This window comes from Aythya fuligula, chromosome 3, assembly GCF_009819795.1.
Source record: "Aythya fuligula isolate bAytFul2 chromosome 3, bAytFul2.pri, whole genome shotgun sequence".
NCBI classification, from domain to species: Eukaryota; Metazoa; Chordata; class Aves; order Anseriformes; family Anatidae; genus Aythya; species Aythya fuligula.
Genome location: NC_045561.1, coordinates 84,272,013 through 84,342,924, shown reverse-complemented (window position 1 = coordinate 84,342,924; position 70,912 = coordinate 84,272,013). Strand labels below are relative to the sequence as shown.

The 70,912-nt window shown below is 38.9% G+C and overlaps 1 protein-coding gene across 2 annotated transcripts; it reads left to right on the top strand.

Annotated features, from left to right (window-relative positions):
- Positions 1-36,506: 36,506 nt before the first annotated feature.
- Positions 36,507-66,439, top strand: TTK (TTK protein kinase). Of its 2 annotated transcripts, none has more exons than XM_032185710.1 (23): positions 36,507-36,538; positions 38,613-38,786; positions 39,578-39,725; positions 39,830-40,052; positions 43,673-43,779; positions 48,490-48,633; positions 50,034-50,139; positions 50,232-50,307; positions 50,385-50,479; positions 51,479-51,578; positions 52,265-52,361; positions 53,829-54,010; positions 54,126-54,259; positions 55,465-55,591; positions 57,524-57,616; positions 58,253-58,410; positions 58,494-58,645; positions 60,131-60,255; positions 60,540-60,623; positions 63,016-63,192; positions 63,900-63,990; positions 64,254-64,348; positions 65,778-66,439. In XM_032185710.1, exons 3-23 carry the CDS (start codon positions 39,578-39,580, stop codon positions 65,865-65,867), a joined length of 2,604 nt encoding a protein of 867 aa, XP_032041601.1. In that variant the 5' UTR covers positions 36,507-36,538; positions 38,613-38,786; the 3' UTR covers positions 65,868-66,439. The 2 variants fall into 2 exon arrangements, with proteins under 2 accessions (XP_032041601.1, XP_032041600.1); XM_032185709.1 differs by lacking the exon at positions 36,507-36,538 and adding an exon at positions 37,654-37,829.
- Positions 66,440-70,912: the final 4,473 nt, after the last annotated feature.

Below are 70,912 nucleotides of genomic sequence, written 5' to 3'. Positions count from 1 at the left end.
GTGAAGTCCTGCTTCGTCGGGATCAACCCAGACAAGCCCTCTGCCTGATGTGGGTGCGCCAGCTGCTCCTGACACCCTTTGCTTCTTTTCTCCTCCTCCCGGCTTGCCACTCTCTCCCCAATGATCCACACAGCGTGGATGGCTGAAATACACATATGGGGATGGCTTCCTCACTGAGGGGCAGGAGGGGAGCCTGTCTGCCCATGTCATGAGCTCTCCTTCTGGCACACAGCAGATGAGATATACCCACCTCTCCCTCCCCCAGCACACTGGTGCCATGGGTTATTTATTTGTCTCTTGGTCCTCATGAGCACAGCTAGCACTCCTCCTGCTGGGTGAGTCACCTGCCACTTGGCTCCCGGACTGCCTTGGCAGCGCTGATCCCAGCCCTACGGATGAGAGAGGCACACTGACCATTGCTCCATGGCGAGCAGAGCTGCTGTACCTTGGAAAACCAGCAGCTTGGGAGCAGGAATCACTAACACTGGGAAAAGAAGGAGGAGCCAGCTCATCCTCTGGAGGTCTGGATGGAGAGGGTGGTCCAGTTTATCCCAATGCTGCATGGAAGTTGGAGCCGAAGTAAGGTTGCCATATGCTAATGGATGGATGGCTGCTTGTTCTCTCATGTGGGAAGAGTCAATCAAAACTCTGCATCAATCGTACTGACTTGGGTTGCATTCTGTTCTGATGACACTGATCATTGCAGAAGGTCTGGTGAGAGCCCTGCAGTGGATCTGTCACCAAGTAGGGCGCAGTGAACACCAACCTGCTTCCCCAGCTGCAGGCAGACAGTGCAGTGTTAGCTGTGGTTCCTGTGCCTCCTTCAGGTGAAACCACTGCAGCATAGCACTGTGCAGGTAGCAACTTCACGAGTGTGTTTGGCATCAGCTAAAGCAAGGATTTTGATTTTTGTTAATGTTATCTCTTAAATTGAAAGGAAACCAGAAGAACAAGCTATACACTTCAGACTGGTGTATAGCCATTTGTCTTAGCCAAATGTTTGAATCCAGACAGGCTACTGAATGGTTGAACATGACAAAAGGTCACGGTCTCTTACCACTCCTGATGTCACGCAAGATGTGGACTAAGCAGAGCACCACTAACACACGGAGTAAAGATCCACAGCCTAGCAAGGAACAAAAAGGAATAAGACAGCATATAGATAAGCCAATGAAGATAAGCAATATTAATACGTATTCATAAAAGGTATTATTTATACGACAGCACAGATACACTTCTTTATTAGAATTATTATATCCTTATTCCATGGATGACTTTTTTGCACAATTACACCAATAATAATTATTGTATATGAAATATGTATATGATCCATTTTATTGTTTCATCCATTTTGGTTTAAATACCTTTTCTTTGACTGCAATAAATTCCTTTATATTGATAATGGTATTGTACATACCTAACTCTGCAGAGCAATTAAGCCTTGAAAAAGCTTGAAAAGAGCAACAGAGCTGCAACGTATGAACAACAGGGAGGAGATGCGCAGTCTAAGAGCAACTTCTCTTGTTCTTGAAGAACTGACATTGCCTTAAAAAATGTGATTAAATTTATGACAAACTATTATTAGTTTAACTTTCAACCTGCAAACAAATGGAAATGGTTTTGAAATTAGGTGTAGGTCTACGGACTTCCAAACACATCCCAGCTAGTTTCCTGTCTTTGTGCACCCAGCAGGATGTGCTGGCTCTAAGAAAACTGAGAACCATGTCTTCTACTTAAAGAGAGGAGAAGGAGGAAGGCATCTGAAGTAAAAACACCCAAAAGCATCCAAGGAAATCTCCAAAAAGGTAGTCCAAAAAAAGATGATTTTTCAATGTCATTAATTAACAAGATCTGCCATCTTCTACTTGTTAACCTAGGTAATCCATGTGTTCCTAAAACCTGGCATCTCAGACGGGCAATTTTTTTCTCATAAAAGGCAGGCCCATTGTAGGTAACCCCAGAGGAATGCAGGAAATCCCAGCTAAGCTCCGGCCACTTGTCCAGTGCTGCAGGGTGCTTGTGCTGGCAGCGGGTGAGCCAGAGTGCTTTAGGAAAGGTGCAAAAGGTAACAGGAAGTTATGGGATATCTAGCCCCAAGGAAGGTCTCCTCCCAGCTCCTATTAGAAGTTTGCTTATACCCCAAGACACAAACAATTTGTCTTCCTTCCAGACCTGTTTGTAAAAAAAGCAACGTGATGTCTCATCTCAGAACTTTCAAGCCTCATTCTTCATGACCAAAATAAATAGCAGTATAAATGTTACCTGGGGAGAAACACCAAGAACATCTGAGGAGGAACAACCCCAGGCACCAGTTCATGCTGGGGGCCACCCAGCTGGAAAGCAGCTCTGCAGAAAAGGACCTCAGAGTCCTGGTGGACACCAAGCTGAACATGAGCCAGCAGTGTGCCCTTACCACAGAGAAAGCTAATGGCATCCTGGGCTGAATTAGGGAAAGTATTTCCTGCAGGTCAAGGGAGGTGATACTTACTCTCCACTCATCACTGGTAAGGCCAGACCTGCAGTGCTGGGTCCAGTTCTGGGCTCCCCAGTATGAGACATGGGCAGACTAGAAAGAGTCCAGCAAAGGTCCACAAAGATGATGAAGGGACCTCCACTGTGAGGAGAGGCTGAGGGTTTGGACTGTTCAGCCTGGAGAAGAGGAGGCTCGGGGGGACCTCCCCTTCTTACGTGAAGGGAGGGTGAGAAGAGGATGTGACAGGGAAAGAGAACACAGGAGGTTCCCTCTGAACATCAGGCAGCACTTCTGTGCTATGCAGGTGATGGAGCACTGGCACAGGTTGCTCAGAGAGGCCGTGGTGCCTCCCTCCTTGGAGAACTTCAAGGACCTGGTCCTGGTCCAGCCTTCTGGAGCAGGGGCTGTAGCAGGTGTCCTCCAGAGGGGCCTGCCAACCCCAGCTATTCTGGGGTTCTGGGATTCTGCTACAAAGTCCAGGTGATCTGTACAGTAAGCAATGCACGCGAAAAAGCATTTACTCATGAATTTCAGTGAAGTGTGTTCTATTATACATGTAATATCTGATGAATGAGACAATGCTTCTGCAATTACTGAAAGCACTTGGGGTTTGCTTCAGGCTAGCAATGAGCGTGTTGTGAGGGGAAAGTGACATCTAGGATATGCAGGGTAACATTTGCGAGGTGTATTAGGGAGAAAGCAGCTGGAACTTTATATATTGCCACCAGTGATCTCCTCCAGACAGCTCATCAAAAGATATAAACTGGAGTAAAAGAACTTTGCTCACCTACAAAGAGCATTATGACAACCAGGAACTTCCCTGCTGGGGAAGCCATTAGAGGACTTGAATCAATTTTGACAGATCTACATATTCAGCCATGTGGTAAGAGACAACCAACTCACTTGGTTGTAATAAAAAGGGGTACAAATTATTGTATGTGTTAAGCATGACCAAATTAAAATTGTTCAGAAGACCTTAATTTTAGAAAACGTATGCGTTCTAAATATTTTAGATACTGAACTACCATATTTTTCATTTGATTTCATAAATGCTTTAAGAGGAAAGATGCTAAAATAGATCCATAAATTAGTTTGTAGCATGTGAAATTTCTTTACACAGCCCATCAAATTTGTCTGGTCCTTGCATCAAAGCTTTATAGCTGATATGCATTTTGAAGATGGCTAGTTGTGCCAAAAAAGCTTGTCTGATCTTTGAATCAACAAGTACAGGCTCAAGTGTGTGCACATGCAATAGTACAACTGCTACCTGCTCCAGTGTAGAGGCTGGTTTAATGCACTTTTATGCTATGCAAGCTTAAAAGAGGCTGTTTTCAAACAACCATAATTTTTTTTTTTTAAAAAAAAGCATTAATACCAACAATGTGTCTTTCAGCACAAATTAATTTTTTTTATTACGTAACATATTGTTACATCTGTAATTTGAGGTGGGGTAACTAAGGGATTACACAGTTTTGACACAGAGAGAGTCTTCAGCAGGATCTGAAACAGATCCAGCCCTTTGTCTTCTGAACAACCTGCTAGATGCCATCTGTCCTCCCATACAATTTGCTGCATCAAAACAGATTTTTCCAAAACAAGTATTTCGGAGCGAAGTCTCAGAAAGTATCCAGAGATGTCAGTACTCAGTGAGGACTGTGGCCAAAATGAACCTTTGATGTAAGTTCCCACTAGGTTTGACCTAACCTGAATATACCTGCAGCAGTGTTCCAGTTTTTTTTCCAGTCCATACCAACTGCAAGTTTTAAACCTCAACCATTTTTGCTGGGGCTCTATCTAAACCCAGAATTTAAATATATTTAATATCATGGCTTAAATACTGAAGGGCCGGATCCAACAGAGGGAATTCGTATGATGTAAATACACCTTTTGTTTCCAGAGGATTTTATTTCCATATGGATATTTCTTCTCCACCTTTCTGCACATCTGGTCAGCGAGCAGAGGTATCAGCCTGCAGTGCTGAGCTGCATTCAACCCCAGCTGCTGCTGTTCCTACTGGTCCCGAAGAGGAGCCATCGGCCCAGTGTTTCCCATTCTGAGAGATTTATTTATAATGATTTCCTTTGTGGGAGATTTCACCCTAACCAAAGCTGATGTGTAACGCACAGTGTATCAGATTTGCTGCATACTTGGCAGGTGCAAGTTCATAGCTTTATCTGCATTTCAGCTTCCTTTTAAAAGTAAGTGTTCCACGGGCACAAGGATGATAAAAACCTGCATGGGCACTATCTCCTATTCACCCTACTGATACTTTTCTTACATGGTTTCTCATACTTTTACACAGCTAAGATTTTTATCTGCCGTGATATCTGTCACAGCATCTATCATTTGTGAGGTGTGGCAAGCACGCTTTTGCAATGAGGGATTCGTATGTGTACATGCCGGAGAGCGGCGATGCCAAACTATCAGCTGATGTTTTGAGGGCACGGTGTTGAAACGGCACCAACATGTATAGTCAGATCTGCAGCACCCTGCTAACCACCAAATCCAGCCTTTTCCACAGGTGTGTGTCACTGCTGCTGCGCCCACTTGGCTGGGTGTGTCAGCCACCTGAAGGCGTGTAGCTGTTTGCAGAGATGATTTTGCATCTTTGCTCCTGTGCTAGTAATGGCCTGAAATGTAGGGCATAGTCCCCTGCAGAAGCCGCTCACAGCGATGTCGTTAGGTGGAGGGGTGCGGATTACTCAAGCTGTGCATTAATTCACGCTCTCTGCTGCAACCATGTGAGCATAGGTGGCAGCGAGGGCGCAGGGCATGCCATTATCTGTGCGATGGATGCGAGGGGAACAGAGCTGTGGCGAAGGAGTTACACAAAGGATGTGTCAGCCTCTGGCCCTCTGAACCTGTGCGACCTGGCGCACGTTCAACCTTTCACTCTGCCACTGGGATATTCTGCAGGTCCGTGTGATCTTGATGGAGAGCCCGACTGCCGGTCCTCATTAGAGGCTTGCTGTGCCCTATCCCCAGAAGATCATGTGGAAGTATTCGCCACAGGGTTATAAATTTTATAAACAATAGTTTAGTCATATAACACCTTAGTGAGATAAGTGGGGATTATTATTAACTTCAGTTTATGTATAGTGCAATCAAGCCTCAAGAAAAGCAATGCCAGCTCATTGGAATGGAATCAAAAAAAAAAAAAAAAAAGTTGGGATCTTCCTGATGTTAGATAATCTTGTTCAGTCGCTCATATAAACTCATGGACCTTTCCAGTGCCTTATTAAGGCATGATCAGCTCGGGCTTCACTCCCAGAACCATGCTTCAAGAGAACCTGAAGACCCACAAGGTAGTTCTAGGCAAGCCAGACACATGCAAAGCATCACATTTCCTCCACTATTATAGTGAAATCACAAATTTCTCATGAAAGTTCAAGAGGGTTCTTGTACATTTTCCAGCAGTGACAGCTCTGCATTAAAGCATTTTAGTTGGCAGGGTTCTCATCAGAAATTTTTGTAGTAGATGGATGCGTGCATAACTACATTGGGAACATTTTTATACCAAAACAAAAAAAAAAAAAAAAAAAAAAAAAAAAAAGAAAAGGAACATTTTTGCACAAAACAAGCAGAAAAAAGCTAATACTAACAACATGAGAATATTCAGTTGTTGTATGTTGGGAAGAAAGCAGAATAAAAAGGCTGTTATCTTGTAAAGGGGCTTGAAATGATCTTCTACAGCCCCCTGCCCACGCCATGCCCAGGTTGCCACACAGCCATCTCTCTGGCCTGGGGACAGGCAGGGAAATCCCCAGCAAGGGCTGCTGTGCAAGTGTGCCGTGCTTCCTTGCTTGGGTTTGTAGTGCCCGTCCCAGGGTGTTGCGGTGCTGGGCTTGGTGCTAGCCTGTGAGCCATCCGCTCTCACTGCAAGAGGCAATTAATATCCAGGAAGGTTTCACGAAGGTTGTAAACCCTGGTGGGAATGAAGTCACTTGTCCACGAGGTAGGAGTCACGGCTCTACCCGGTAGCTAAACAGACTTCCAGAAGGGAAGGTAACACCCTAAACTGTTGAGATTACAAAAAGGCAGCTATTACACATGATATATTTATTTTGTTTGCTGTGGACTGTGGTGATCTCCAGTCAGCCCTCTGTCTAGTCACAAACCTTTATTTTGCCTTAAGTCTTGTCTCAAAGTTTTAGGTTGTGTCTGTGTACCAGAGCAGGATACCTAAAAGCAAAACCTGGAAAGCTGGACACTAGAAGAGGATCTAATGTTAAAGTATGCCCAAAGGACAAAGATCAACCAGGTAACTGCCCCAAAATAATAGGAATGGATGTGATTCTGGACACAGAAGAATAGTTCTGAATTTGCATTCACAGAACCACGAAATCACGGAACATTTGAGGTTGGCTGGGCACTCTGGAGCCCACCTGCTCCAACCCCTGCTCAAGCAGGGCCACCCAGAGCGGGTTGCCCAGGACCACATCCAGGTGGCTTCTGAAGATCTCCAGGGAGGGACAATTACCTCAAGAATTCACAAAGCAACACTTGGACCAGATGCTCAGCTTGTATACATGAGTATGACCGTGAGGACTTTGGTAGAATATTTGTGGATATGTATTTTATGTCATATGCAGACAGAAGCACCAACAGAAATAAAACACTTGCCTTTTCATTAAGAAAGCGGCAACTGAAGATTTGAGGGAAGCCAAAGATGCTGCAGTAAAGAGCACAATAAAATGGTTACAATTGTATTAACATTCTCTGAGGAGTAATTTGTTAATACATGTCAAAATGAAAAAAAAAATAACGTAAACTTGTTTAATAATATGAATTTGTTAATTCTTCCTAGATGATTCTAATAGTGAGAGAATTGGGCTTGTCTCGTCTACTTCTAAGTCATGGGATTTGGAGATGGGAAGCAAAAGAGGCAGGTAGCAGAATCATAACTCTGAGCCTAGACAGAGGGGACTTCAGGGAAATTTCTGGTGGGTTGGCGCCCTGAAAGACAAAAGAGCCCAGGAGAGCTGCTCGATATTGATGGGTAACTTCCTCAAAGCACAGGAAGCATTCACTCATCTGGATGCTCATTTGGAAGAAGCAGAGGGAGACTGAGGCTAGAGAGGTGACCCAGCCTTTACTGGCAGTCTGTTCCCACGCTTCCCGTGTGTTTGGCGGAATACAACCAGTATTTGAGGAAGAGCGAGCTGGGTATCACTTAAGCAACCTGAACACAAAGCCAAGCAGGATGCATGGCTGATATCATGCACCATGACACAGCACGGTGTCAGAGAATACAGGGACTCCAAGCGTGTAATAACACAAGCACAATTTAAGGCAGGTCATCTAACTGTGATCGTGGTGAGAGAACCTTTCAGACAGCATCTCCCCCTTCTGCTCCTCCGTCCTCTGCCAAGTGACTGCAGAGACGTTTCAGAGGCGAGGCAGTGGTGAGGAAATGCAGTCATTCCCAGGTTAACAAGGCCAGGTGCCTGTCCCTGGTGGGGCTGGACTCTTTAAGTAGCTTGTTAAATGCCACGGTTCTGAGAAGGAAATAACCAGTGAGTGTGTGACAACACGGAGAGATGGCTGCTGGTGGAGCCTGTAGGACCCACCATTATCTTAGCCCAGAAGTGGGGGATTGGAAACAACCACGGACTGCTAGCTTTTAGTTGAAAGGAATGTTTTTTTAATTAGGATACACATTTTAGATGGACCTCCCAAATCTTAAATATCGATAACTTTATCACCACAAATACAAGGCTGATCTTTGTCTCTTCAGACGCTTGCAGTGATGGGAAATTCCTGTGGCCACAGAAGCAAATTGTAAAATCATAGAATAGTTTGGGTTGGAAGGAGCCTTGAAGATCATCTAGTTACACCCCTCACGTCACACCCAGAAAGCCAAGGAGTAAAAGCCTCGGAAATACAGGCCAGCTGGCTCTACTTCATTCCTTGGGAAGATTATGGAGCAAATCCTTCTGTAAGCCAAGTCCAGGAACATGAGGAAGGAGAAGGTGATTGGGAAAAACCAGCACGGATTTGCCAAGTACAAATTGTGTATGACCAACCTAATTGCCTTCTACAGTACAATGACTGGATTTGTGGATGAATGGAGAACAGTTGATTGCATTTGACTTCAATTTGGCAAGCTTTTGGTCTCCAGCAGCATCTTCATAGCTACATTGCAGCAATATGGACTGGCTGGGTGAATTATGAAAAAAGTTTTGAAAAAAGTGTGGAGCAACAGGCTGAAAATGTCATGGTGGCTATTTAGGAGTGGTACTCCTTGGGCTGTAGTACTGTTTAACATCTCCATTAATGGCTTTGACAGTGGAGCAAGGTCACAAGTTCACAGATGATATCCCACTGGGGGAAGCAGTCATTGTACTGGCTGTTAGAGGCACCTCGACATGCTTGAGAAATGGGCTGGCAAAAACTGTATGAAATTCAACAAGGGAAAAGGCAGTCCTGCATCTGGGGTGGAATAATGCCTTGAAACAGCACCGGGTGGGGACTGAGCCAGAAAGCATCTCTGCAGAAACAGACCTGTGGGTCCCTCTGGACAGCAAGCTGCACACGAGTCCGCAGGTCAGCCACACCCTGGGCTGCAATAGCAAGAGTGAAGCCAGCAGGACAAGGGAGGTGCTACTTTCCTCTGTCTGACTCTCGTGACACAGCATCTGCAGTGTGGTGTCCAGTTTTGGGCTCCCCATACAAGAAACATGTGGACATACTGGTGTGACAAACCGTAGGAGGACCACCAAGATGTCCAGGGATGGGAGCTTGTGGTGTAGAAGGACAGAAGGAGCTGTGTTTGCTTATCCCAGAGAAGAGAAAGCTTTGGAAAGAACTTATCTCTGTCTACAGGTACCTCCTGGGAAAGTGCAAAGAAGTCAGAGACAGACTCCCTTCAGAGATGCACAAAAAAACCACTAAAGGCAACGGGCAGAAGTGGCAGCTGGGAAAAAAGATATTGTGAACCCAACCAGACAAGAGCCTGAGCAATCTGCGTCAAAGTCATCCCTGCTCTGAGCAGAGGACGGAACTAAACAGTCGTACGGCATCCCTTCCAACATAAATTCTTCTGCGATTCACCTTCAACTCCAAAAGTTACATCTTGTCTCCTTTAACGCCAGATGTAAATTTTAATTAAGTTTAATAAACGTCACTGCTCCAATCTGAGCAGACCAAGGGTGAGCTGAGGTTGTTACTATTTCTCACATCATCCCTTGTGTACATTTGTACAACTTTCTGTTGTATTGTTAATACTTTTAAACTTGTTTTTAAGAATATAGCCTAAGGAAGTGCTAGGTAATGTATGATGACGCTGCTCTGAAGTAAATGTAAGTGTACCCTTGCCAGCACATGATAGCTTCATTTTATTCTTTTTACCTTTACCTCATTTATTTCACTTTAAATTTCCAAGTTTCTACATGGCAGCATCCAAGAAAAGCATCTAAGCAAAGGTAGGTTGTGTCTGGTGGAAACCAGCAGCAGAATAAAAAGTAACAAGGGGAGAAGCTAATCAGCAGTAATTCTGCAGTAGAATTTCCCAGCTGCTAGCAATTGGTAAGTATTTGATCCATCTTTGAAATGAGTTTTATGGGTATCCTTGAATAACAACAGATCACTAAGCCTTATTTCAGCACCAAAGAGCCCTGTCTGAAACTGTCTGAAGGAATTAAAAAAAATTTTTTTTAAATGCATGGAATATGTCAAGGCTGTAGCTACTTGGTAGTGCAACCTTCTGGGGAAGGAAAATTTCTTTGCTGTTCTAAGAAATCTTTTAGCATGTCAGGGAAGCTATGGATGACTCAATCTGTCTCTATTTTCCAAAAGCCTTTGAAGAGATTTGTTGTTAATGAAAAAAAAAAAAAAAGTTGCTGTAATGTGAAATAACAACATACATCAGACACTGAGTGAGAAAAAAAAAAAAGAACAGTTAACTCTGCCCATGAAAATATCCACCGTATAGCCAAAAGTTAATAGAAATACATAAGGTATATGGTACCAGCATGCTCTAGCAAGGGTATCTTTAGGTAGAGGGCCCAGGGAAGTATTCAAAGTTCACAGAGACTATTTAAGTACATAAGGAAATCATACTTCTGAATGTTTGAATGTGAAGAAAAAAAAAAATAAAGAAAAAAAAATAAAGAAAAAAGAATGAAAAAATAACTTCAATTTAACTTTCTGCAGCAAAGCAAAAGGAAAGAGTGATATCTTTTATCTCTGTGCCATACAACCATTTTCATTTCTTTAATATTTCGAATGAAGTACTTATGAGTTCTGTCAATAATTACTCACACTGTTACTCATCATACTTTTTCTTGTCTGAATGCCTAGTGACAACTTTTAACTACCTGCTATAGATCACTTTACCGTCAGTAACCACTTCTCTATGCAGGTATTCATGGTTCTGTTTTGTAATATCTTCACTTCTTTGGATTAAAAAAGAATTAATCTTAGTTAAACTGTTATCGTCAGGCGTATATTCCAGATGTTTTATCACTCACCAAAGTTTTTGCATATTTTCAGTAAGTTTTGTTTTTTTCTTTTTTTCTTTTTTTTTTTTTTTAAAAAACTTTCTGTGATTTGACAATCACTTTTCTTTTTTTTTAAAAAAAAAAAAAAAGAAAAGTGATTGTCAAATCTGGCCACAGTGCTTTAGAAATAGTCTTAATACTTACACCTGAATGGCAGTTACCCCTTCTCTTCTGTCACAACTACTTGTTAATCCATATAATTTAAATTAAGTTCTTTTTACATCTCTATTTCTTTCATAAACTTGTGCAATTCAAACATCTACAGTAGCTTTATTTTATACATTAGTACCATTACCTTTGTCAGTCAAACTTCTGATCTTCAAGTAAGAAACCTATCTGAGGAGATCTGTATTTCATAATGCTAGGCTGATGGGCGTTAATTGCTTGTGTATTGTATTTTCTTTCTGATAGCATCCTTTTTCTACCTTTTTAACTGAGTCTTGAATCTGTGTCATGTTAATGAATTGCAAGTTTCTGAAATCAACCAGTGTAACAGTTGGACATATTTTTTTCTAATGGACTTGAAATTTATGAGCTTTTCAAGATTAGAGAAAAACTAACTTATATTTTTCAGAGTTCTTTGAGCAAATATTTTAAGACTTTAATGCTCTTGGAGAGTGTTAATCCATTCCTATGTTTATTTGCTTTTTTAATATTAACAATATAATTAAAGCTCTTTGTCCAGCTAATTATAATATTACTTTCAGTGTGAGAGCTTCTCTTAAATGGCTTGTGAAGTGTAGCCAGACAGGATGCAAGTTGCATTCTGTTTCATGTGCAATGCATTTAAAATGTATTTAATGTGTCAGAAATGACAGTAAAGTTTTTGTATAGTAAGTAAAACTGAAATCCATTTATAGCTTTATTAGCCATATTTTGTCTTTTGCCTTTTTCTTTTTCTTTTTTTACTCCTGGTAAGAACAAAATACCCTAGAATACAGGTTATAATGTAACATGTCCTGAGATGTACTTCCAGTATATGACACATATGCTATCTCATAGTATGTCACACAGTATTTATGATCTCTTAATAACTACAAATTTGCTCACATTTGTGAATTATACAGATAGGACATACTGTGAAGGAATATTTCTTGAGTGTACAGGTGTGATAATAATCACAAATACACTACTGTCATGGGAATTACAGTACTGAAAGTAATAATAGCAGTAGTAAAAATACAGACAGGATATTCCTCATGATCATCACAGAATATTTGCAAGACTGCATCACTCAAAGAATCCAACACTGGACCATATATACCATATACAGCAACTCTTATTGCCACTTTAATTCAAATTTCCCATGAATGTATAGTGTTTTTTTGTTTGTTTTTGGTTTTGTTCTTTTTTTGCATGACAATATGAAATGACAGAGTTTCATTCAGTATTTCCTAAAACATGAGTAGTCAGAATGTTGAGTACATGTATGAATAGAATTTGATTCCTGAGTGGACTATATCCAATGTATTACAATTATGGATTATAGCAGGTTTAAAAAATATTTTATTAATTCCAAATGATAATAGTTTATCTATAATGCCATAGCAACCAGAAACTCTGGAACTTGTATGCTAGAGATCACACGTATGGCAAGGGCACAACCCTTGCTATAAAGAACTTGCAACACAGGCTTGGATAAAAATATCTTATTATAGTCTGATATTGACAGTTTCAAAATACTCTGAGTTGCTTGCAGGAAAAATATTTTGACCATAGGAGGGGAGGCTAGGGAAAATGGCAGGGTAGCGACTGCCAAGAAAATATTCCTGAATAGGTATAGTGACCTACAACAATGATTCACTGATCTTACACCTCTACCTGAGGTGTTTCCTCCTCCTTCACCTCTTTCTACTCCTCCTTTTCTTCTTCCAAACGTGAGCTCGCTTTGATGTCAAGTCTAAATAGATTCCTGCAAGGTATTCAATTTCTGTGGTTAGGGCTTGTCATGTTCAGCGAAGAAACCTGAGCTCATGCCTGCAGGACGTAGAGTTTCCATGTAGATTCTCCTGTGTCAGGTCTGTACACTAACAGCACAGCACAATAATATCCCACGTGTGCAATGCTGGAGCTGGGTGTATGCCTGCACGGTTTTTGTAAGGTGGCTGTCCAGCTTGGCTCAAAGGATATGGAGAATTATGGTGGGTAGGATGCGTAACATGGCTTTTAACAGCTGATAAATTAGCCATATCATTCTTATGAATAAATAATGCCTAACAGTAGCTGATAGAGCAAAACAGTAAGTCTGTGTGTGATTAATCTCATTTTGTGCACATGGGAACTGGATATTTTGTAAGACCCAGTTTAGGCTCCATAGCCAATGGGGAAAAAGAAACACTTTGAAAGGAAGAGGCATTCTGCTACCCTTAGGTAAAAAAGTCATCACCTGAGGTTTTCTGCCCCTACCAATAATATAAAGAGCCTAGAGGATGACCAAACTGATGGCTTTTAGATGGCTAATGAAAACAAATCCTGCCTTTATCTGTATTTTAGGTAAACTTTACCCATTCTAATCCAGTGTGTGTATTCTCTTTTTGTATACATTCAAGGAGAATGTGCTGTCCTGTTAAGAATAAGAAAAATACTTTTCACTAACCTATCTCATTCACCCCGGGATATCCTCTGTGTGCTTTATAAACATTAATTAATGTGGCTTCATAACAATCTCACGTGGAAAGAATCGCCCCCAATTTAGCGATGAAGAAATGCATCCATAACATGTTTAAATAAAACCAGAAAACCAGGGGCATAAATGTAAATACCAGAGGATGCCTCACAATCATAGCCCAAAGATAAGCTAATAACAAGGTGTGGCTCCCGAATCAATGCAAACAGTGTAATGTGGTGCTCCCTTCCGCCCTACTCACAGTAAATAGGTTGAGGTGTGGTGTGCGCAGGGTAATTCCCGATGTGTTCACATCAATCGTGCATTAAGCTCGGTGTACATCTAGCCAGGCTGACTAAGGACAGAAGAGCAGGGCAAGGGTCAAATGCCTGTTCCACATGCTTGAGATTTGGGTATCCATACAAATCACATCATTGGATTCTGCAGAACCCAGCTTTCACCAAAGAAACGCAGTGTATCCCTCTTTTAATTTTCCTTTTAAAAGAAAACAGAGCATTAAGTCATACTGGGTGATTCCATGTCTACAGACAATGCTGACTACATTGTGTATTGGTAAATGGCACGAGTCCAGGAAGGTTTCCAGGTACTGAGGCCAACTGGCAGGCACGTGCCCTGGTGGCCTGCAGAGCAGAGGAGCTACATATGGGCTGCCTCCTGGGAATGGTCCCAGGAGAGTCCCAGCCCCTGGACACGCATTGGGAACCACTGCATAGAAGGCTAAAAATGCGTCAGGGAGCGTTTTAGCAGCTGGTTGGTGTAGATGATTTCAGTTCAGGACTGTGGAACGTTCCCAGCCACAATTGCACAGGCATCCACTGATGCCAGCCTTTGTTCACACCTTCAGCAGGCTTCACGTCATGACTTCCGAGGTATCCTAAATATGGATTTGCTGCATATTTTTGCCCAAATCACTCCTCCCCACTCCTGGCTTTGCCCCCTACTGCCATTCTTGCCCAACGCCTCTTAAGTGCATGTCTAAACCTATCATCAGTGTGTGCTGCCAAGCTCCTCTGGAGCTGCAGGACAAATTGTGCGCTGAGATTACTTTCTTGTTTTGCCATATGAAAGCAGCAAAGATATGGATACTTCAAATGCTTTTGAAACAGTCTCACAGTATTATTCACACAATTCCATTCATGTTTATGCTCTCCCTACATTTTTTTCTTTTTCATGTCAGTCTCCTATGTACCAGATAACTGCCCGATACGTAGATATTTGTACAATGTTTAAGTCTCCATTTCCATATGGCCCTCTCCATTGCTACCCAGTTCATCTCAGCTATGCCTGCCAACGAAATGGCGAGTCACCTTTCCTGGCACGATCCGGGTCATGGTACGGTTTGGGTTAACTGCTGGTGTGAGCAACCAGCAGCCAACTCCTTCAGACACCATCACCTACAATGACATAACTTTGTACATGGGCTCTCTCATCCTTTTCCTGGAGGATACTGGACAAAGTATCAGAGAGGTTGTATGGTAACGTCAAAGAGGAAGGAGAAGAGACCACAATGACCATGGGCCACATGGATGGGGAAGTGGGTGCTCTGGAAGATTTTCTACTGAATTTTACAAGCACTGGAATAAGCAAAAAAGTTATGGACACATCTTAGACTATGGTCTACAGGCAGAGAAAGGTCTACTGATCCTCTTTATTATTGTCATGGGTGAATTGTAACTGAACAGGAAAACTTTCCCGAATTTTGCTGCAGTATCCAGTTTTCCGCACTGGATTTATTACTATTCTACAGCTATGGATTATATTTGGTTTTGTGTAAAGATGGGAGAAGTAGCATTTCTCTTGCACTATTTCTTTTTTCATATATAAAGTAATCTACAGAGGATGACAAGGAAGTGATTTAAATACACATCTAGGGACTCTTACATCTTTGCAATTAGCAGAAATATATTTATAGATCTAATAAATTTATAGATCTAATAAGTGAGAGTACCCATCTTTTCCTCCTTTTTTTTTTTTTTTTTTTTTTTTTTTTTCTTTTCCTTGAAGCTCTAGCCCAGCAGTAGATTGAGAAAGATTAACGAACACTGAAAAATTGTCCCAAGTTCATAGACTGTGGATCCTAATACAGTTACATTCTTTGGCTAGTGTCATTTTTTTAGCAAGCATTTCTGATTGAAATGGATGGGAAAAGGTGCACGAAACATTTTGCTTTTTTGAATTCCCCTCATAGTTTGGCTCCTTGTTGGGCTTGCATAAATTTTCCCTTTAGCTGGCAAGTGACACTTCAGAACATTTCATTTGGGTGGGATTGGAGGTGGTCAATGAGATGCTAGTGAGTGCAAGTTTCCAATGGCAACCCCCATAACTAACATGTATACAATACATTGAGTAATAAAGTAATAAAGAAGTCTCCTTTGCATTAACAGGAGGAATTACACCTACCTTTTCCATACTTTGTCTTTTTTTTTTCAGTCTCCAATAATATTATACTACAGGACTTAATGAGTATGAAACAATAGTGAAACAATCTCTGGTAACGAGACCATGATGTCATACTATGTTGTATGATTATTCTACCAAGTGATTCCTCCTTTGTTTTCCCAGTTACTGGAATTTTTAGTCATTAATAAAAACATAAGAAATAAAAATCTTAAGATAGTTTTGTTTGTTGTCTCTTTTTTATATATTATTTTTTTTGTCCCTGACAGCTTTTGTTTTAAAGGATTCTAAATGTACATTATTTCAGGTGGGAGTAAATGCACGGCATGTCAATAAAAATGTCCTAATGGAGCTTTTGCTTTTGCCTAGATAAGAGGGTGACATCTCATCACTTTTCTGTTTAAAATATTTTCAGTTGTTCTGCACTTACTTTTGGTTTTACACATTTGATTTTGTTGATATATTGGCTAAGTACCCTAAAAATGGGGATTATGAGCTTGGAAAATGAAAGAGAAGCAGGTTGTTGCACCCAAAATTTATATCACAGTAAGAAGCTCTTAAAATTCTGCATAACCAGAAGTATCTGATGCACCAAAGCAAATTGGTCCATAGCAGGAAAGTGAATCTGCATAGCACAGCAGTGCACACACACTACATGACCCACAGCCACCTGGCATTCCTTCATTCCTAAGCCACATCAACCTTCAATAAAGGATGTGGGAGCAGGAGGCATCCCTCATTTTCTGTGATTGCCTCCCTTAGCCTCAGAGGGAAGAGAGATGATTTCTGTCTGTGCCAGATCTACAAGCTGAGTGCTTCTTGGGATAATGCGTGTGAACAGAGCCTGCCATTATCTTCTCAGCTAATGAGATGGTAACATAAGGAGTATGTAGGTGTTCTCTATGTCAGCTGAAGCATACTGCAACGATATGGCCAGAACAGCATCCAGGTGTTTCCCTACACAGTGACAGCCTGCACATTCTCCCATCATCCTGCAATCACCAGGCATCACAGTCGGAGCAGGTCAATGGGATTCCTTACAGCAATAATGAAATCACGTGCTTTATTGACTACTTTGTCAGTAAGACAGTAAAGTCTCAGTTGTCCTAAAAGGCAAACATCAGATTTCTTCAACAATGGGAAAAAATATACCTGTGCCAATGCTTCTTATATATTATCATACGCATATGCATACACACACACATATGCATGTTGAGTACAACTTGAGAATGATAGAACAGCTGCCCCAGTAATTCATTTTTCATAGGTTCTTCTGATGGGCAACTAACATGCATGTGAGTGCCCCGATGATTCTAGTAATGCTTGGAAAGTCCTGTTTCAGACAGCTGCTATTTCACACATGTTTGAAGAATTGTCCAATAACCCAGAGGTGTCAATTGACCGACTTGATATGGTGTTATGTTAACAAATGAATTAGAAAAGGGGATGGGAGTGAAAAAAATATGGCAGTAGATCTAGATATTGATACGAATAAGAAAGCTGGTATAGACGAGAAAATGCGTGGGCCTCTCTGGGAAAAAATATGTGAAGAGACAGAATATAACTTTGTGATGTGTAAGAGTATAATATTATGATGTGGAATTAGGAAGGAATTCTCCCAAAGAGGGTGGTGTTATTTGAGAAGATGAATGAATGTCATCAAAATGATACCAAGTTATACGGCCATCACTTATGAGTGTGCGTGGAAGGCTGATGAGAATTCAGAGTGAAAAAGAGAGAAAAGGTGAACTAATGGTTAAGGTATTGGACCAGGTTCCAGGATCACAAGTTTTTTTATAGACATGTACATGTTGTATTCCTGAAGGAAGGCAAAAGGTATCCTATTGATATTCCCATTTCAGAGACTTTCAGAATCTTGCTAAACAGCCCAAAACATTTGCATATACTAAAGGTCACCGATGTTGAGTCTCTTCAGTGTTTTTCACCTGTCACCAGAGCTGCGCCCTAGTGAGCTATTCAGTCATTAAACAGGTAAAGTCGTTAAATCCAACTGTAGCTTCTGAGTTCAATACACCTTTAGTAGATGTATGTTTAAAAGACACTGCAAAAGAACATTTAGTGTATTCCTCTGGAATTGTTCTGGAGTTCTTCAAGCTCCTTGAGTAATTCTGTAACATAGCTTACTTTCTTCTTTATGTTTGCGCCTTATGAGAAAAAATTTTGATACATTATTCAGCATATACAATGCAAAGGTCGTGCAATAGTTCAACACTGTTCAGCAAAATGGACACTTCCAAGAAACCTACCTTTCAGAAATGCCATTTTAAAGTTATCTTTAGCAAGTTCTCATTTTACCATTTCAACAGATTGTCTAGAGATGGGACTAAGTTGCATACTGGTGGGAAATGGATTGTGATGCAAAAAAAGTGTTCCCCAAAATATTCATGTTAAATGAATTATACCTGCTATGTAACTGTACAATCTGGTCACTCAATATATGCCAAGACAAATAGGAAACAAAAAAATAAAATAAGCATGGCAATGTATTTTATAGCTTCAGAAAATTTATTTAGGACAAAATCCACTCCATATTAGAAGCTGCACTGTGAAGAAATCAGAGTAAGGTACATACACAAAAAAATTAGCTGACAGTGACAAAAATGGCCATAATTCCATGGTAACTTCATTAGAACAAAAAGTAGATTCAAATACTGTTGAGTAGGAGTTCCAAAATGCTCAGTGTTTAGCAAAATCTCTTCTCCTTCTGGTGAAATGGAGTTTTGCTAGATTGTTTTTCTGATCTATCTTTCATGGGCTACGGGTTTTCAATTCCAGCGTAATTTTGATATTCATGCCTCAACAGAGACCAGAGCTACCTCAGCCTGACTGATATTCTTTAGGTGCACAGCACCAAGCACGCTGACCTGTACAGACAATATTTTTTGCCATCTCACACTGCTTTTGGCCTTCAAACTCACTGTTGGGACATCTGAAATTAATTATTTCACATAATTTTAAGTCATACAGGACTGTGAAATGAACATTTGTGATGACTCGTTGCATTGCATTGTATTACCCTCATATGCAGCTAAATACATTTTTGACTAAAACACACTTTCAGAAGAAATAAATTTGATTCAAAGGTGATTATTCACCACTTCTCTTGAAGGTTTTATTTCAGTGGTAGTGCTCAGTGTTGTGCCTTGTTTTCATTTCAGATATGTCCAGTTTCATCTTCCAGACATTAGTTTCTTTGAACTTTTTCTCCATGACATTAAAGACCACTGCAGTGCCTACATTTTGCTCCCAGTGAATATATATACATAAAATAACTGTTATCCCCCGGGCCTCACTTTTTTCTTTTCTTTAAATAACTAAGTAAACATTTTGTTCAGCTCTGAAGTATTTTTGTGACTGTTTTATGCATTTTCATGACTCATTTTTTAATGAGGATTCTTTGCTGTTTTTTGAGACTTGCCAGCACTGTACATGAAAATAAAATTGCCTGTTGACTCCTACTCCCTAATCACCTGACTTTTATATGAGGCTTGAATAATTTCCTTTGGCAGTAACATCACTGCTTTGAGTTTTCTGTCCATAAAATCCATACAAATCTCAGAGTTTTCCAGATTAGAGACAAGATTTGAAGCTACAAGACAAGGTATAGCTTGTCTTCCTCATGTCTAAAGGTCTCATTTGGTCTACTATGTGATCCAGATTACTGTACGTATGAATGCCCTACCCTAAACCTTATTATTCACCAGATCCTTGTATCATCCCCACATTAATCTGTGGTAAAAAGACAATCAACACAGCTGATCTTAACAGTTTATATGCCTTAACATCGATTCACAAAGACACCTACTAGAAATAATAATGATTCCTTATTGTTATTCTTCAGTGGAATTTTTTTAACATGATGTCATGCATTAGTCAATGAAATTATGAGGCTTATATACAGTTTATCTGTGTGCTTATTTCCATTAAAAAATCCTCCATTAAATGGCATCAAGCTTGCTTAAGTATTTATACTTAAGTATGTTATAAAGACAAAATGACTGATACTTTTTATATTTCTATTCATTATCCATTGAACAATACCACATCTTAATTTATTTTTCTCATGGTTGACCTGGTTGACCATTTTGTAATTACTTCATTCTGGTTGCTTTTTGAACACTGGCAAAATAATGTTAGTATTACTTAGTTTCTCCAGAATTTCCTGGAAATCCTCAATAGAACAGGATCACCTGTTTTACAACTTCCAGATGCAAATTATTTGAGTTTACTGATTTTAAAATAGTTATTTTACCTAAGTGTTTTTTAATGGTCTCCTTTTTTACTTATATATATATATATATACATGTATATGAATATGATTCACTTTGAATATGTGAATATGGTTATATAATTCTTCTTTACGGAGTAGAAGAATCTATTTTAAATGTTTTTCTTTAATACATTCTCAGTTTATGGTCTTGGTCTTTTATTATATCTAGGTACCTACAATTTCACCTGTGCCATAGGATCACAGAATAATTCAAGTTGGAGGTCTGCGGTCTGTTTATTACTGGCCTTGTAATTTACTGACCTTGTAAATAACTGGTCTTTATTACTGTCCTCAGGGCTAGAGCAAACTCCTTGGACAACAAAAGCAATCTGCATTACTTATTGGATCTTTCACCCCTTTGACATCCTCTGCAGTGTATGTAACTGAATCATATTCAAGGTAAGAAGACACAGAGAGTTGTACAGAATCATCAAATCACACAATGCCACACCTCCCACCAGGCCAGGTTGCCCAAAGCCACATCCAGCCTGGCCTTGAACACTTCCAGGGATGGGGCATCCACAGCTTCTCTGGGAAGCCTGTTCCAGTGCCTCACCACGCTCATTTCTACAGCTTCTTATATCTCATATGGTGAACTACGTTCTTGTCTTTTAAATGCTATATCAATTTTCTCTTTTCTAAAAATACCAATATGTGATCAGATAACCAATATGTCATCAGATGACAACTGCATACGTTGGTTATACTGAAAATTTGCAAAGAACTGGATTATAAATAAAAATTGTGACCAATCCTATCTGTTTCATACTTGCTGAACTTGCTGGTGGTAAGCTAACTTAATCACAACCTAACACCACAAACTGATAAAGCCTTTCTCTGTAACTGGATTGCCTTACTACAGTGGATTAAAGCAGTGCTCCATGGAGTTTACTGAAACTAGTATTTAATGAATCTATTTCTTTTCCTCTCTCCTTGGAGGCATGCCATTACCTTTAGTAGTTTTACATACTTGCTTTTGGATTTTCTCCATATTCTGACACTTTTTTTTTTTTTCCTTTTTATACAGATCTAATCAATAACTTGTTAATGTCAGGGCAGAAATCTTCAGAAAGATTCCTGTATTCTCTTGATTTCTGCATTTATTTCCCTAGACGAGCAGTGAAAAAGTTCAGCAAAATCTGGACCATGCTTCCAAGTTGCAAAACTACTTATAGAACAGTCTGTGGTAGACTTCATGATTTAGCATGTTAAAGAAATTTTGTATTGCCATTAAAAAAAATAAAAATGAACCATTTATCTCTTCATATATCCAAGCAGTCTAAGAAAATGTTTTTGCTGACTTTTTCAGGGTATTCTCTTGCCCTTATTTACATTTCTCATGTAAATGGGCACTTTATATAAGACATCAACCTGAAAATCTTTCCACAGATAGTACTAGAAAGCATTTCACTTAAAATCATTTGGTCCTTCAATCTTTAATACGTAGTGAAATTCATAAAATCACAGGTTAATATACAATCTCTGTAAATACACAAGGAAGGCTTTTGTCTAGCGGATGAGTCTTGAATACACCAATCGCACCCTCCTTCAAGGTAGGCACTCCGGGTTTCCTGAATGAAAATAATTGCTCTTCCCAAATGCAATTACTGTCCCTGACCCATAAGCAATCAAACTTAGGACAACAGCATGTGGACAGATTGCCAGGCAGTAATCTAGGGATTTGAACTCCCTTTATGTCAACTACTCATTGGTATCTGCCAATGTGCCTGCTCTAACCCTGTGGTAAGAGGGAGCTTGCTGAGGGATGACGTATTTTGCCACGATCTTCAGAGATCAAACCAGAAAATAATGCATGGTAACACAGGCAATTAGGGACAGCTGATGCATTGTAAATTCATACCTTACCTTAGCCCACAGTAACTGTCTGATACATTCATATCGTCAATTAACCTGCCTGGTATTAATACGAGACCACACTTGGTTTCTTCTTAGAAAACACATAAGATAAAGACTAAGGCAAAACCAGATGTGATAGTGGTTGCTCTGCCAGTTTAAAAGACTGTGGGATTTTTAGGCATGGTAATTTAGATTCCAATGTAAAAGTCATCATGGAGCGTCATGGTTTAGTATGTGAGAAAATGTTACTATATTTGTCTAAAGTGGTGTGAGAACTCAGAGCAGATTTTTTTAAGGTACTTCGTGGTTTTGAGGAAGAAGTGCCATAAATCAAGTATTCAGATGCCATGCGTTCAGTACAAAAATGGACCTTTTATTTTATTTTTAGACACAATATGAAATATGAATGCTTCACAGAGAGCTCACAGAATAATGTAAAATAAAAGGCATTGGATTTGTTCAACCAGAAATGTTTGATTCTTTCAGTTTAAGACAAAGAATAAAGATTTACCTCCTTAACCACTTATAATATGTTGGATTTGAAGACTACAGTGAATAATTTACTATTCCCACTCTGATAAGGGTTTTTTTTGTTGTTTTGTTTTGCTTTTTTTAACTAATATGGTCTTAAGTTATCATTTATTTTTGTAATGAATAACATTGGTAAGACAACTTTCATTTGTAATCTCTTTTTATAAGGCTTCTGGAAAGTATTGTTTCACAGTTTTATATGAAGGAGTTGGTACAAAGGTATGAGACATGCCTATATTGTTTAGTGGCTATATAAGTGGGAGTACCTATAAACACTAAGGATTTATGCTTTATCTCTCTTTTCTTTACAAAAACAATAGACATCATCTGTTGAAACCTCTTCCTACATCTGTGGGGTAGTTTTCTTTTACATCACACATTGCTAGGTCAGATTTCAAAATTCAAACATATCCCAGCCATGTCCTCTGCCCATGGGTTTTCTCTCTGCTAGCTCAGTTCTCAATCATTGCTGTTACCTATTCAATGCTCAGGCCATCTTTAGAGGGTTCAATATTTTCTAAACATCTACTAGAATTTCAGATATTAATGTTTAACATTTTTCAACATAATTCATAACAAAATGTTAAGCTCGAAGGGTTTCTGAAAGCTGTCTTTATTTAGAAGGCTGCCCTTGCAGCATTTTCTTGATCATAAAGCATCTTCCTTTTTGACAATCAAGATATTTCATTTGGTCATAATTAAATTCCCTTCCTACTGCCAACAGGCACAAACTTCTCATGATAGTTTTAATGCAGTCTACATAAGCATACACCACAGCTTCCTTTGGCTTCATCAGAATAGAAAATAATTCACTGAGAAGGAAGCCAAGTGCTAATGTTGTGCTAAGTGATTACTGTAGCTAATAATCAAATTCCCCTAGTGTGTATGAACTGGCTGGCATAGGTAGTGTCAAAATGTCAACAACTTTACATACCTACCTGAGACTACTTCAGCTTTGAAGGCTTTGTTATTAGCAGTTTTAAGATCATTTGCTCACTTAAGGTCCCCTAAGGTCTCATAATCTTTGAATTTACACTTTGCAAAGACATAAGGTTAAAAAAAAAAAAAAAAAAGACAGTGGAGTGGTTTCTCTCCTAGATGACATCAGAAATGTGCACTGCTGCACTGCCACAATAACTCTTCTTTTGTTCCCATATTTTTTTCCCTTGGGAGAAATCCTCTTGTGATGCAATCCTGTAAGTACTGAATAACTGGTTATTCTCTTTGCTTTATAAAAAAAATGATTAATCTTGTCTTACCTCTGGATAACTAATACATGCCCAATGAAAACAGGTGTTACTGCAAGACCACAGCAAGATCTTGGAGTCGTCCTGGAAAGTTTAGACCCCAGGTTGCATTCCTAGTGTCTCAGTTGCCCCTCCACATGTCTCCCCCCAAATGGGATGCACGGCAGCAACACTGGCAAGTAAAAGTAAAATCTGGCTAGCTCAGGTACCCCTAGCATTGATAACAGTAAAATCAGCGGTAGCAGGGGTTAGACAATGACAGCAGAATATGTTGATTACTGGCCCACACTGTGCTGCCATGTCTCCATTGCTAATTTTACCTCTGCTTATTAAATTAAAGCTAAGTGGTGCATGTCTATTCATGCTGCTCACACTCCCATTGAAAGCAGGGTGGACAAAACGCTCATCTCTTTTTATCAGTACCATGTGTCTGGACATTTGCTAATTATTAATTTCAGCTCTCATACCTTTCATTAATCATTCTTGGTGGTTAGTTCCTTTGTGCTATTAAGCTCTGGTTGCTTTTTGAGTAACCTCCTTTCTTGAGAAACCTTGGGAGGAGGTGTTACTTCAGTGAGTTAACACCAGCAAGCTTTGCTACCTGAGCAATGGTTCCTTTCCTAATTTTCTGCTGTATTCATACCCCACCAATTAGAGAATTGTGCAGGGTGGCACACAAGATCTGATTCCCAAGGAAGTAACCTGATTTTTCATTGTCTGCCTTCTGCAGACCTGTCAGGACAGAATAGAGGAACTGGCTGTGTGCAAAATCAGGTTCATATCTTAAGTTACAGTCAGATTCTTGAGAAGCAAGCAATAGTTTTTATCAGACAGCCTGTTTAGCCTGTACAGTGCCATATATTGTAGGTATTCCTTAAAAATGCTATTTGGGTACAAAAAACCAACAGTGAGAGCATGGAAACCATGCAAGATAGTGTATAGCTTCATAGCTCAGCATTTCTGGGCAGAGTGTGGGAGTCCACATTGCTCTGTTACTGCCCTTGGACTGCTTTCAATAACCAGGTTAAAATTAAGAGCTCTAACAAGCGTGTCCTGAGGTGGATGTTTTGGCTCTCTTGCTGCTATTTACAGCTGTGATAAAAATCAATTACATATTTATTCCTAGTAATAAGATCTTAAAGTACACCTCACTTTTAGCAAATTTAGATTATTATTTTTTTTTCTTTTAAGTATCTCTTGAGGCTCAGTTCTGGGCAATCTGCCTAGAAGCAGCTTCCACTATCTTTCTTTCATTGTGTCAACTTGAACCACATTTTAAAAGATTAGGTCTTTTTGTGGAAAAACATCATTATTTCAGCCTTTTTTAATGCCTTATTATTGGGAACCAGGCTTTGAACTTGAGCTTGAATTTTAATGTTTTTTTTTAGAAGCAGCATTGAAGCAATTATGCATCTTCGGTTTCCTTCTGTTTTGCTGAAGTTTAAAACTTTTTTTTTTTTTTTTTTTTCTGTTCCAGTTGTGTAAACAATTATTTATATTTCAAAAATCTTATCATTCTTGCCTGTTCACATGAGCTCATATTATGGAAAAAGAAAAGCTCTTCACTTTCATTTACTGAAAGATACTCCAGAAACAGCCAAAGAAACATCCAGTTCCCTTAAATGCTTACTCTTTAGTTAATCAAACTTTTCCTTTTTCCTTAAAAAGAAGTAGGAAAATAAGCCTTCATTTAAAATCTATCACAATTTAAAACTCAGAGAGAAACTATTTATTAATGTTCTTATCAGCTATGACTAAACTACAAATTTCAACCCAAGGGAACTACTATTTTGAAGAAAATAAACCTAGGAAAATAATTGCACAGCAGAGAAAATCAAAGAAAAAGTTTTCAGCACTGTGCATGTTGTGGAATGAAATGTTGATGAGATTATTTGGTTGTATTGGTAATTAAAATCCAATCTAGGTAACTTCAGTTTGAGCAGCATCAACTAGCAGGTATTTCTCGGAGACAGGCACAAAGAGTTCATATATCAGGGTATCTTCCTCTCTGCCAAGGTCTGATTAATTCATATTCTGTATATGATTAGAAATAACAGGGTCCATTTTCTCAACAATACTAATGAACAGTAATTACAATGTACCTCCAAAGAGCACTCACGATGTTATTGTCAAGGTGATGCAACATTAACCTGACTTATCTCTGTGGTACTAGAATCTGTTGTTTCTGTATGCAATTTTAACAATAACTCTAAATGAACGTTATGGTATGATTATATTGTTATTTCTTGTTCAGTTTCATTAATAAAATTCATTCAATTTTCTCCTCATTTTTATTTATTTTTTTATTAAACTGCCTGATTTTTTTTTTTTTTTTTCCCAAACTCTTTCCAATTTGTAAGTAATATATTTTTTTTGGTAGCATGGTAATCAAGAGCCTTACAGAATCACAGAATCACAGAATTTCCTAGGTTGGAAGAGACCTCAAGGTCATCGAGTCCAACCTCCAACCTAACGCTAACAGCCCTCCACTAAACCATATCACTAAGCTCTACATCTAAACGTCTTTTGAAGACTTCCAGGGATGGTGACTCCACCACTTCCCTGGGCAGCCTGTTCCAGTGTAACACTTAGTAACACTTCCGATGCAGTCCATCCAGCGCTGTTAAGAAGAAGAAAATAGGCAAGTCTGAATCTGATCTCTCTGATAGTTCTGGCAGCAAACGTGTTTGAATTTGTGTCCCTGACATCCTGGCTGAAATGACAGGCCTCTCTGTTAGTAGATCACTAATTTGTTGTAGACTTTTGCTCACAGTTCATCTACCACATCAAAATCCTGTTGAAATGAGCACATGAATGAATGCTTAGCCTAGTTGGAGTCTTCCGCTCATGCTAAGTGTAAGACAAATGCCAAATGCTGCATTTGAGTTGTTTTTACATGGTTATTGGTAAAAACAATGAGAACTTTCAATATAGGAATGAATTTATCCATTACCAGGGATGGGAGACTATTTGATAGTAACTGGCCTGAACGTTTTGACCACATTATTGAGACAAGAGGTGAGCCAATCTGTGAGATTCCCTTCATCCCACTGCCAGGGGATACATTTCCTTTAAAAGGCAATAAAAAGGAAAGTGTATTTGAGCTGTATCATTTTAGCTGAGCATCCCATTTTCACTGGGACTTAAGAGGTATGCTGCATTCTTCATCTTTGTTACAAAAACAGGGACCTCCAACAGAAGAGCAGGAAAGAGGTGAAAAACGTGTGGGAGCTTGTCTGTCAGAGTCCTTAAATGTTTAAAACTACAGCTGCTTCTGGGTTGCTGTTATGAAAAACTTATATCCTCGTACAACATCATCTATACTACCCTTGCAATTCTAGTGACTACCCACTTAGTCCTTCTTTTTGAATTCTTCTGTCTTTTTCTCATCATTTTCTTTTCTGTTCTATTTTGTGTTCACTTAAGGTTGTTATATCTTACTTCTGTTCCAACTCCCTTCCCTTACCCTTTCACTTACCCTTTAAACTAATATTTTATTTGCTTCCTTCTTAAGACCATCACCAAGGGTAAAGCTTGGTGACAAGTACAATCTTTGTGGCACAATAATACATTGTTTGTCTGTATTGATAATTCAGAGGGTGGAGTATTAATAATGATTGGCTACTTAAGTAAATTTTGAACCCTATTTCTTCCAGTCATGAGGGGACACTTCATTCCAGTACAAATATATTATTATTTATGCAATAATGACAATAACTGCATTTGCATGCTTGTAATAGTATCTTCCACATGAGGAACCACAGTAATTACAAGTGCATTACTATCATCACTTTTCATAGATAAGGAAGAAGAAAGAAAGCAAAGCCTTGGGACTTCGCTAAATGTCAGTAAGATGGTAGAAGACTTATAGAGAACAGGCAAGAAAAAAAAGTGGATTTTCATCAGCTAGGTTTTTGTAAAGATGTTGTAAAGTGATGCTGGGAAAAGAAGTACCTGGCAAGTCACAGCTGGCATACATGTAGTGATGAACTTACTCCTGAGGGGCAGAGAAAGTGTTCTGATCTGCTGGATTTAGTGTCTGAAGGCCTGATCCTTTCTAGGTTTGTTGGACCTTGACTATACCATCTTGATGCTGCCCAAAAAGACTTGCTATGCAATCCTCCTCAAGAACCTCTCTAGGTCTGTTCTTTTTCCAAGCATGAAATTTCTGGAAGACCACCACATTTTTTTTTTTCTTTCTTGGCATTAAATGCCATATTTCCGTGGACTTATAGAAGCTGCATATGAAACCAGTATGAGAGGAATTGACTTTGTGTTTAAAAATTTAAAGTCACTTCATGTTCTTTCAGTTACGAGTAACATTTTAGATGATCTAAATCTAGAATTTGCCATCACTTTTTCAGGACAGGTCAAAACTATATGTGGTATCTATTTTTGTTTTCACTGGTTGTGGTAAAGCAGTCATCAAATGAGGCAATTACAATTGTCACAGCTGTACAATTTGTAGACATGGTGGTTTAATACCAGCAGGTACTGAGCTCTACCACACCACCCTCTCACTCCCCATCCTCAGCAGAACAGGAGGAGACAATATGACGAAAGAAAGCTTGTGGGTTGAGCTAAGGACAGTAATTGGGAGAGGTAACAGGAAAACATGGACTACACATTGCCAAAGAGTAATAATTGTTGAGAAGTTTTGTTGTTGTAATGTTGTAATGTGGTGAAGGGACAAGGTGTGGAATGGGAGCAAATTGTCCACCTTTGTTGGTGTTGTGATATTATGTTGACTTTGGTTAGGGGAATTTTATTGTTGCTGTTAGTATTTATGAAGATTGTGTGATGAATGTTGATGAATGTATATTTTAATGATAATACTTAAATATGTTTTTCAGAGAGAAAAGGGGTGGAATGTGGTAGGTTTACATGGCAAGGGTTTGGTAGTGGGGGGCTTTAGAGGTTGTTTCTGTAAGCAGAACCCAGAAGATGCCTCATGTCACAGCAGAGCCAGCTCCAGTGAGCTCCAAAAGGGACCTGCTGCTGGCCAGGGCTCAGCCATGAGTGACGCTGGGTGGGCCTCTGGGAGAGCTGATTGAAGAAAGAGGAAAAAAAAAAAAAAAAAAAAGCACAACAGCAGCTGAGAGAGTGAGGAGTGCAAAGCAGCCCTGCAGCCCCCAGGTCGCTGCAGCAGGAGGGCAGGCGGTGCTGCAGGCAGGCAGCAGCAGTTCCCCTGCAGCCTGTGGAGAGGCCCCTGGTGGAACAGGCTGTCCCCCTGCAGCCCAGGGGTCCCACATGGAGCAGATCTCCACGCTGCAGCCCCCCCATGGAGGAGCCCCCGGTGGAGCAGGTGGATGTGGCCTGGAGGAGGCTGTGGCCCATGGAGAGCCCCCGCAGGAGCAGGCCCCGGGCCGGAGCTGCAGCCCGTGGAGAGGAGCCCACGCAGGAGCAGGGGTCTGGGGGGAGCTGCTGCCCGTGGGGGACCCGTGCTGGAGCAGTTTGCTCCTGGGGGATGGATGGACCCCGTGGGATGGAGACGTGTGGGAGCCGGGGCAGAGTGACCATGAAGGAGCTGTGGAGACAAAGCGTCAGGGACTGACCACAGCCTCCGTTCCCCATTCTCCTGCACTGCTTGGGGGGAGGAGGTGGAAGAGGGCGGATGGGCGGAAGGTGGTTTTAATTTGCTTTTAGTTCGTACTGCCCTAGTTTGTTATCAATAAAGAATAAATTGCATTAATCTCCCTATGCTGAGTCTGTTTTGTCTGTGATGGTAATTGCTGAGTGATCTCCCTGTCCTTGCCTCAACCTTTGAGGATTTTTTCATTGTATTTTCTCACCCTGCTCTGTGGAGGAGGAGTGAGAGAGCAGCATGGTGGTGCTGAGCTACCTACCAGTGTGAAACCACCATAGCAGCACATCTCCCAACCTTCTTAAGACCCCAGACAGGGGGCTATCCAGTGCATAATGTAATTGAGGCAATGAAGAAAGAAGATGTAGCTCGTGTTATGGAGATGCATCTTCATGGGATGAAGCTCAATCAATTTTAAAATTGTGAGTTGGAGTTAATAGCAGTCACGTGGAGTGGTGAATTAACAGAAACAAGTCTGTAGCTTATTTTCTCTGCAGGGTCCTCTGATCTAACTGTTAACACATGGGGTTTGGTATTGATATTTTTGTTTTAGACACTGAAAGAAGAAGTGTTTGATACCAGAGCCATAAGTCGTATTACAGCTATAATGGTGATTGCTGTTTAGGTGTCTCTTACACATCTTTTGAAAGGTGTATGTTAAAATGACTGATGAACATTATTGCGTTATGGCCACCTACTCTTTCAGATACTCTAATAATGCAGTGAATGATGGTAACATAATAACGTTAGGTCTTGATCTGGCATCATCAAGTGCATCTTTTACTCATACGCATTCTTAAATTTACTACTTTGAGTTGCCTAAGTAATACTCATTGTACTCAGTTCTTTCTGATATTCCAAGGTATGTTCTCCAAAACCTAATAGTAGCAAAGTCTCAAGACAGTCAATTATGAAGAAATATGTGAAGAATAGATGTTCAGCAAACTGACATTTCAAACTTACTCTACTGGAAGGCATTCACAGGTCATGCTTCTCTAACACCACCTTTTATTTTCATTACAAAACTAAATCCCAGACTCTTGGGACTTCCTAAGCAAGTAAACAAGCGATGAAAAATAGTAAAAACTTCTTTAACTCAGCTTAAGCTAGTCACACAAACCCAATGCAGTCCAATGGCTGTACAGAAGAATGCCATGTGCAAGCTAGAATGTGCTGATTCTCAGGCAGGTTTCAGAAGACCATTCTATTACAATCATGTCTTTTCTGAAATGGACCTGGTCCACATCCAGCTGGACCTGAATGTGGGCAGAGAAGATTGTAGCTTGAAGTTATCTGACTAATTTTCCTTAACTGGCCCCTTCTGCCAAGCCTTTAATCACAGAATTAGGTACCAGGTAGTCAGTATTATCTAGTTTTACAGGTCAAAACTCACGTTTCATATTCCACTATTTAGCAGCCAAACAATTTTGGTAGGTTTTATTGCTGTCAGTATATAATATCTGGAATATCTTTGGAAATATTCAAGAAGGCACTTATGCAGTAAACATGGCAGCTGTACCATCTTCAGCTGCTATAAGATGGACACACAAAAGCAGTGTCCTTTCCTGAAAATTTCCAACATATATATATATATATATATATATACACACATAAACACAACATGTTTGCTTCTGTTCTTTTTATATGAATATCTGACAGAACCCATGGATCCAGCATGACCCAAAGTTCTGAACCTGCACAACATTTGTTCATATGATTTCTCAACACTGTTCTTTTGCATTTATTTCCAGCCTACATGAATCTGTAACTTAGTCTGGTCAAATATGAAGTAAGCTGCTCAACAGCACCAGCTGGATCTGATGAAATAAATACGTGCAGCTGGGTATTATCCTCCCACTGAAGGTACCACAACTCACATATCAACAGTGATTTCCTGTGTGGCCTCATACATACATTGTATTTCACACATAACAGAACAAAACATTGGAAAACTCCACTTGAAAAGTCATCCAAGGTGGATTAGTAATTATCCAATATGTAGATGAGCAGTCACCTAACATTTGTTGTAGACAGTGCCAAGCTGTAGAAGATGACGTTATAATAAGTCTACAATTATCACCGTTTGAAGTGGGTATGTATAATAACACACTTTTCCTCAGAGGTTACTGTAGCCAAAGGAGTTCCAAAGAAGTCCTCAAACGAGAAAGTTCTTAAAGTGCTGGAATTGTTATCAGGATCTCTGGGACTGATGCCTAGATCTGTTCCATGCATCCTGTATGGCATAAGGTATGCTGCTTGCTTTCTCATGTCTTAACTTTCCAGTATAAAATGTGAATAATAATTCTCAGCTTAATATAGGTGTTGAAAACAAAGTTTTCAGAGATTTCCAAGGTATTCTCTTAGAATGGCAATGCACAGAAAAGCACCTGAAAACAGTCACTGAGAGGATGAGAATGCATGCTTGGCCTGTGTAGCAATTCATCACTGAAATACACAGGCTGCCTTGTTATTTCCAAGGGGAGCAAGTTAAAATAAGGAAAATGGGTAAACAGCTGAATTAAAACCATTCAATTTTTAGTTTAAAAATAAAAATACAGACCCTCCAGTGAAAAAGCATATCCGTGAAGGGAGAAGGCTAGTAACAAACTAGGTTAGGAGATACAGCAGAGGACAGGATGAGGAGAAATAGCATTGCTTGTGGAAGCAAGCAGTTTAGAAATAATTCACTTTGCCTTATTTAATTGACTGAGTTACATGTTTAGGCTAACACAAATGCAGACGTTCAACTACCAGCAGAGAGGGAGAAAGAAACCTCCTGAGAATGCCTTACCTGTCTGCGGACTGGAAGGATGTAGGATTAGGCAGGCTCCCCTGCTCTGGCTGCAAAGGGAATATGTACCACTAGCTTTGATTGCTATCCGCCTTTTAGATTGCTCAAAGGAGGAGAATTAACACTTCTGGTTGTTATGTTTTTAGCAGTAGCCAAAAGCTTAATGCTAGCAATTGTTTCAAAGTGCAATAATGAACAAGCAGACATTGCACCACCACATGAGTAAAGACGTGTTTCAAACTTCTTTATTATAAAAGCAGTATAATTAACCCTATCTTTTACATAGCTCTCTCTTGTGCAACTCCTAGCTGTTTCTTGGCAAGTAGCAGAGTTTACATCCAGATTAAGCAACTTGTTTGATACAGTTTGAGTATTATTTGAGACTTAGCATTTAAGGAGCAAAATGGAAAGAGAAGAGCAAAGACAGAAAAAGAGCAGAAAGTGGGAGAAGAAGAAATGTATAGACTTATGTAAGGGGTAAGAAGACTCATCAGAAATTATTTTTCTGATTACACATGAAATAGATGCTGTGAAGAAACAAACCTGATAGAAAAAAACTTTGTAAGATAAGACCTGTGTTTTCCAAGCAATAAAGAATGCTGATTGATTCTTAAACACCACGGATGCCTCTCCTGAGACCTGTGGATTCACACCGTTCAAGGTGGAAAGGACCATTGGATTATCCCGCCTGATCTCTTCTTAGCACAGCTTAGATATTTTCACGTAGTAGCCCAGAATATTGATCAGAATAAGTTATGCATAAATATAACATATTTTACAACAAGCTTTATCCTGAAGATGTCAAAAGCAGAAAAATATATACATTCCTTTCCAGAGCTTTTCTAATTCTTTTCCCATTTCCCAGTTGTCTTTCTTGCCGCCCTTGTGCCTCCTTTTCTCTGTTTCAGTCTCCTCCAAAATACAAAACCTGTCTCTAATTCCTTTTTCTCATTTTGTTCCAGTTTTGGTAAGTCTGTATTCAAATTTGGTATATCTGGTACCATTACCCAAGTGATCTCATATGTGGGGGTGTTCCTGGTATGGTTACAGACCTGCTTTGGAGCTTGTAAGATCGCACTTGACAGAAGATGCTCTTTACAAAATATTCCCCTTCAAGTTCCTATGAAATTTGTCTATTTTTCACATAACTCTCCCATAAGCACACGCGAGATCCAGCCACCTTTCACAGCACTGTCTGTAGTTTTCACCATCTTATCACAAAGTTATTCACGTTCAGCAATTTCTCATGTCACATCCACTGGATTCCTATGTCCTGCAGTTAGCTTAACCTCAGGTCAGAGCCAAGTTATTTGCCTGCAGCATTAATACCATCTTGGTATCAAGTTTACTTGGAGTCATTTCATATTCATCTCCGTATCACCAATATAATACTTAAAATACATCATGGTTAGAACCAGTCCCTGAAGCATCCTTCTGAAATAAACAGCACAAACATGTCCTATTGACACATCCTTTTGCGGATCTGTTGATTGAGTCAGTTTCTAAATTGATATTTTGTGTGTGTACACATCTGTGCATTTTACTGACTTTCAGCCCCAAATGGTAGCTATGAGACAACACACAGAAGCCAAGTAAATGGTTCTCATTGTTTCAGTCACTGAACGTGTCTGTCAATAAGGAAAAAATTATATTGTAAAAGTCCAGTCACAAAGCATGTATCAGATTTGTAAATGAACAAGCGCTATGGAACAAGATCCACTGATATAAATAACTATTGTTCTCTCTTCCTTATTCATTAAAAACAAACAAACAAAACCAATTAATTACACATAAAGCTTGAAGTAATCGATAATGACAAATAGTTTGTCATGGAAACAAAACTGCTAGGAGGAATGGGAATATCTGTTATTCTTCCTGCTGAAAATGTTAATGCTTTGTTAATTAACCACTTATTTTCAGATCAATTTCTCAGTTGTTGAGGTGACTCAACATCTAAAATATTTGTTTGCTTCTTCTTGTGGACATCTGCAGTTTGGAGCAATGCATCAACAACCAGGACAAGTCTGCATGCTCCCAGTAAATGAAGATTTCATCAAATACTCAGCAGGGCTCTCTCCAAATGCACTTTTAACCAAAACAGCTACACCGAATGTCTGCCAGGAGTTGTAATCAATAAACCACCATCTCTTTTCTTTAGCTCATCACCTCATACCAGAGACATGGAACTTCAAATATCAGCTCAAGAAGATGGGTTGGTTGCTGCCTATTTTTCAGCTAGGAGAGGACAGCCTTTCTCTTATATGCATTTCAGAAAATTCCATAGTACGTTATAAAGATTTCCTCAACATTTGAAAAATCTTTTGCAATTCCCTTGCATTTGCCACACTTGGATTTGCAATACGATTATCCAAAAAGATACAACATCTTACCATATAATCAAGTATTTAAAACAACGAAACAGGATTTGCCTGATGTAACTCTTTACAAAAGACTGACATCTCCTTTTGTTTGTCATCCACCTTTTTTCTTCATCACATCCTTGTTTTTCTGATTTGCATGCGACTCTTGTCATTCAAACTGGTATCAGCTTTAGGTGAGGATGTCAGGTGCTGCAGTTCTTAGATTCCCTGTACATCCACGACATTATAATGAATAACATGCATAAACATTTATAAACAAGTAAGCAATGGTTCTACCATCAAACCAAACTAGAACAATAGGCAATATGGAAAAAGAACATCTCCTCCCATCTTAGCTAAAAGTTGCAACTCCTCTGTGCTTGGGGAAAACAGCCATCTCCACAGGATGATCCATCAGAGTCCAAAATAGATGTTTGGACTCGATTTCTCTCTTGAAATGCCTCTTCCCTTTCTCTATGGAGTGAACTTTTATCACTACATTAGGCAAGATGTTTATGTTTTAGATGAATACAAGACAAGCAAGATTGACTTCAATTAAGCGCCAGTTTAGGTATGACTATTAAAAGTCACATGGGTGTGGGAATGGAAATGTTGTTTTTGCAGAGTTACATTGTTTAGAAGGAGGGAATGTGGTACTGACAGTGATAAGAAAGTTTAGCAGGCGACCTTGTAAAATGCAGACAATCAGACTCCTTAGGACAATTAGGTGAAAATCATGGTGTCAAGTCAAGTCAGATAAGTGAAGAAACATTACCACTTCAAGCAGTAAAAATGTCGAAAGAAATTTGAAATTTAACAGGCCGGCGACTGAAGGCCATGCATTGTTTGTGAAGCATCAGATAGATTGTGAACCTGGATTACCCACTCAGTGGGGAAACAGGGGAGGGTCCTGCCATCAAAAGGTATATAAACTGTGTTTTGGAACTAGTAGATGCGCTCTCTCCTGCTTGTGGGGCGCCCGCCATTGCAATCGCGAATAAATTACTACTTCACTGAGATCCTCGCCTGAGCCTAAGTTATTGGCTACGGAGTGTTTCTCACATGGGGACTGCATGGAAAGCTAATGGTAAGTAGTAGGCTATTAAATTAATATGGCATATATATAGATAGAGAATATGTCTCAGTGCTTTTTATGAAGTGTGCAAACAATTTTGAAAATACTGTGAGCATCGGAAGAGCCACACTGGCTAAAAACAAGACAGTAATGAACAAGTTGTCAGAATGTAAATGCGAAGAGGCTGAACTGTTTAGTTAGTGCTTTGCATTGCTGTAACCCAACTGCAACAGGAAAGGGGCAGCTCAAAGGAAGCGCTGCTGTTTGCAGCCGTAGGCACGCTGCAGATAACGGGTTGTGCTTATGAACCAGCTTATGGGGAATCCGTGTGAGGAAAAGGTAAAGAGGAGATCGTACGGAGACGGTCAGGGCACGCAGTGCTGTGTAAGAGGTAAGTGAGGCTGCATAGAGCATGTATTGCTTTAAACTGCTTTCGGGTATGTTTTATATTTGTGCTATCACATTTCTGTGCTTTGCACTTGGTGTTCATGGCCGCAGGGCGGGCATCCCGCACTCCCTTTGCGGCTATCGGGGATTACCACAGCGGCCGCCACCATGACAGCGCCCCGAGCGCCCCCTCAGCGCCCCGCCGCGTAACGGCGCCCAACGGCCCCTCCGCGCGGCGCGAAGGGCGGAGCCTCGACCTCGGTGGGCGGGGCCTCACACACCCCCGTCCAATAGAAAGGCGTGCTTCCGATGTTTTTCCCCTCCGCCGGCCAATCAGCGGCCGCGGGGAGATTCAAACGGGGAGCGGCGGGCGCGGCCCGGGTCCGGCCGGGAGCGGGCGGCGGCGGCTGCGGCTGAGGTGAGTGCGGGGGGGCGGGGGGCGGCCGTTGGGGGCCCCGCGGCTCCCTGAGGTGAGAGGGGGAGAAAGGGGCTGCGGGGAGGGGACCTGCGCGGCTGGGCCGTGCCCGTGGGGCCTCGGGGCTTTATTTTTTTAAATAAAAACTGTTATTTTCTGGGATTGGGGAGAAGTTTCAGAAAATGGCGAGTGTCTGTGTGGTTTGGGGATGGAGGGGGAGGGGAAGGGTCAGGCCGTGCTGGGCAGCAGAGTAGCAAAAGGCACAGAAATTCCTTCACGCTCCTGCCATTACAATTTTCTCTTCTGACCTCAACCCCCAAACACGTATCTTTTAGAAGGAACATCTACTTCCCGTGTGTCTTAAGCGAGCTCCGCAGCTTGTAAGCTTGTATCTGTTCCTGCAGAGTAACTGATAGGCTCCGCTTTGACATCTGCAGATTAAACGGGTAAATAGCAGATAGCGTCACGCCTTTCTGCAGGCTGCCCGGGTGTTATCGCGTGCTTCTCTGCTTTTGTTCTCGCTGAGCAGCTGGCGAGATCTCGAGGGCAGGAGCTCTTTTGCACCTCGTTGTCTGTGTAGTAGTTCCGAACAGTCAGGAAGGGTTTAGAGCAATGCTGGAGTGTTTAAGCAATGTTGATATAACTGCACTCGGAAAGGATTGTGGGGATAGCTCTGCTTTCTGTAACTGACGCTGTTTTCTGTTCTACCAGCAAGTATGTGCTTAAGCAGTGAGCAGCATTGAAATACTGGCCTGAACACGTGAATAAAATAATGCAAGTGCTGGAGAAGATTAAGGCTACTGCGAGTTTCCCCCTCCTGTTTGTGTGGGATCTTTCTGCATGTAGGGAGGGCAAAACAGCTTAAACATAAGGGGGTGCAAGAAAACACCCAAGCTAGTAAAGCCCCTGATGTAGTGGGAGAGGTGGCGTTTTTATTTTGCAAAGAGGTCTTGACTCAGTTATTTATCACAGTCTCAGCAAAAATTTTAATTAGGCCATAGGAACAGAGCTAGACAATAGCTGCAGCCACAGTGATCTGGCAGTGCAGAACCATCTAGGTAATGTGATGACATGAATACCTTTTTCTAGGCTGACTGATTTGCTTGCAGGAAAAAGCCAGGCATGCTCCTGGGCACTTGCTTAAAATCCTGGCTGTTCCTGGCAACTCCTTGGATATAGGCTGATGGGGTACTTTGGTAGCTTCCAGGAGCAGGAAGAGGATACCTTGTCCTTCAGAGATCAAGGACTTTCAGTAAAAACAACACCTGTCTCTGTTCAGGAGTAGCATACCACAGTAAGTCCACTATTTCAGGGCTGGATGCTATTATTTCCTCTTGAGTATCAATAAACATGACAGGATGCCATGTGCAATATACCCAGTGACTAACCCATACTGCCACTCCCCCCACTTACAGCGCATGCTGCTTTTCTAGTTTGTCCCTTGATTTCTTATTGGGTCTGTATGAGGTGTTAAAATTACTGCTATGTTTCTTTAGAGGTAGTTTTATATTTTCCTGCTCTCTGCATGTGTTCTCCCTCTTCCTTGCTTCCCTGTCCCTCACCTTCTTTCCTGCATGGCTTTTCTAGATCTCAGACGTGCTGCCATGCAAGCATTGCAGTTAGAAGCTCAGTTCCTATTGAGCATGCTTATAATTGCATGTTGCTATTTTAGGTCTTTATTGTCTTGTCAAATTTTGAACATACTTTGCACAAATTCATGGCAAATGCTTTCTTAAAAAGTAATCATGCAGCAGATTAAGCCAAAGCAAGACTCTGAATACTTGCTTATGATTGAACTTGACTGTGAGTGGGAAGATTAGTTGCAAATCATGACAATACTCAGGCGATTATGATTTTAGCGTATCTTTCATCTCTAAATGTCTTATATAGTAGGCACATTTGGAAGTACTTGCTCTTAGTACAAGTGTAATTTTTGACTTTCTGCTGTTTAGTAGTCTTGTTACTAATTTTCATTAAAAGTAATCAAAATATTTCTGAGAAATTGTGAAGATGAAGCAAGCTGTTAGTGTATACTGACATACATTTACTTCTTGATGTCTAACTTTTTGTTACTTAGGAACTTCTTCAGGATGGAGAGCTACATTTCTTGCCTTTGCTGGATTCTTGGGATCATCTGAAGTAATCTCACCCTTATCCAAATTAACTTTTTGACAATCCCTTCTTCAAGAGAAGATTACTCTGTGTTGTACACATTGACACTTCTTCAGTTAAGAAGCCACATACCAGAAATGTAAGTTTGACACATTGTTGAGATGTAAGATCTGTCCTTAAATATGATCATAAAAGGATATTCTCACCTATAAGGAGATCTGAGTTTCTGTAGCTACCTCTACTGTATTAATCAAGGGCAAAACTGCAATAGGTACCAAAATCTTCCTTATGAAGAGATGATCTTTCTCCCTGTGAAGTAAATACCAGCATGTAAACACTCTTTGTTACAGTAATCACTTATGTCAGTTTTAGCAATGTGATCCCCCAAAAGATGTGATAGTGTACAGAGGTGGTCTCAGGACAGTGAAAGATAATTCTTCTCTATGCAGTGTGGAGAGGAATGGGTATTAAAGGAAGCTGCAAATAAGCCCTGACGGCAGTTTTCTGTTCAATGTACTTTACTGTTAAAGAAAAAGGAGGGGAGGGTTCTCTTAGTCTGGGCTCAGTGAAAATTTGATTTTTTAGATGGTGCTGATTTTAGCATGCTGTCTCAAGCTTTCACAATTCTTTCTGTTTACATTTCTGGGGGATGCTTCTTTCTGTTCTTCTCTGACCACTGAAAACACTTCTTTTTATAAAGAAAGGAAGGGTTCATTTTAGAACTTTGTGTTCTTGCTTTTCTGCAAAGATATTATGTGCATGTCTTTAACACAAGTTTACTTGTATAACTAAATTGACAAAGTATTAATATTTGCTATTTATCCTGGTTGAGTCTCAATCTGCAAAACATATATGAGGGACTCTACCATGGAAGTTCCAATTAAGGTCAACTGCAACAGTTCTAAAATTTCACTGGTTTCTTGCCTCTAGATGGAGGAGGAGGAGGATCTAAGTGAAAGGGGATTGCCACGAATTGCTTCAATCATGAATAGAGTTAGAGACCTGAAAAACAAATATAGAAATGAAGACAATATCACAGATGAACTTAACTGTACTAAAATATCAGCTGATACAACAGGTATGTGTTTTGGTTGGTCTTTGTCTTGAGTGGAAGTTCTTAAAGTGTTTTTTATTCATGTTGATTGTGGTTTTAATCAATATATTTTGTTATTTTACTTTCAGATAACTCTGGAACAGTTAATCAAATAATGATGACAAATAACCCAGAAGATTGGCTGTCTTTTTTGCTTAGGCTGGAGAAAAAGGGTGTTCCTCATATGGATGTTAGTACGCTGAACAGACTCATTGGTCGCTACAGTCAAGCAGTAACTGCGTTACCTGCAGAAAAGCATAGTGAAAACGAGAAGTATGCTCGCATCCTCGTGAGATTTGCTGAGTTGAAAGCGTAAGTGTGAATTTTCATTCGTCAATGTAAGAACTCTGAATGATGACTTCTGAACTTGAATGATGGTAGCAGGTCTTGTGTTAGTGGTTTCTGCAACAGTTTTTTTTTAACAGCTACTTGAAGCTGAGCAGCTTTGGCTATTCAGCTTCCTTAGTCTCCATAGTACTTGCATTTATACTCGAAAAATTCTTCAGAGCTATTTGATTTAGGGATGTTGGCACTTCTGGTAAAAGGGAAGATAGCACGAAACCCCTCTTTCTCCTTATTTCAGATTTATACTTAATCTCAAACCTATATGGATGAAATCTGATATGACTTCAATCTTTGGTAACTATAATCTGTGTATTAAACTGTACCTTTTAAGCTAGGATTATTTCCCTGGATTCTTGTAACTGTCTTGCTGTGGCTGTGAGGTAGACAGCTTCTTATAATCTAATTCATCTAGCCAAACTCCAGTAGTGTCTCCTTGTCAAGGTTTCTTTCTTTCTTGCTATGGAAGCCATATCCCAGCTACATTAAACACCTGCCTTAGGGTAGGAAGAAAGTCTTAGAATATCATTCAGTACTTTCATGATTTATGAAGTTAGTTCTGATTGTAGTTTATTGTTTTATCTGGTGCAAATTTAAACAGTATGTTCAGATGTTTTCAGATGTAATTTGGGGCAGGATTATTACATATCGATAAACCTTTTTTGGTAAGGAGTTCTTTTGTTGTTACTTGCTATGTATCTACTAGTTCTTGTTTATTGTATATTCTCCTATTTGGTCCTCTTTGGCTTGAACTTGCAGTATAATAAGGTCTACTTCTTTATCTGTACTGTTATCTGCATGGGATTTAATGCATTAGTGTTTTGTTCCATTGAATGGTTTTAGTAATCTACTGAATCTACTGTTGAGAAAAAGTCAGGAGTAAATGACCTGTGAATCCACAGTGTTTTGAAAATGGTCCTCTTTGTCTAAACGTTGGGAGTAAAGCATGTATTTGGGAAAGACATCCTGTTTCTAAAGATATGGAGAGGTGGTGTTCTTTAGTTGCTTTTTATCAGAGCAGAAGGTGTATGATAGAGGCTTCGGGCTCAGTTTCTGTAATGTCCCTTCCAAAATGTTGCTTGGATCCTATTACCAAGCCACATCTGCCTCATGTACAGCAGGAGTTGAGCTTCAGAAAGATTTCCCTACCTGCCTAATCACTTTAAAACTCTTGTACCTCTTTCTACTTCATATTTAAAAAGTGACTTTGAAGGTATGGATACTGGAATGTCAATGTTCTGTGTGTTGTATTGCAAAAAGCAAAGCTGAAGGCACAGGCAGTAGCCTGTTAAGCTAGAATGCATATTAACAGTTTTAGTTTCAGCAACTCACTGGAATGTGCTAGCTGACTCACTGCTACAGTATTTGGGGATGCCTTCTTGGGAGTAGCCAGGATTGTATTTTGCTATTAGAATGCCCTGTCAATAGCTACACTAAAATACCCTCTGCTTTGATAACCAGCATCACGAGGGAATCTACCTAGAGTGATGAGGAGTTCAGGTCTACTCTCAATTTTTCTGCTTCATCTTTCAATTGGTGAATAGTCAGTCATGTTTCCTGACTTGTTAATGTGTTTTTCTAAAAGGTAAACAACCCCTTTCCCTCAGACCTGCTAAAATCTGGCATCAATCCCAATGGAATCTTGCTAGAATTGTCTCCATGAATGATTGTTCTCCCACTTGAAAATTACTTTTCTTAGATTATCCAATTCTAATGAGAAAGCATTAGCTTATAATAACTGAGATTGGCATATACTATTAAGAATAAACATTATTTTACATTTAAATTATAAATGTATAAATTTATATGAAGCTGTGTATGAACTACATGTGTAATCTCACCGGAACATGAGATTGGTTTTTAAACCTGATCAGTCAAAAGCAAACAAAAACTCAACCATGCAGCTGGTGTTGCTTGTCCATAATTCCTGGTGATGGAGTTATTCAATGAGTGGTTATTTGAGTGTAGGATGTCAATGTTTGCTCAGTGCTTGCGGTTTCCTTTGTGTCTGAGATTTCCCTGGTGTTTCAGATTCCCCTGTTCCTGGCTGTCAGTTTGCCTAGTACTGTCTAGTTTCTGTGATCTTTTCTAGTTCCTGTTAAAGAACCTTATGACTTCCTAAAATGTTTCTGATTTTTCTTAGCTACTGTGAATAAAGTAACTCTTTGATACATAGGTGCTCTGATGGTGGTGCCTTTGGGAGAAGAAAGGTGCCCCTTGGTAATATTCTGATTTGCTGTTCTTGCAAATATTCCACCTAACAGCAAAAGCCAGACACAAGAGCATCACAAACTTTAGGAGCAGGCAGCGACCAACAATGAGACCTCAGTGTCTATGCACCAGCACTGGGTTCTTCTGATTAAAAGTGGGTTTTATCATTCCTGGTACTGGGCCTGGCTTAGCACAGACTCTTTTCTTGCTGTAGCCTGACCATACTAAAACCTTTTGACTTATTATAATGCAGAGGTTGTTTGAAAAAGCATTGAATGTACTCTGAAACAGGCAAAAGTGAAAACAGCTGCACCTGTGAATTGATTGTACATGGCATTAACCATACCAGGCCTGCCTTCTGGCTGTAATACAGTGCCACCAAGTGTGTGGCACTTGGTCAGTGTTGCTAATGGTAGGTCCTGTTCAGCTTATTGCTATCTAAGTCTGTGCTGCTTCCCCCAGACACAACCTTTGACATGGGTTTGTGAAAGGGTATTAGCGTGTTCAAGGCTGATTTGTCTTACCTCTGGCTTTGCCTGTGAATGGGTGGTTCTGTACCTGTTCCATTGCTCTGGATCAGAGCTCAGTGTATTAAACATACTAGGCAGTAGTAACATGCCTAAACTCCAATGGAGGCTTTGCTAATTTTTAATACAACTACCATTCTACAGACTTCTGCTCAAAGTATGTTCGTTCTAGCTTTATGATGTGTTTTTAAGCTGTTATTTCATTTGTTGTTTTTCTCCATCCATGTTTTTAAGTACTCCTTTACTTTGAACCAGGTTGAAATTTTGGAATAAATGTCTATTTCTTGATTGTAGAGTTTGCTGACTAATGTAACGTGGAATCATTTGGATACTCAGATAATCTGGAATACTACTTATCTTGTATTTTTGATGGCAGACTTTTTTTTTCCATGCAAATTCTGAAGTAAATACACCCCCACCTCCCTTTGCAGCCTCCTTAGTGGGATTGGATGCATCTAAAATAATGCTAATGGACTAACAAAATCCAGAGATGGTTCTCTAGATAGCATCAGCATGTGGCTTGGAAGGTGTTACGGAGTATTTTGAGGGGAAAATAGCTATGTATTCTTTGTCATTGCTAATACTGTTCCTCAAAATGAGTCTACAGCCTTTCTTTTCAGATTTGAGCATATTATAGTTTCTGGAAAAGTTCAGTTTTATTTCTTTCAGTTATTAGTTTTATAAAGATTGTTTACTTACCTGTACTTATTAATGGTTCTGAGGAAAAGAAGAACTTTAGCTATATATGGATTGCTTTTCCAGAATTACCTGAAGCAATCTCCAAACACATGGAACTTGATCTTTGTTAGTCAGGTTCTTCAGTCTTTAACTAGCCTTGTGCTGTCTTTACAGCCTTCAAGATCCAGAGGAGGCACGGGACCAATTTCATCTGGCCAGACTGAATTGCAAGAAATTTGCTTTTGTGCATGTGGCTTTTGCACAGTTTGAGCTATCACAAGGTGTGTAGAAAAACTTCGGTGTTGCTGTTCTTTGGTTTTAAGTTGTGTTTTTTTAAACTTTTGCTGTGTTACATGTTCTGTGAGGAAATGGAGTAACAAATCATAACATGAAAAACCAGGATTTTCTTTTATGATTGAGATTTAATTAGAATAAATCTTCACTGTTAATGAAAATATGTGCAGTTCTTATTTTTTTCTCTTTTTAGAAATCTGTCAAACAAGATGAACACTAGCAGTGATTTTTTCAGCATAGATTTTATTGGCAGGTGTGAGTGAGTCTCTTGGTGGGGTGAAAAATTATGGTCAAAGCTGAGTGGTAATTTCCCTTTTAGGTATCTTCAGCTTGCTTGTAGAAGAGATTTTTCTCACTCCAAAAAGCAACTGTTGATTCTTTTTAAAATTATGATATGCTAAACTATAAACGCAATCTGGTCAAATTAAATTTCCCTTCTGTCACTCAGGTTCTTAAGTAGCTGGCAATTGGGTTTAAATTCTTTTGTTTCCTGTTCCACTGTTGACCTTTCCTGCTGGGACAGCAGGGATGAATGATGTTGGTTCATAATTGTAGTAGACTAATCTCTTGACAGTCACAGATGCTGAGCCATGTTTTAGGCAAGCTGTTCTGATATGAGAGTAACATCTCTTCATATCTGGTTCACTTCAAGGTATGCCTGAACTGTCTGTCCCTGAGATCAGACTTTTGAGATTAATTCATTCATACTGTTCCTTGGTGTACTGCATTTGGCCTGGGTGGAGTTATTTGTGTCTAAGTGCTATGTTTTTGATTTGTTATTGTTTAAAAGTGTTGATTACACCAGTGTTTTAACACTGCATGTTTCCAAAGTTTTTTCTCTCCATCTGTGCCTCCCATACTAACATACTCAGTATGCTGAGGGTGGACAAGAGGACAGCCGACCAGAACTTGGTGGTATGCTGTGTCAGGCAACATCATGCTCAGCAGTAAAAAGCTGGTGGCTTGCTCTTCCATGGTAGCAGTTGCTTGGAAACTGGCTGGGCACCAGCCTGCTTGTAGGAGGTGATGATTGCTTTGCATGACTTTTTCTGTTCATCTCTTTTTCTTTCACTCATTAAACACTTTATCCTGACCAATGATTTCTCTCTTGCTTTTGCTCTCCCTTTTTTGCCCATCCCTTTGGGAGTGAGGAATGAGTGAATGCCCAGTTGTTGGTCAGGGTCAAGCAAGCACAGTTGGAAAAAAAATACTTTGTTTCAGATGATTTCAGGATCTACACCATCTTCTTTGAAAGAAGCCTTTTGGTGGATACATCTTAAGTTTGTTTTGTTTTTTCTTCATAGCTTTTGTCAGTATCATGTAAACTGTTGTATACTGCCTCGTATCAGGAATTATTCCCAAAATTAACTACCCTAAATGAAGAAGCTTAAGCTGTTCTGTATTTTGGATCCTAAATCCCTCTCACTAGATATTCCTTTTTTTATGCTTGCTTCTTGTTTAGGCAGGATAATTGTCCATGGAGAATAGATTTTAGTCCAGTATTTTCTTGCTTTACAGTATTTTAGGATGCAGTTTAGTTGTTCAAAATGTGTCCTGTGTTGTTAAAGTAGTAGTGAAGTAAGCTTCTTGCATTTTGTGTTTTCTTAACTACTGGTAAGTATACCTGTAATGCAACAGGAAGGCTGTTTTAAATTTCCCTCAAATTCATGCCACATAACTAATAGAGGAATACCAAACATTACTTCTACTAGAATCATAGAATGGCCTGGGTTGGAAGGGACCTCAAAGATCACCCAGTTCCACCCCCCCTGCCGTGGGCAGGGACACCTCCCACTAGATCAGGTTGCTCAGGACCCCATCCAAACCTGGCCTTGAACACCTCCAGGGATGGGGCATCCACAACCTCTCTGGGCAACTTGCTCCAGTGCTTCACCAGCTTCTGAATGAAAAACATTCCTCCTAACCTCTAATCTAAATCTCTTCTCTTTTAGTTTAAAACCATTCCCCCTTGTCCTACCATCATCTACCTGAGTAAAGAGTACTTCTCCATCCTTTTTATGTCTCCTTTAAGTATTGAAAAGCTAACATGAGGTCAACTCAGAGCCTTCTTATCTCTTGGCTGAACATCCCCAGCTCTCTCAGCCTTTCTTCATAGGAGAGGTGCTCCAGCTCCTTGACCATCTTTGTGGCCCTACTCTGGACCTGCTCTAACAGGTCCACATCCTTCTTGTGCTGGGGGCTCCAGAAGATAGATGACAAATTTGTATATCTGACTTGAAATTCCAGTTTTTTAGATGAGTCAGTTATCTGACCATCTATTGCTCTAATGTCAGCTTATGTTGAACTTTCAAAACAGTACTTTAAAAAAAAAAAAACAAAACACAAAACACTAATGATTTGTCTTATGAGCATTGGATGTTAATAAAGGTAAACCGGTAGTACTTCAATAACAAAGATTATTAAATAAATGCAATAATCATAAAGCCCATTGTGTAACTAAAAGTGTAGAAATGTTATTAGTGATTACAATGACTAAATTAATCCTATCACAATCACTTGGTAATTTAATTACTCTGTAACTATGGAACATGCTCAAGCCATAGCTGGCTACTTGCTGTCAAAGTGTAGAAACCTGAAATGCAATCCTTAATCCCAAAGGAATAAACCGTTTATGATTGGCTTTGTTTTATCTCTCATGTAGTCTCTGATTTGTATCCCTGAGCTGGTCAATTCCACATTTGGTGATGTGAATAGAGCATTAGTTTCCCTACTTCACAGAGGACTGCTGCAACATGTGAATCTTGTATTGTTTTTTTTAAGAGCGTGGTTCCTTTTTTCATAGAGCTTGTCCAGCTATAGCTAAAGGAAAAAGGAGTGTAGTGCTCTGCCTCCTCAACAAAGCTGTTTAAGCAGTGCATTGGCAAGCATGCCAATTGTTTCTGGATTGATTTGTCTTTCCTTTTATGTTAGGATGAAAAATTATACATTTGCTTCTCTGTTTTGGGCAAAAATGTGAGTGAAAACTCTGGTGACAATCCTGAAATTATGGTTGATGAAATAATATTGATTTGCTTGTAACTCATAACCTGAAAGAATAATAAAGGTGATATTCTTTTTTGTTTAAATGAGTAAAAACTTCATTTAAATAGGATGAGGAGCTCTTTTCCTCCTGTGCCTTGCATAGTGCTACTTGAAGTAAGATTTGCTGTGAATTGCTTAGAGTTCATGGCCATTAAAACTCTGCGTTTGGGTATATGAAACGTTGTGCCTAGGTGTGGATTGTCCAGGCTTTTTTGTGAAGTAGACAGACTGAGATGCATTTGGCTTTACTTCTGTGCCTGGGTTCCCCCATCTAATAAGGAGAATGGAGCAGCCTTTTCATGTAGGTGTCTGTCATGTTTATTATTCAATGAGGTACTTAATGCCAGGAGAAAATTACTCTCCTTTTGAATAACAAGTCACTTTAAAGGACTGTGGTTATTAACTGTAGCCATAGGTAGAATGCTAGCTATAGGTTCTTAAATGCTGGGAAAAAAAGCTCTATTTCTTGCTAAGAATTTGAGGGATAAGTGGGTTTTGATCTTGGTTAAAAACCAAGAAATAATGGGTATGCACAACATAGATCTAAATGAAATCATAGTGAAGTTTATTTTGGCGTTTCCTTGCTCCTGTGTCCAGCATCACAGATTGTTCTAAAAATATATTAGGAACCTATGCTTAAATCTAGTTTCCTCCTCAAGCCTTTCAGGCAAGATTGACATCCACTTTCCGTAATATATCCACCTTCAGTTACCGGTGGAGTTGTGAGTGCTAAAGACATGGAGCTTTCAAATATTATCTATCTGTATCTTTTAAGTAGACGTGGGGCACCTGTAAGAGCTTCACATTTTGCTGTTCTGGAAATGAGGAGGAAGGATTTTTGGAACTTTAATATACAGCTGAATGTTAATAACCGCAACAGTGTTGCTTCAGTTTGGTACTCGCTGAACAGAAATCAAGGGAAATATTTTGGTCACAGTATATTTTTCTCCTTATTTGACTTATTTTTCATAGCTGTGTGTGTATAAGCTTATATATGCAAACTGAACATTTTGAGTGTTTTGTTAAACCATAGCCCCAGCAGTTCTCCCATTTCTGCTTATGGCAAGTAGTAATGTACAGAACTCTTGTTAATGCACCCAGTCAAAAGTAAAGCAAAACCAAAGTCACTCTCATTTTTCACACTTCCTTAATTGTAGTGCCTTCTAGAGTGGCAATGTTTGGTTTAACAGCTGCTTTAACCTTGATTCCTACAAAGTGCATTAAAGGTGTTTTATAATGCATAATAAATTTGGTATCTGGTCAGACATAAGTGCAAATTTGTAAACATCTTCTTTCCTTGCTCGTGATACAGGGGAAAAAAACCAACCTAATGATGTGTTATTTCCTTGTGGTTCTTATAACACTAAGCAACTGCTAAGAATGTAGTTACATGAAGTCAAAACATTTTATGATTCCGTGCTCAATTTTGTGTGGAAAAACTAGCTTATGTGATCTGTTTAACTGCTTCCAGGCAGTATCCTGAAAGTGTTCATTATGCTCTTCCCCCTTAGATATCCAACGGCTTCAGAGAATGATGGAAAGTGACTATAAAGCAGCATGAGCATGATCATGTCTTCCAAAAAAAAAAAAAGTGTTACCACAGTAAAATTGCTTTTATTTACTTGAGTTTTAATTCTGTGGTCCTTCCTACCTAGGGCATGTGAAGAAGTGTAAGCAGCTCCTTCAAAAAGCTGTGGAGTGCTCTGCTGTTCCACTAGAAATGTTGGAAATGGCTCTACAAAACTTGAATTCACAAAAACAGCAGTTGCTTTCAGATGAGGAGAAAGAGAACTTTGCAGGTAATAGCAAACTTTTACAATTGTAATTGAGTTTATGCATGTTGTAATGCTAAATCAAAAAATATATATTCCACTGTTTGTCCTTCCTAGATACAAACTCAAAATCTGTTATTGCCTAGTGACCAGTTGTCTCTCTACGTATTCTCCATCTTATTCCTTCCTTACATGGTTCCAGCTCTTCTCAGGAGCCATACGAAGGCAAACTGTAATTCTGCAAAGGATGTTCCTGACTGTCACTGGGCATTTTTGGTTTGTAATGGAGAAGTCATTTAGGTCTGTTTCATCTTTTCATATAAAGAGCTGCTTTTGAAAGCTGTTTGTTTGAAAACAGGAATACTATGTAAATGCATTTCTTCATAACCTTGTAAGATTGTTCGGGAAGCTTTTGACAAGAGAGATATGCAGTTATAGTGTAATAATGCAAATACAAAAACTGCAAGTCTACAGACTTCGGTTAAATTACTTCTCCCCTTCTCTTTCATGTACAACAGTATAAAGTCTTTGACATACTGAGTGCAATCAAACATTTAATTGGGGGGAAAAAGTCAGTACTAAAAGTGTAGGTCCTGAATAGTATGAGACAGAAGCTGTCTCAAACTAATTCCTTCAAAGTATTGCAGGTCACCAACTGAATGTGAGTCCATTGGTAAGCTTGGGCAAGAAAACCTTTGTATATGGAAAAGTTTGTGTGGGGGATGTTATGGAGGTGATGGTAGTGGACTGATAAACTGCAAAGTCAAAGAAGTGGTCAACGTGAATATTAAACAAAAACTTTGAGAACTATATTCTGTGTTATGGTACTTATCTTTTAAATATTTGAGTAGTTTAGTATATTGATGTAAGTGGTTTCTAGAAATGTACGGAGTGAAATATTTGGAGTTCAGGTTTATTCTTGGAATGTAGCTTTAGGTGTTCAGCTTGCTCTTAAAGCAAGTGTTTCTACCTCACTCCTGTGTTGTACTAAAACCAATGTTTTGGTACTTATTTTCGTCCTTCTGCATAAGATTGAGGGGTTTGCGCTGAAACTTAAATTGCTTGGATAGTCTTTGGATATATGGAATCTCCATTTTCATGTTTAAATATAGTTTACAACTACATATAACTAAGTTGTATAAGAAAACAAGCAGCTTAATGTATTTTTTATGGCTGTTGCAGACCATTTTGTGCCTGCCCTAGGTAGCTTCTTCTGATTGTAAGTCTTTTTTTAACATTGGAATTTTTATAATGGTATGAAATGTCTGCCTAGGTCAGTAGAAAATAGTGTTGTAATATTGATACTAGGTTACTGTGGTTACTGCAAATATGTATTTCTAAAGTTCAGTTACTATGAAAGAATGCTTTTTTAGAAATAAATGCCATCTGTAGTACTATCTGAATAATTCTAACTAATTTACCTACAGTATCAAGTGTACAGGAGTCTGGACTTCAGAGCATACCTGGAAATCACAGAATTATAAAAAGAAATTCGGCTGAAAATTCTTCTAGTGTTACTAGAACTCTACTTGGGTAATGGCTTGATTTTTTTTTTTTTTAATTTCTTCAAATTTCATTTAAAAAAAGAAAACCACACACACTACTGTTATTTTTTGTTGCCTTAGGGAAGAGAAATCACAAGAACTTGATGGTACAGTTAACTTCCACAATCCATTAAGACCACTGAACAAATATAACCAGGTAGAACATGCAACAATTTTCTGAAATCTTAAGCTTTTCATTCTTTACACATCTGATAACTTCCAATTTGCTCTTAGGCCTGTCCTTTTGGGAGGGTTCCTGTTAAACTAGTAGCTGATGCTGATGATGCTGTGAAGACAGATGTCCCACTTACAGCTAGCGTTATGAAGAGGTATGATTATTGGGTGTTACAACAGGTTTTAATTCTTTTCAGTAGAATGATTTTTATTGGACAATGTAAATATCAGGTGTTAATGTTAAAATTAGTCTAAAGATGACTGACAAGTCATAACTGCAAGAGGTATTGCATTAACCTTCCTACCTTACTACTGAGATTATTTGTATAAGAGTATGGAAAGATCAACTTTGTTCTAGCAAATGAATAGCCTCAAAAAGGAGGTAGAGACTAAGGCAAAAATTTTTTGAAAATATTTCTATTTTAGGAAGTGAATACACAAATGTAGACATTCCTAGCTTCTGAAATATTTGTAAATCCTCGCCTTTAACCAATGTTAAAAAACAACCTTTCATAACAATGGAGATTAAAGAAAGGTAGTTATGCTGATTCTAATGTGAATAGCTGTTCAGCAGTGGAAGGATCTGCCATTTTAAACAACACTTTGCTACATGCTCTGAGCTTAGCATAGCTTGAAAGTAAAAGGGGGGAAAATTGCTTTCCCCCCCTCTAATCAAGTCTGTTATGTTAACATCCTTCCTCTTATTAGTGTGATTAAATCCACATAGAAATGGAACTTATGTTGAGACAAATATGTAACCAAAGCGTAAACTGCTTATTCAACCTCTCAAAGGTAAATTAAAGCACATTCTGAAACTGTGAAAGCAGTGGGTAAGATACTTCACATAATATTATTCTGTAAATACTTCAAAACTGAATTTGAAGTGAACTGTTTAGAATCCTAGGGTTTAGAATCCTAGCTGCTGCTTATTGTTGTTTTCAACGGAGAACAACAAAAATCTGTCACTTCACTTCATGGGATAATGGTAGCATTGCTACAGACTTGTGGTTTGTTTGTCACTTCTCTATCAGAGTAGATGTGCTAATCTTTTAACTTGTAGTCCTAAGTCTTCCCACAACTGCATCTATTTATGTGGCTGAAAAAAGGCAATCATATGTTGGCCTGTAGTGTAACTAACAATGTTATTTCAATAGGCAATTATCCAGCTCCAGATGTACAGCCCTGATTCCACCTTTTCCACTATCTGAATCAAAATCTAGTGGGGGTGATTCATATGACTTCGGAGACTTAAAGGTAACTGAAGTATTTTTTTGAATTAGATATAAGGAAACCTACATGGATGTCCTATGATGTTAGAAGGGACAACAATAATGCTTTTTTCAGCTTATTAAAGTAATAAGATAGAATTGCTCTAAGCAATCAGTTGCGAACAGATACATTGTGGCTTTCAGGCTGGAAAACCATGATCAGACACTAAAAAAGCTTTCTCTGCACAATAAATCTGATGGTAGAGGTAATGGGAGGTGTGTTAAAAACCTGTCAGATGATTTATAAAGAAGGGTATAAGACTGCCTCTCTGCTAGAGGACTTGTCAGCTATAGTCATGAGTTTTGACATCAGAAGTATTTATTTTCATGAAGTTCATTGTGTGAAGTCCATTAAGTGGTCTGTAAATCATGGCCTCTAATAATTTTGAGCTCTGCCTTGCATTTTCATGTCCTGTTCCTTCAGAAAGGAAACGAGAACAAAGACCTGAATATTTTCTAATAAAGTCTGTGATGAAAATCCAGTGTATTAATGGATTTTAAAATAGGATCAGTAATAATTACGTGTACCATGCACTACTTTCTGAAATGTACTTATTCTGAGGTATTCAAGTCATTAATTATAAGAATGTTGTTTGGGCATTATGCTTGGGATCTCTTGACTTTCTTCAAGATGCTTTCTTTCCAAGTCCTTACGAGAGAAATTCTGTACAGTTGCAGATGTTGGATGAGAACAGCTTAGAAGTTGCTACCAATTCAACTGTAACTCTCAAAAACAAAATGGATACAAATCCTGTGACAAAAAGAGAAGGTAACTATTAGCGTATGACATTTTGAAGTAGAATAAGCATTGAAAATTTACGGTTCTGCATTTTAAAAATGCATTGATAAAGCAAATATTCTTCAGAAGTGAAAACTGTTCAGCCTGGAATTCAGGAGCATTTAATCATTTAATTAAAATTTGCCTTTTGGGTGCCTGTGGAAGTAATTAAAAAAAAATTTTGCAAGAACTTCAAAAGTCAAATGTAGCCATCCTGTGTGTGTAGGGCTGGGTTTGGTGTAAAATGATGATGGTTAGAGCTAATTCACAATGTCCTTAGCTCTTATGATATACATAATGTAAATTGGTACTGAAATTGCACCAATGTGATGTTTCAAATTAAGACTTGCCTGAGTGAAGAACAAGGCTGCCAGCATATCAGTTAATGATTGCTTATACAGGAAAAGTGTATGTTGGCTGAGAGCAATTCAAACGAAGGATTAATGTTTCTGGAGTGTCATCTGTTTAGTTTTCTTTGGGACACTCAAATTACAGTAGTCTGCTTCTTGCTTCTCCTGTGACTTTTAGTATGTGCTCGTAGCTTACCCTCTAGATGATATAGCTCTAATTTCTTTTGCTGCAGTTTGTTGAAACTATTTTGTCTGAAGTAAGCTTAAAAGAAACAGCCTCAGTCATCTGCTTTGAGAGGGGGAAAAAGTCCAAAGCACCCTCCACCATTTCCTGTGAACACAGAATGTCTATGTCATCTGTTGCTTTCAGCACTTTCTGCTTTCTATCCTGTTTACCAATTAGTATGTGAAACTCCAGGTGTTTTTATCTGCTGTTCTTTATACATAAGATAATATCTCTATCAAGATTGTGCTGTCTGAATTACTTATGCTTTGGTCAGGCTTTTTTTGCCTTACTTTTGGTTTTACCTGTTAGGTTGTATCCTCTTCACAAGCAGGTGAAGAAAACACTCTTAAGCTGTGCTATTTGCAGCCTGCTTTGCTGCAGTTCAGTGTCCTGTTATCTCTGCAAAAGGATCTGAATTTGTGTGCCTTGTCCCTTTGTGCCTTTGGCTTCAGTAATCACACTGGATTATAGGTTGCCTGTTGTCACAGGCAACAGACTTCTAATTTGAAGTATTGCAACAAGCTTATCTTAAACACTTTATAAACCTGCTCAGGATGTCCCAGGGTGTTCTAGCACAACTGATAAATATGGTCTTCCTCTGTGTATTGGTGATGAAAACCGTTCTATTTGTGTTACTGTTGTAGTACCCTAACACTTTAAAGTTACCATGTTACTACATTGAGTTGAATTATCAACCCTGAAGGCTGCACTAATGCCTTAAGTAACTATTGATGTGGAAGGTGTCAGCTTCTGGTAAGTCAATGGTACTCATTTATTGTGATGTAGAAAAATGAAGTGAAACTTCTTCAGAAACTGAGGTAAATCTGTCAGAAATAACTTCAAATACTGAATGTTGTCTTTTTAATTATCTGATTTATTCAGAAAATAAAGTCCAGAATCAAGAATTGAAGAAACCAGAGCCAATGAGCGTAGAGAGTCAACAGCAAGAATTCAGTTCTGCTGAAAGCTACAGAAAGCAATTGGATCAGATAAAACTGAACTGTGTTAACTCCAGAAACAAATGGCCAACTCAAGAAGTGATGCAGAAAAGCTCTTATAGAGAGGTAAAGTAGCAAGAACATGTAGTGGTTTTCTGGTTGCAGCAGACTTCACATATTGGGGAGAAAGTCTTCATTGTGGCTACTTGTGTGGAATATCTTTTTTTTATTATTTTTTTAGGAAAAACGGTCAAGTCTTGAACAATCTCTTCATCCCATTTCAAGAAGACTGTCACCACCAGATGCTGTTTCTAAGAAGAATGATCCATTGCATGTTTGTGGAACACCAAGCACCACATCTGATTACATGGAGTGGTAAGCTGCTACTTGGAGCTTTGTAATTATAGACTGCAGTTTTATCTCTGCAGCTACTTCAGTGATTTTTAATATTTTCTTAAAGTTTCTTGCTCAGATAGCAAAAGAGACTCCTGGTTGCTTCTAACTCTTGATGTGAAGTTGGAATGTTTGTAGCAAGTGAAGCACATCATCTCATGATGTAGCTTGGTAAAAAGTAATCCTCAAATAGATTGTTCATTCTTCCACACTTTGATAATATGGAAACTTTTGGAAATCAAACTCACTGTACACAGTATGTATGATGATGATAACAAATAAGTGGAATTGAGTACTTTTGTGTTCAGTAAGAGCTGTGCTTTGGCTGTAATGAACTACTGAAAAATGAAGTTTGTCACTTTATTCCCTACATAATAAGTGCTAGGTACACAAAGTTCTTTTTCAGTTCTGATCGTAACTTGTGCCAATTTTGATTGTGTCAGTTTTGAGTCTGTAAATACCGAAATGATGTTTTGGCCTAGGTTACTTCAAATAAATTCACACTGCTGAATCCCTAAATTAATATTGTAAAAACCTACAAAGCATTTGAGAAATTAATGGCTTTGCATTTGAGGTTCAAACAGACCTGGAACCATCTGTATGTTTTTAAGTACTTAGTAGTGAGGCATGATTCATCCTGTGCCTTTAATGAGTGAAACAATGGGAAAAGTATATCTTGTAATATAATTATATATATGGTAGACACTAAGGGAACAAATCAAAAAGTGTCAAGGTTTTCTTGCAATCTTCAGTTTTATTAAATATAAGTTCTATGCTGTCTAATAGCATGAAGTAGATAAACCTCTCATTCTCATGACTGTAATGAAGCTTGTCTCACTTTAGCTTAAAGTTTCATCCAAAAATGTTTTTGAACAAAGAGCAGTAGCTCAGCTAAAGAGTGCAAATTCTCATAATGTCCTATGAGCAGTCCTTCCAGTTGTATGGTGCTTTCATTGTCAAGCTTATAGGGAGAGCCACCTATGTTTCCTGTTATAGTTATAAGGACTTGTAAGTAAAAGTTGAAGAGGTCTTAATGCTAATTGGCAAATACAGCAGAGGCTTGGGAATTTGCTGGTAGATTAGGTTTAACTTTAAGCCGAAATCTTCATTGCTTCTTGAGTGTTAGAAAATTTCACTTCAAAAAGTACAACTAGATGCAGATATTCTTCACAATGACTTCTTTTCAGTTTCAGAACGCCAGTTGTAAAGAACAACTTTTCACCAGGATACCAAATTTCTACTCCTTACAGCCAGCTCCCATATTTCCTACCACATACTCCAGCAACTACATTTCAAAATCAGATGGGCTTGCAGGTAACAATTTTAGGCTCTTATGCACCTAAACTGTTCAGCATGTATTGTCATTGGAAACTTCTTTTAGGGTGTGTCTATATATATATTTACACTTAAAATTGGTACTCATATTTGTGGGTGAGTAATGGAAATCAGTGTTTTTAGCTTATTCTGCAAGTAACTGTCTTCATATGTATGCCTGAATTTCAGTGAAATAAGTCAGCCCTTAAAAAAACAATTCAGTTGTGCCAAAATCCTGAAGTACTTCTCTCAAATATAAACCTTTTATTGCAGACCTGACTTCATGACAGGGGTAAGAGCTAGAATCACTAGTTTGTTCTGCTGTACTACCCACTACAGCGGAGTACCCCAAAAGCAGTGTGTGTTGGAAACCATAAACATTTGTGGGAGGAAAGACAGTGAAGAATTACATTATTTTTCCTTTTGCTAGATTTCAAACTCTGCATTTATATTGGTATGAAATAGTATTAAAATAGAGTAGTACCTTTGGGTTGCACATTTTGATAGGAATCATTCAATTTATAGGCAGAATGGTAGGAAGTTTAAGCCTAGTCCCCCAGAGGATTTAATGTTTAATTTTGTGGCTGTTCTTACAGCTTGGTATAGCTACAGCAGGGGCAAAACACATGCCTCCTTTAGCTGGCATAAAAATGATGGATCTACATGGGAAAAATGGCTATTCTATCCAGAATACCTGAGTATTTACAGTTCGTCTAGTGAGAGTAGGTTGTAAGCCCTTCTTACCTGCAAGGGTTTTTGAAACAGTTTCCCAGAAATGGCCTTGGCCACCAGTGCTCTAGGTGATCTAGATTGTGATCACTTTCTATCCTTGTGAATTTATAAAGGAAGGCAGGATGTTGGTGCCCAAAAGCGGAATGTAAACTGCAGGACACTGAGGACAGTCTCCAACCTTGGGTAAAGTACTTGCTTCTGGATCTTCAGTGCAGTTGTGTACATTTCAGCTACTGACCTCTCAATCTAGAATGAGTAAGTTGTATCTAGAAAAGATATCAGCCTGGCCCATTATCGTGGGCCATAATCAGGCTAGCTCTGTCCCTGCAGGTCCTTCAGTTGCTTTGAAGCCAGTCTCTTGTGCAGGAAGAGGGAGGTACAGTGTCATTTCAGACTGTAGCCTGGTTAGGCTGTCCTTGGGAATAGCATTTGTGGCCTCAGGTTTTCCTATCTATCCTGGTACAGTAAGTGTCTTCAATCTTAAGAGCATTACTGTGCTCAATAAAATCACTCTATCAACATTACCACTGACTTCTTCCTGTGGTGATCATAACCATGCTTTATTCTGGCACTGGGCAAACAGATGTTTCCTAATTTGGATTGTATGAGTGCTTAAGAGACAGTTTAGGTTCCACTTCCCTGGAAATCGCTGTGGAGCATGGGTATAGCATGTTTTCCCTGCAGATGTGTTTCTTAATATACTAGGTAATCCTAGTTAGGTGGGTGGTCTAAAATGAAAATGTGAAACAAAATAAAAGGCAATACTTCTGCAAGTGTGGTGGACTTAAATAGTAACTCTTGGTAGAATTACTCTTGAGCACAGATAATTGCATTTGGTTTTCAGGAGTACAGTGATTTTAGTATGACACTTATTCTGCAGTCTAGAAAGTTTTCTAAGGCTTTTTCGAGGCCTTATACTCAATGTGTTGATAGACAAGCTTGTGAAATCTTGCTTCCTAGTAAGCTTGTGATGGCCATTATACAAATATTTTTGCTGTGGTGATCTTTTGCTCTTAGTATACGAACAGATTTAAGGTTTGGCTTTTGTGCACTTGTCTTGGTCTACCTGATCAATGCAAACTTAGTAATCATAGTAAAACTTGATAGTTACAAATCATAGTAACTTGACAGAAGTAGAGCGCTACCAAGTTCTGCTGCACCAATAACTTCTTTCTTTTTAACTCTTCTGTATATACACAGGTTTCAGCTTCTATACCTGCACATGAATGCATTGCCATCAAAGGAAAAGTTTATACAATATTGAAGCAAATAGGTAGTGGAGGCTCAAGTAAGGTAAGATCTATTATCCTTATAGACCTAGTCACTCACTTATGCACTAGTAGTTACATGTATGGTGAAAAAGTCTTCTGGTATCTAACTGGAATTTTCACTGAAGTTAGCAGTGTTTATTTATTGCCTTCCATGCTTGGATTGTTCAAGAGTTCTTTTTCTTGCCTTCCTTTTAATTAGCTGAAGTCAACAGTGATTCCCTTTAGCCTTTCGCATGGACCCAATGTTCTCAGCCTTTTGTGTTGTGGTCTAATCTCCAAATCATCTTGGTGTACTGAAATGAATGGGCAGTGGCAGGTTAAAACCTTATCACTGAGAGGTGTTATTCCGCGTATTTATCTTTGGAACACTTCAGGTTTGTAATCAAATATAACTACTAAAATACAGTGTGGTACCAAGATGATTTGGTGGTTGTTTCTGTTGTAACTGATGGCTTCTTACTTCAAATCATCATGAAGAACAGTTATGGCTGACTTCAAAAGCCTCAATTTCAGTAAACAGGTAGGAATTTCTTAAGTTTGCTGTGTTGCTTCTTCCTTTTGAAAAGGTACGCTTTTCCTTTGGCACTCTGGCTCTGTTGAAATGAAGGACCATAAAGTAACTTCATTCAATCCTAACACTGATTTAACTGTTTTGCAGGTGTTTCAAGTACTGAATGAAAAGAAGCAGCTGTATGCAGTCAAATATGTGAACCTAGAAGAAGCTGATCAACAGACTGTTGACAGCTATAAGAATGAAATTGCTCATTTGAGCAAACTGCAGCAGCATAGTGATAAGATAATTCGTCTTTATAACTAGTGAGTAAATTCATATTTTATTAAATCAATACTGCTTGATACAAAAAAGCTGCCTTGAATTTTAACGTTTATTTTTGTTTTAGTGAGATTACTGATGACCATATCTACATGGTAATGGAGTGTGGAAATATCGATCTCAATAGCTGGCTGAAAAAGAAAAAAAACATTGATCCATTGGAAAGGAAGAGCTATTGGAAAAACATGTTGGAAGCTGTTCACACCATTCATGAGCATGGTACTCTTAAATAATTCTAGGTATTTGTATGGGTTATATGGCAGAGATAATGTTTGAATTTTGGAGGTGTTACCGCTCTGTTTTGGCGTAAGCCTAGTGATCTTTGAAGATAGTATTTACTGTGTTGTGATAATGAAACAAAAGATGAATGTCTCAATATCAGGGTAGACTCACTTTAGGTAGATCAAAGGGATCTTTGAGTATTGCTGTTACTAAAAACTTGCTATTTCTTTGCAACAGCCAGAAAATCATCTATTCTGTATTGCACTACATTATATGCTCCTGACACTTTTTTCTTCATTAAACTGAAATTCAGACTACTTATCCTATCCAAAGAAGCTTTGACGCTAATGACAGCTTCTGCACAGATTTGTCATCTTTATTTAAACACAATGTTTCAGCTTTCACCTCTTATTTTTCACTTCTGATATGTTTCAGCTTTTTCATCTCTTGTATGTTTTGATGCTTCCTTTCATCCTTAACCACATAACTGAAGTGTATGCATCTGTATTCTGTTTGTGTAATGTAGTGGAGACTTTACAAAATATAAAGAGGGATAAGTTGACTTTATGGATAAGAATGATCAAAATTCATGATGTCATCAGGGTTTGTGAAAGACGCGTCATAGGTAAACCTCAGTGAATGGTACCTTTTGAAATCAAGGAAGCAGAGAACGTTGGACTAAGCAGTCTCCTTGTCTTTTTTTCCTTCAAGTACCTGCTTAGCTAATTATTTAAGGAAAAAAAATGAAATATAACACCTCTGAACTGATCCACAACAGTTCAGTATGTCAGTGTGCCTAATGAGCAACAACACAACTACAAAGAAATATTTTTTTTCCATCTGTGTTTTCGTGTCTGTAGATATGATGCAGGCTGTAGGACTGAAACCTATTCTTTTTCATCCCCATTTTGTTTCTGTTCCTGGTTTTTGTCTTGGTTTCTCAGATTTCTGCTTTCACTATTTTCTGTTTTCACTACTTTTCAGATTTTTTTCAGTCTACTTTCCTGATTTTTCTGTATACTTTACATCTGGATTCAAGCTATTACTGTAAAACAAGTACAGTGTACTATTTTAGTTTCTTAGTGGGAGAAATGAAGGTTGCAAGACAGCTGCTGTCCATGTCACTGGAAAAAGAAAGCTCCAAGAATCTGAAGCTAGAATGCTGACTTTTTCAGCATCTATGTGCATGGCTATGCACAAACAGCATAAGCTGGAGGGCCTATCCCTAACTGAGAGAAACTGTGCAACTTGAGTCTTATGGAGTTATTTCAGGATTACTGCAGAATTGGATAAGTAATACGTCAAACTATGAACTTATGCAAGTCTAACCATTGATAAAAGATACCCAGATTTGTTATTAAATGAAATCTGCAAAGAACAATTTAGTTTTAGCCAGGTAGAGGTTATTCTCTGTGCAAAGGTGTGGGTAATAAATAACCATACTAGGAGCACCTTGGATTGACTTTAAACTCTATTTGACAGGTATTATTCACAGTGATCTGAAACCAGCAAACTTTCTGATAGTTGATGGAATGTTAAAGCTGATTGACTTTGGCATTGCGAACCAAATGCAGCCAGATGTGACAAGCATCGTTAAAGACTCTCAGGTGAAATACTGAAGGAAAATTGATGTGCCATCTCCCTGTACACTGCTGTAGTATTTGCTGATCATGTTAATATAGCAACTTCAATTCATACTTTAAAGTTAATGAATATATATGGGGTTTTCAATGTTTTAGTTGAACAGAGTAACAGTAGCCTTCACAGACAAACTTTCAGGATGCTTTTCAGTACTTTAAGACCAAAATCTAACTTAGCAACTAACTTAGCAAGTAAGAAAATTAAGTGCATGCTTCATGTACAGTAAGAAATATTTTTCTACTTTGACTAGGTTGGCACAATGAATTACATGCCTCCTGAAGCAATACAAGATATGTCATCTTCCTATGGAGAAAATGGGAAGTCTCAGTCTAAGGTAACATATGGTCTTTTTTCCTCTTGCTGTCCTTATGTTAAGAAGTAACTCAGGCGTATGTCTTAAGACTTTTTTTTCAAAATTCTGCTGAAACTAGAACATGAAGAAATCTGTTTCAGCATGGTGGTAGGCAGAGGTTGAAGGTTAGGTATTTATTCTCAACTACCTAGAAGCATTTTACAGATAACGTTTAGAAAAGTGCTGAATTGATAGAAATTGAATACAGGACAGATATAGAATACAGGACAGATACAGACTTCATAGATTCACGGAATATCCCAAATTGGAAGGCATCCACAAGGAGTCCAACTCCTGGCTCCACACAGAACCACCCAGTCTTCCTATGTTATTGATGTGAATGGCATTCATTGGTGATAATAGATCTTAATCAAACTTTGTGGTTTGATTTATTGTGCTCTGTGTTCTGAGGTTTGAGTTTAATTTATTGATGGCTTTGTTTTCTGACAGCTACTAAAACCACTTGCAGTGCAGAAGCTTTTTTAAAAATGACTATTTATTCTGTTAATTCTTCATATTTTTGGCTGTGGATTTTTTTTGCACCTAGGTTTCCATATACTTTATCTTTGGCTTAGTGATGTGTTCAGTGCTTTTATTGATTCATTTTGGAATGATTCCTTGTACCTAACCTTGAAAGAACACCGATAAAAGTGCCTGAGGCTTCTTTCCTTTTCCTGCTTTACAGCTTAAAATGTTCTGTTAGAGAACCAATTGTCTCTAACACAGTTTCCTCTGTTGCAATCTGCATGTGGAGATGCGTCTCTGCTTTTGCTCCTGTGTGTGATAAATTAGAAACCTCAGCTATTCCATATCCTGGTGCCAGAAAGCTAATGTGAGCACTGGTGTTCCTGAAAGGACAAGCAGTGCAGTACGTAGCTGAAGATTTTAGCATTTTATCTGAATATTGATACTTGGCTGTAATGATGCAGCACGTGTTAGAAATGTGTGTTATACCTCTGAATTCTTTCCACTGAAATAACACTAGGCTAAAGCTTTTAGGTGGATGTTTCTGGCAGGGTGTCCCACAAGGTCAAGTAAGACAATCACTCCTTACTCACACCGCCTTTTGTGCTGCTCATAGCCTTCTGTTTTGGCTTTATTCCAAAAATAGCCCAAAATTGGTGGAGCTCAATATGCTATTGCTAGCTTCTCCACAGCTACATCTTAGCATTCTGCACAAATAACTCCTGCTTTGAAATCTCTTCATGAAAGCAAGGAAACTTCTGTGCTATAAAGCACATATTTGCTTAAACAAGAAGGTATGACAGTGATACAGGATTCAAGATGCGGTAATACCTGTGAGTTGAGTGGCAGTTTGGCAGGAGATGAGTGATACCTAATGAGGCATTTTAAAAGATATGACAGTCTAGTATTTTGGGGGACCTATTGCTCAGTTCTGTATATCCTGTTGACTTGTCTGTATTAGAGTACTGCATACTTTAGTACTTCATATTTAACTTCAGGGCTTTGGAATGTGAATGCTAAGAATACTTGAGGAAAGCAATTTCACATTGACAGTCAAATTTCAATTAAAGAGCACATAATTTTGTGGAAATTTAAAAAACCACAAAACAAGAAGTCATGTACATGCATACATACAATCTCAGGTTGCGACTTTTTAACAGCTAGAGCAAGAGAGCAAGTATTTTTATGTAGTACAGTTGAATAGAAATATGTAGGGAAACACAATCTCATCTTTCTAAATCTAGAACAATGTTCTATAAATGAAAGTTTATAAAACAACTAGTTTTATTAAGGTTGATAGCCTTTGCCTTTTAAAATTTACCTGTAAATTTTTAGAAATTTGTACGTGAAGTTCAGGGTTGTTCTGGAGCTCAGCTCACTTTAGCAAAAATCTTTTGTGCTGCTAAATCAGACAGTCTCCTTCCCCACATCCCTTCTCTTCTACCTGCCCCTCAACCTTACATTCTTTTCTTAGGAGTGCTTCAGTTTTAGTAAGAGGAGTAGAAATCCTCCTGTAAAGAACATTCCAGGTGTGGTGGTCGAAATATGGACTGAATCCCTTAAGCCTAGAAGAGCAGGACATGCATACATATGTCTTACTAGTTTGTGAATTGAATTAATTCAGTATACTTTGAGTTTGGCTTTGCAGGTAAATCCAAATAGAATCATGATAATCAACTTACTAAGGGCTTTTGTTTAAAGTTGTAATATAGCTTTTTAAATTAATTGAATATAACTGAAAGAAGCCACGTTACAGCACAGTATTAGTGGTACACTGCCAATTGTGTGGTAGTTTCTAAGATTTGTCACTCAGTGTAAAAGAGCTAAGCTGTTAAGTAAGATGACTGTATAGTTGCATGATGGACTGACTGTTCTATGAGGAAGAAACTTTGCTTTTCTTTTTTATTAGATAAGTCCAAAAAGTGACGTGTGGTCATTGGGATGCATTTTGTATTGTATGACGTATGGAAAGACTCCATTTCAGCATATAACAAATACACGTAAAAAACTGTATGCTATTGTTGATCCTCATCATGAAATAGAATTCCCAGATATTGCTGAGAAAGATCTTCAAGATGTGCTAAAGGTAATTAATTGTCCCTGAAGATTAATTTTGATTCATAAAATGGCAACTTTAAGTAAAGCATATTTTCTTTAAATTGAATAAATGAGTTGTATTTGAGGAACTTGTCTTGCAAATAAATGTTCAGTGCCGATTGTAGTAACAGCCCTTGTTACAAAAGACTTACTAAAACTAGAGCTATCTCGTGGTTTCTGTAGTAAATGTCTATTTTCAGATAAGTAGCAAGTAAGTGAACACTGAAAGCAGTCTAACTCCTTTGGCTGAACCACCCCAAGTAATAAAGTAGTATTTGTACTCTCAACCCCCTTCCCTCACCATGCATGTTTGACTGCATTTGAAACTTAGCTGTTTTTTTGCCCCTTTACTCAAGAGCCTTAATTGTGTTGCTCAGGAGGGAGCAAACTGAAATCCAGAAACATTCATCCTCTGACTTCTCAGAAGAAAAATATTGTAGGTTCTGATCTTTACCTCTTCCAATGTTTTTGCCAAAGTAAAACAGGATGATAAACTTTACTCTGTGAAGATAATTGCTAATGAAGGTAATTAGGGTCATCTGTTCTAGTACTTAGTTATTAGTCTTTCCAAATCAGTAGTTTGGTAGTAAGAAGTTCTGATATACACCCACTGTGTCTTTAATTATCCACAATTTTAATTCTTAGGAAACCTGTTGGTAGACAAAACCAAGTTCTTCCTCTTTTTTTCATTTGCAGTGCTGTTTAATAAGAAATCCTAAACAGAGAATATCAGTTTCAGAGTTGCTGGTACATCCCTATGTCCAAATTCAAACCCACAGTCAAACAGGTACATCTTTAAATTATTTTCTATGAAATAACATAATTCTGTTTAAGAAAAAATACTTTGTTAAATATTTACCTTCCAATTACTAGAATAACAATATATTTTGATACCATGTATAATGTGGAATAGACTTACTTAAATTACATTTAAACATTTTCATCTTTAAACTGTTAATTTCAAAACTGACCTGCATGATTCTTAGAAATTTTGCTATTAATTTTATGTAACTGTATACAACTTTTAATATAACTTCAAATTAACTGTAGGTGTTCCAAGTGCAAAAGGAACAGAAGAAGTAAAGCGTATCCTTGGCCAACTTGTTGGCTTAAATTCTCCTAACTCTATTTCCAGAGCTGCTAGGGTAAGTAAATTTGCTTTTCTATTTTGTATGGTCGTACATCTTGATACAGAAAAAGCGAAATGTTTGGTAGTGACAGCAGAAGGGATAAATACGCTGGACCTTTAACAACTGCTGCGAAAACAGCACAGAGTTGTACTTTTGTTTGCAAGTGTTCAGGAACTCTCCTTCTCTCCTAGAATAGGAGGGGTTGGTTGAAAAGGTGGTGGTAATCTTGGCTAACTCTCCTTCCCCACACCTTCCAGTAAATCTGTACATCTCCATTTTTAGCATCCACAACTCTGGCCCTCTCCAGAACAGTCCTTACTGTGCTGCTTTGCCTTTAAGCTGGCAAAGTCAGAAACTGCAGGGGAGAGTCATGCTATGGAGAAATGACTTAAATTGATCTGTCTGTTGTGCAAGCTTTTGGATCCCAGTGTAATTTCTGGGAGTTGAACTGTTACTACTTCTGTATATGTAAATTAGCATCTCTGAGGTATTATGATCCTAGCCTCTAGACTTGGGATCAGAAGAGGTGGTATTGGTCAAACTCAGAATAAGTTGAGATGGAATGCAAAGCTACTTTTGTGGATAGGAAAGCAAGTCCAGTATTCATAAAGAAAGTGCAGCATGTGTGAAGTGAATCTGAAGTGTAAATACTTCCTATATTTAAGGAAAACTGTCTTAACTAGAAAAACTGAAGCAAGGATCCTTTTTCCACTGGAAGATCACTTGTGTAATTCTAGATGGCTTACATTTAATCTTCCTTTATGCAGGTAGTAAGGGTATGGAATCTTTCACTTGTCCTACCTGAATTCCCTGTTTGTTAGAGATGTCCACAAACTTTTGATCTTTGTATGAAAGGCAGAAGTAAGGACAGGAATGAGGTCTTATTTCAAGTCCTTGGGTGCCTTATAGAAGTTTGTGCCTTATAGAAGTTTTTTTTTTTTTTGTAGCTATAGATGGTTCTTCCATTCATGGATCACTGCTAGTCAGGCCTGAGTGTTTCATGGGTGTAAACAAATTATCCTTTTAACACCATTGTGTTGTGGCTATGTTTGTGGCCACTAGTTTTCTTGATTTCCTGATATAAAACCTGCTTGCTTACACCGACTATGCAAATACCTCTTCCATGCTGCTATTTCTACATCAGACAGTTAATGGAGTAAAATCTTGTTTATTTTCTGCGGACTTCAGAAGCTCTGTACCTTTGCTTATGCTGTTAAGTCAGCATGTGTTTTAGGCACTACTTTGCATTACAACTGGTATGATTAAGCATTATCTTCAGTATATCTTTATTGGCTCATTTCTAGTAAGTTCTAGTACAGAGTTCATAACACTTCAGGTGTGGTAAGTTACTTCAAGTGATAACATTTCTTAAAAAAAGATTTAATTTGTCTGTTTGTGAAATAGCTGTGCTTACCTGAATACCTGTGTTCTCATTAACTTTCAGACTTTATATGAACAATGCAACAGTGGTAAAAATCTCGATGTATCAGCGTTTGCAAAACCTGGGAGTCAAAAATCATGGACAACAAAGTGATGTACTGATGCTCAGGATGCAACAGATTATCTGGTCTGTTCAAAAGAATGTTTTGTGCTGCTAGCTTTTTTTTAAAAGGACACTCAGCAGAAGTTCACATTCTTAAATGTAAATGTAAAAATGTATGTACAATAAATCTGTATGCTACTTGGATAGAACAATGAGAATTCCTAGCTGGTGATTATGGTCTTTGTTACAAAGCACTACAGTGTCTGGATAACAAACTTGGACAAGACGCTTCAAGCTTCTCATCCCCTGAAAGTAAAAGAAGAAACTTCCTAAAACACCAGTTGGTGGACATGTAAAACCTGCAACTGCCTTAAAGTATCTCCTATGATGTCAACGCAGGGTTTTGTGCTGTTCTATCTTTTGCCACTAAATAAATGCCTCTTGTGTCCAGGTCTGACCATAACTAAGGGAATAAGCACTGTTTATATGAACAATCAGTTACAAGTCTGGTAGGTGACTGTCACACAGTACTTGAGCTGTTGCTCTGGTGGATAAACGGCATGGTGGAAGCATCAGTACTGTACTAAAGAATAATATGAATAAAATAGGTTTTGTTAAAAATATTACTGTGTTGCAAATCCAGTATGCTTTCAAATTTTGAAATCTGTCAGGATTCACAATGGTCAGAAATCACTTTCTTTGAATTTTGGAGGTATTAACACTAAGCACTGAAGTATACTGAACTGGTTTTTGCACATGGTTATTAGCGGCTTGATCAGACTTCTGTCACTGAGTTGCTTTTCTGGTGCAAGAGTGAATTTTAACTAACTGAAAGACATTAAGATATTTAATAGTTTCAAACTGGGGTTATGGGCTTCATTTTCACAACAGCTGCCTTGTTCTCCTTGGATGCCTTTAAAAGACGGAGTTTGTCAGGTTCTCTTCTTGATCAAGCACTTTTGGATTAGTTCTTGCCTTTTCTTTTGTAAGTTCTGCATATGAAGATCCTGGCTTTATTTTTGAAGTTCTCTGTGATAACTTTTGGGAATCAAGAGTTACACCCTTTGAACAGTAATGTGAAAAGTGGAAGGTCAGTACTAGGGAAGCTTTTATTGATTAATTACTGAATTCCTTGATTTCTGCATGTTAATTACTGAATTCATGTTTACTTGACTTTAGATGAGAATTGAAATACTTGAAAAAAATCTTAGCTTTTATATTCAGTGTTTAACTTTGTGTAAGTCACTGGAGAAAAGATGTCTTGATATAATGCTTTACAACGGCCTAAATTGAGGGGCAGGAGGGAGGCTGTCTCATTACAAGCATGCATTTAAATGTTTGCACACCATTCTGAGTATTTTTCTTCAGATTGTCTGGACACATGGACCTGATTTGTTTTCTTTTGGATTGTGGAACATCAGGTTTTACTGATACCTTACTATCTGATTTCTACAGCTTTCACTTTTATGACTCAAGATTTAGAGGAACAAAAACTAAGCTGCAGCAAATAATTATCAAAATTCTATAATTTAAAAAATCCCGAATGAAGAATATGGTTTCTGTAACTTTCAGGCCTCTGCTTAAAGTCTGTTACAAAAATGTCTGTTACAAAACCAAGCCCTCACCAGCTTCCTATGCCAGTTAAGACCATCCTGCTGCAACAGGGCAGCGAGTACTCGTAAAAGAGCATTAATTATTCTGGGGTGTGGTGTTCCTGGGGCTGTTCAGCATCTGCCCTCCTTTGTTTCAGTTCAGTAGGGATTCTGTGGGTTACATGGGGAGAATAATTTGGAACCTCTCCTAAGAGTGGTCCTTCTCACCTCAGCGTGGTCTGGGCTGAAGCTGAACATGTGCTATCACCTGGGTGATAACATGGGAATAGCACATCTCAAAGGAATCCCTCAGTTCTTGTAAGGGTAAACTTGGAACGATAAACCTAAGTTTCTTGATCTAATTGTCAGGATGTGAAACAGATTAATGTAGTCTCAACTAGTCTTTTGCTGGAGGGGGCAATTATCCCATGTTTCCAGGGGAAAAATGTTAGGTTTGTTCCTCGTAATGGTCCTGTTCTGATTTTTTTTATCCCAGATTTCTGCACTCCTGTGGAAGTTCAGCGTGTTATTTCAAGCATGAGTACATCTGTTAATTGTACCCTGTTCCTCTTACATAAAAAGTTCAGAGTGACAAAGCTTGAAGCTACTGAAGGAAGAAGTCAATATTCTACACCTTTCATCTTCTAGGCAGTTTGGGAAGCTACTTGTAGTGTGGGAACTGAAACATTGTCTCTTTTCCTGTAGAAGGGAAAAATATGTATCAGCCTCACTGGGGAGAACTTTTACTCTGTAGAATCCTCCTTTTGTGTGAGGAGCTGTTACTAAAATGTCTCCCAGATTACAGACCTTGAGATATTTCCGTGTAACTGTTCTATTATAATTGCTAGACTTTTCACTGTTTTGCTTATCTGCTGATTAATATTGGACATGCAGAGAAGCTGTGCCCTATCTTCTCTCTTGTAGTGCATACTTCTTGCAATCTTCTGTCTCATTCCATGACTGCTAAAGATTTTTTTTCAGATTCTCTTTGATTTTGTTGGGATCTTCAAGTGTGTGAAGCACAGAATAGCTATGCATGAATAATTTTAAAGGGCAAAAAACATCTTAAGTGTTCAACAGAAGTTGCTGCCTAGAGCTTCTCAAGATTACAAAGCCCCTTGTGCATTACTGTCACCGAGTCTCAAGGCCACCGTTCCATGACAGTGTGTGTGTACAGAATGAGGAGAGAATTGGCTAAACCAGATCAGAGTATGTTTGTAGTCAGGGTTCCTGGATACATGGATAATAGTGCTCTATCTGCTAATATTGAGACACTGTAGCTTTATAAAGAGTAAAAGGGTACATGAGAGCACTTACATAAGTTCCTTTCTGTAGTTTTGTTCAATTGGGTTTGGGTACTTTAGTAACCTTTAAATCTAATACTGTGGTCAAAAACAAACAAACAAAAAAAAAAAACAACCACAAACCTTCATTCAGCAGCTAACACTAAGAAATGCCTAACTACAGAAGTGCAGTTTGAATTTATGAATGCACTTAGCATTCATAAATTCATAAATTCTTCAGCCTGAATTGCTGAGACAGCTTTTCTTTAGGCTTGGAATTTTAACTATACTTAAAAGGATTAATGTGTAAATTCAGAAGGCTCTAATCTGATAGACTTTCCTGGAGTGCCAATGCACAAAATGGAATCCTCTCAAAGTATTTTGGAGAAAAAGGCTGTTCTCTTGCGTGACTCCCTGCTCTCAGAACACCTTTCTAAGGAACGAGCTGCATCTGTCCCTGTGGCCCTGGGTGGCTCAGGCTTCTGTTTATCTTCTAGCTCTGGCCAAGGCATGCTGCTCATGCTAACAAATGTGTAGCTGGGAGGGAAGGGAATGGTTAAATCCTTAATGGTAGAGAGTACAGATAGGGATGTGGCTTGATTTGAAGGTAAGTGGTCAAATGCAAATGACTATTAATTAGATTGTGGTTTCTTATGGATTGGTTCTTTTTTTTTAAGCACCTGATAGTAGTTTCATGCTAAGTAAATAACTAATCTTGAGTACAGCAGTCAGTACTAAATTAAAAGTTGAACAGTTGAAGTTGTTTGAATATATTTCAACTCTGAAACCTCGTTTTGTCCTGGTCACTTCTTTGAGGATGGAAGGATGATCCTTACAGGTAGAAGTTGTAATACAGTTAGTGCTGAAAACTAACTGCTGCTTTCTTCTGTTGTCTGTGCTCTCATGGCCTTGCTGTTCCCTTGGTTTGCACAGGTTCTCAGCAGCAAGAATAAGAAGAAATGTAACGTCTTATGTTCATATCTTAGACACTAATGGCTAAGAGATCCTGTTCCAGCTAAATATAAATGGTTAATGCAAGAATTCCCTTCCTGCTGAATGCATGTATCACTTCCAAGCTCAGTTACCTGTGCCCACCTGCCAAGATCAGTCTGTCAGTAAGCTTGCGGAGTATGCCTTTATTTGTTCGCTTGCTCCACATAAAGCAATTAAGAGATAAATCTTCTTGCAAGATAAGGGGTATAAGGAATGGAACAAACAGTGTGGTGTGATTACTTGCAGGATATAGAACTGTACAGCTGTACTGAAACAGAGGGCTTTATACAGCCTGCCCATACACTTTCATGGGAGTTGCTGAAATGAAACCCAAGATAAAAATCTGACTCTTCACCTTGATTCCTTGCCTTAGCAGGTGAAATAGTCACAGCTAAACAGTGATGCAACTCTAAGACGCCAGCTCTAATCAGATGAATTGCTAAAATCGGGCAGCTTTTGCAATGGAAGAGATGACTGGCTTGAGGAGGAATAGTGGTGCTACTGTTGTGAACCCTTAACAAATGCAAGGAAGAGTTCAATGCTTCAACAGCATCAGTCTGTTGGCCTTGACTCTTACTGCATTGTAAAGACATGGATGTTACGTGGTAAGGGCAAGGAAACTGAATACCTGCTTTGTCAAGTTTTTTCCTCCTAATGTAGTTGTTGAAAACCATCTAGTTAAGTAGTGAGTATATGTAAGGAAATACAGTTTGGGTTCTTGGCATTAATACTTGCTTCCTGTGTGGTTTTGGACAAATTATTTGAGTCTTTGCTCTTTGCACTCCGTTTTGTCTGCTTTTGGTTTGGCAGAGTTTTTGTTGCCACGAGTTCGTACACCGCTTGTTGCGTTTGGTTTCCTGTGTGGGAAGGAGCGAGCTCTTAATGCTGCTGTTGCAGAACAGCGCTGTGCTTGGAAGCATTCGTAACAGGGCACGAAGCTGGTTATCCACGTGGTGTGTTTGGATGCTCATATAATAGGTCTCTGCTTTCTGGATGCACGGCTCCAGGCAGCAGAAGGCGGGGATGTTCCTCCCGTGGTAGAAGAAGAGCGCTGGGCACTGCAGGAGCTGCCGTGCCCTGGAAGGACTCCAAAGCCATCCGATGGGAGGCACTGACCAAAATCTACCCCTCAGGCAGAGGAAGGGAAGGCCTGCAACCTACGTGTTTGCTTTGATGAATGCGCCCGCTGCCATGCTGCAAGGCAAATCGGAACTGCTGCGGCTGCCCT

Bases quoted from the DNA above. Each gene is read 5' to 3' on its own strand.
- TTK (XM_032185710.1), top strand. From the start codon at position 39,578: ATGGAGGAGGAGGAGGATCTAAGTGAAAGGGGATTGCCACGAATTGCT. The intron at 52,362-53,828 runs GTAACTATTAGC...TGATTTATTCAG, and splicing joins TCCTGTGACAAAAAGAGAAG to AAAATAAAGTCCAGAATCAA. The intron at 57,617-58,252 runs GTAAGATCTATT...ACTGTTTTGCAG, and splicing joins GTAGTGGAGGCTCAAGTAAG to GTGTTTCAAGTACTGAATGA.